Raw genomic sequence first — 72,089 nt, 5'->3', positions numbered from 1 at the left:
CAGGGGCTGGGGATATGGCCTAGTGGCAAGAGAGCTTGCCTCGTATACATGAGGCCCTGGGTTCGATTCCCCAGCACCACATATACAGAAAACAGCCAGAAGTGGCACTGTGGCTCAAGTGGCAGAGTGCTAGCCTTGAGCAAAAAGGAAGCCAGGGACAGTGCTCAGGCCCTGAGTCCAAGGCCCAGGACTGGCCAAAAAAAAAAAAAAAAAAGAAATATTACAAATTTCATGATAGGGCAAGCCAACTTGCCAGCTCCAAAAAGCAGTAAGACCGAAGAGGAGAGGAGAATAAAAAAGCAACCAAGGCTACCATAGCAGAAATGATGGAACGCCTCAGGAATGAAATCACAAAACAATTCAGGAGTTTAGAATGGAAGTCTTGAAGGACCTTCAGGAAACCAAGAAAGAAATGGAAGCAAAAATGGATACAGTGCAAACCTCCGTTAAAGAAGACCTTAACATCCTGAGAAGTGAAATGCACAAAAAAATAGATTTAAAATACAACTCTTTAAAGGAAGAAATTTCCACGATGCGAGCTGATCTGACAACCATAAATAATTCCCTGACATCCATAAACTCCACACTTGAATCCACAGCACAAAGAATTGACCATATTAAAGCCAGAATCTCTTTCTTGGATGATGATGCAGCCGATAAGGACCAGAAAATTACCACACTCCAAGAAACGGTAAAGCTCCAGGGCAGACTAATCCAGGAGCTAGTGGACAAAGACAAGAGATATAATCTGAGCATAATTGGAACAGAAGAAGGAGCTCAATACCAGAGCAGAGGGCTTCAACATATTTTCAATAAAGTGATTGCAGAAACCTTCCCCAATCTCACAAGGGAGGGACCTCACCCAGGTAACCGAAGGTAATAGGACACCTGGCAGACCAGGCCCTAGAAAATCCTCGCCCAGGCACATAATAATCAAGACTACAGATCTCAAAAATAAAGAGCAAATTTTGAATTCAGCCAAAGCAAAGAAAGAAATTTATTACAATGGGAAGAGGATCCGAATAACAGCAGACCTCTCCACACAAACCTACCACGAACGAAGAGAATGGAAGAACACCATCCAAGTCCTACAGGCCAACAACTGCTAAACCAGAATAAAATATCCAGCGAATCTAGAGTTCATATTCAAGGGAAAAAACAGATCTTTCCATAGCAAAGAGGATCTAAAGGAGTATGTGAATAAAAAACCAGTCCTACATCGAATTCTAAGAGGGGAACCCCACCCAACAGAAATCGTACAGGACACAGACAGAAACAGAAAGAAACTACAATAGCCAGAACCCAACAGAGAGAACAGCTCACTAAAGACAAAAAAAAAAAAAGAGGAAAAACAACCTAACAGGAAAAATGGAAAGGGAAAAAATACTCTTATCCTTGATCTCTTTGAATATAAAAGGTATAAACTCTCCAATAAAGAGGAGCAGACTGGCAAATTGGATCTGCAAACAAAAAGTGGCCATCTGTTGTCTACAAGAGACCTATCTTACAGCAAGGGATAAAAACAGGCTCCAAATGAAAGGATGAAGCAAGATCTTCCAAGCAAACGCACCTACCAAAATGGCAGGAGTAGCCATCCTGATCTCAGACAAGCTGGACTTCTCATTAAAATCAACTCAAAAAGACAAAGAAGGACACTAGATTTTAATACAAGGAAAAATCCAGAACCAAGACATCACGGTGATAAATGTATACTCACCGAACAAAAGAGGCCCTACATATGTCAAGCAAATTCTCACAGAACTACAGAACAAGATAGACCCAAACACAATCATAGTGGGTGACTTTAATACCCTACTCTCTCCAAGAGACAGATCTAACACCCAGAGGATTATCAAGGGAGCTGAGGACCTAAGTAACACCATATCCCAAATGGATCTGACAGATCTATACAGAATCTTCCACCCTACAGAGACCCACTACACCTTCTTCTCAGCAGCCCATGGATCATACTCTAAAATAGACCATGTCATAGCCCACACAAAGAACCTCAGCAAATACAAAACTATCGACGTCATCCCATGTATTATATCTGACCACAGTGGAATAAAGGTAACCCTCAATAACAACGGTTACCACAGAAGCTATACACATTCTTGGAGGCTAAACCCCTCACTGTTATCTAACACTTGGGCCACAGACCAAATTAAAGATTAAACTAACGAATTCATAAGCCACAATGACAATGAAAATACATCACAAAGGAACCTATGGTATACAGTTAAAGCAGTACTGAGGGGCAAGATCATTGAACTCAGCACTCACATTAAAAGAATAGAAGCAGAGCAGGTAAATAACCTCATGATGAAACTAAAACAACTGGAGAAACAAGAAATTATCTAATCCAAAATGACTAGGAGGAGAGAGATCACAAAGATTAAAGAAGAGATAAATCTGATTGAAAATAGAAAGAACATTCAACAAATAAATAAGACTAAAAGCTGGTTCTTTGAGAAAATGAATAAAATTGAAAGACCCCTCGCAAGACTTACAAAAAAAAAAGAAGCAAAGAGACTCATATCCGTAAGATCAGGGACTCCACCGGAAACATTACAACAAATACACATGATATTCAAACAAACATAAGGAACTATTTCCAGAACCTCTACTCACTAAAAAACAATAATTTTACAGAAATGGATCAATTCTTAGAGAAGTATAAACTGCCCAAACTGAACCAAGAAGAAATAAATCAACTAAATAAACCAATAACTTACAGCGAAATACAGGAGGTAATCAAGAGCCTCCCAACAAAGAAAAGCCCAGGCCCAGATGGATTCACCAGCGAATTCTATAAAACCTTTAGTGAGGAGCTAATACCAATACTCCACAAACTCTTCCGTGAAATAGAAACAGAAGGAGAAATCCCAAACTCATTCTATGAACCTAATATTATACTCATCCCCATACCAGGCAAAGACCCAACAAAAAAAGAACTACAGACCAATATCACTAATGAACACAGACGCAAAGCTCCTCAATAAAATATTAGCTAACAGGATCCAGAAACTGAGCAAGAAAATTATACATCATGACCATGTAGGCTTCATCCCACAGTCACAAGGATGGTTCAACATCCGTAAATCAATCAATGTAATCCACCACATCAACAGAACTAAAATCAAGAATCACATTGTTATCTCAGTCGATGTGCAAAAAGCCTTTGACAAAATACAACATCCATACTTTGGAGAAAACAGGAATTGATGGAACATTCCTCAAAACAATAAAAGCCATATACAACAGACCAACTGCTAACATCGTATTAAATGGGGAGAAACTAAAATCATTCCCCCTAAACTCAGGAACAAGACAAGGATGCCCGCTCTCCCCACTTCTTTTCAATATAGTGCTGGAATCCCTAGCCATAGCAATAAGACAAGAGGAAAACATCAAAGGGATCCAAATCAACAAGGAAGAAATCAAGCTATCCCTATTGCAGATAACATGATCTTATTTCTGAAGGACCCAAAAAACTCAGTCCCCAAACTCCTACACCTAATAAACCATTTTGGCAAAGTAGCAGGATACAAAATCAATCCACAAAAGTCGGCAGCTTTTCTGTACACCAGCAATGTACAAGCAGAAAAGAAAATTATAGAAATAATTCCTTTTACAGTAGCCAAAAAATAATGATAAAGTACCTAGGGATCAACCTACCCAATGACGTGATGAACCTATTTAATGAGAACTATAAAAATCTAATAAAGGAAATCAAAGAAGACACAAGGAGATGGAAAGACCTCCCATGCTCATGGGTAGGCAGAATTAATATAGTGAAAATGGCCATATTGACCAAATTGTTATACAAATTCAATGCAATCCCCATCAAAATCCCAGCTACATTCTTCACTGAAATAGGGAAAGCAACCTGTAAATTCATATGGAACAGCAAAAGACCTAGAATAGCCAAAGTAATTCTAGGCAAAAAAAAAGCAGTGCAGGAGGTATTAAAATACCAGACTTCAAGCTCTACTATAGAGCTCTCATAATAAAAACAGCCTGGTATTGGTATAAAAACAGACCTGAAGACAGTGGAATAGAATTGAAGACCCAGAAATAAAACTGCACTCTTAAAGTCAGCTGATATTTGACAAAGGAGCTAAAGACATACAATGGAATAAACAGAGCCTCTTCAACTACTGGTGCTGGGACAACTGGGCAGCCATATGCAGAAAACTCAAAGTAGACCCAAGCCTATCACCATGCTCCAAGATCAACTCAAAAAAATGGGTCAAGGACCTCAATATAAGGCCTGAATCCCTGAAACTACTGAAGGATAGAGTAGGAAAGACGCTAGAACTTACAGGCACAGGAAGGACCTTCCTGAATAGAGTCCCAGGGGCACAACAAATAGGGGAGAGACTCGACAAATGGGACTACTACAAATTAAAAAGTTTCTGCACAGCTAAGGACATAGCCACCAAAATAGAAAGACAGCCAACCATATGGGAAAGGATCTTTACCAGCACAGCAACAGACAAAGGCCTGATATTGGTCATCTACAGAGAACTAAAAAAACTAAGCCCCTCCAAGCCCAGTAAACCAATTAGGAAATGGGCAAAGAAGCTAAAGAGAGACTTCACAAGAGAAGAGATAAAAATGGCAAAGAAACCTATGAGGAAATGTTCAACATCCCTGGCAGTAAAGGAAATGCAAATAAAAACAACCCTGAGATACCACCTCACTCCAGTTAGAATGGCCTATACTCTGAACTCAGGCAACAACAAATGCTGGAGGGGGTGCGGGGAAAGAGGAACCCTCCTCCATTGTTGGTGGGAGTGCAAATTAGTACAACCACTTTGGAGAACAGTGTGGAGGTTTCTCAAAAAGCTCAACATAGACCTACCCTATGACCCAGCCATACCACTCCTAGGCATCTATCCTGAACAACAGGTCCCAAGATATCAAAAAGACATCTGCACTTCCATGTTTATCACTGCACAATTCACAATAGCCAAAATATGGAATCAACCCAGATGCCCCTCCACAGATGAATGGATCCAAAAATATGGTACCTATACACAATGGAATATTACATAGTGATTAGAAATGGTGAAATATTGGTATTCGCAGGGAAATGGTCAGAACTTGAACAAATAATGTTGAGCGAGACAAGCTTAGAACACAGAAAACAAAGGGGCATGATCTCCCAGATATATGACTGTTAAGGAGGGGGAAGGGGGAGACAGTAGAGACCAGGTCAGCGAAACCAAATACTTCTTGTCAAATGGTATTTCCCACAGGTGTAGGTCAGCGACCCTACATTATGTATCCAAAACCAAACAACTACTCAACATATAAAGGTCAAAAATAGACCTCTCAGTGGATCACAATAGCTCAAAAGCTATGTATGTACATTCATATAAAACTATTGGCGACATATTGTCTATTGTAGACATTACATTTAAAGCTCTAGGCAAATTTTCTTCGGCGTAGGCCACATGGCTATTGTATATGTTCTTGGTACATTGTATATTGCATATATGTCTACCAACCTAGGGAAGGGAAAGAAAAACAGGATGTAAGATATCACAACTAATGTATACACTGCCCTACTATGTAACTGTACCCTTTTTGCACAACACCTTGTCAAAAAAACTTTAATTAATAAATAAATTACAAAAATAAAAAAAATGTGGTTTAATATTTGAAGAGTAAAAATTTAAAAAGTACGAATTAGAGCCAGGGAGAAACATGAAGAAAGACATGAACAATGTTTTCTGCCTCCGAAGCTTGGAATGAGCAGAGGTGAAGCGGGAGGAGGCCAGGCAGGTGTAGTTGTCACAGTTCCCTTGAGATGTGACAAACTCAACTAAAACAATGAAAATTGAAAAGAGTGTTGGGTTTGACAGCTATACCAAGGCAGCATTGCTGAGCTCAGAGAGATTCTAAACCCAATAAGCAGAACAAAATGAGTGATGTCTGTAGTTAGGAGGGCCTGGGAAGGGGAGGTTAATTTTCCAGAAAGAAAATTAGCTAGGGTTTTAGACTGATGTAGTTGGGTTGTTTTTGGAAACCTACCTAGAACTTCAACAAGGAAAAATGGAGAGAATGCTTTGTAAAAAGGTAGTGAACTTTTAAAAATCTAGTTCTCCATAACGGAGGGGATACCTTCCAATAAACATTATAACAAACCAAATAATCTACTCTCAGGAAACCAAAACACATGATACCAAGGCATTGTGCTCATTTGGAACATTACATTACTTTTCTGTGACCAATGGTGCAAATCACCACAAGTTTAGTATAACAACTCAAATGTATTCTTTTATAGTTCTATTGATTTCGCATGCAATACCAATCTCACTAGGCTAAAATCAAACTGTGTCAACCTTGCTGAGTGAGCAGATCAAGCTGTATGTATGAGTTATATGTACACCCACATGCACACACAAAACACAAGTTCATACATATAGCTCCCCACACACTCACAAACACAATCATAAGTACAAACATACACACACAACCACTTGTGCACATGTGTATATACATGCATACACTAACAAACAGATTATAGTGGTAGACTACCTCCCAATAGTATCCCAGGATGGTGACCAAGCCTTTAGCACATTGGTAAAGGGGAACTCAACTTTCCATTTAGCATCTTTACCCAAATCTCTAAAGGTAGGGCCATTCCTGTACCCTTATATCTGGCCCGGTATTTCTTCTAAGTAGAGCATTATTTTATTTTTCCTCTTTCTCACAGCTCATTCTCTCATTCATAAACTCAGCCTTAATCTCATTAGCTGCTGACTTAATTACTCACTGTGGCTTCCAGGGCCTCCAGTTCTGAGTGCTCAGTAGTACAACGTACACTGTACATTGACCTCACTCAGCGGGGCAAGATTACAGCCAGTAGTGGGCAATAATGTGCATTTTGATATTATTGTTTACATAGCTTGGACCTCACTACACCCTGGAACAAATAATTGGAGCTGCAGAGATCTGAAGACTGCACTTGGATAACTGCTGTTTGAAAAAGAAGTGACTGAAATTTGTGCCTCAAATACATTTATATTCAAAGCCAGACCAGACAGAAATGTCTGTGAGACTCTTATCTCCAATTAACCAGGGGGTGAAAAGCCAGAAATAGAGCTGGGGCTGAAGGAGTAGAGCACTAGCTTTCAGCAAAAAAGCTGAAAGGCAGAAGCCAGGCCCTGAGTTTGAACTCCAGTACCATGCGTGCACACACACACACACACACACACACACACACACACGTGCATGTACACACACACATCAATCTACATTCATAGGCAAAAGATGAAACTTCGCATGATCCTCTCTATAGGAACAGAAGGGAGCATCTGAAAACTTTCCACAACTATATGTGATAAAAATTACTAGTAAACAGAGGGTCCTACTCAATATAATAAATAATATCAACGAAATGATAAAGACAATAAATGAAAACGCTACAGTTAACAACACACTTAATTGTGAAAGGCTAAATGTTTCCCTATTAAGATCAAGAAGTGCATTCTCATCTGGCACTGGTGGCTAATGCCTAATCCTAGCTACTCAGGAGGCTGAGATCTGAGGATCATGGTTTGAAGACATCCCAGGCAGGAAAGTCTGTGAGATTCTTATCTTCAATTAACCACTAAAAACCCGGAAATGGTGCTGTGGCTCAAAGTGGTACAGTGCTAACCTTGAGTAATAAAAGCTTAGGGACAGCACCTAGGCCCTGAGTTCAAGCCCCATAACTAACAAAAAAAAAGTGTATTCACCCCACTTCTACTCAGTATTGTACCACTAAAAGTCCTGTCTGCTATTGTATACACATATATATTTTTTATTTATTTTCTATTGTTTTCTTGTTGCTGTAAAGGTGATGTACAGAGGATTTCCAGTTACATAATTTGTACATTTTGGGGGGACCATGTCCTCCCTCTGGCTACTAAAGAAGACAAAAGAAAAAATCATACAGATTAAAGAAGACACAAATCAATATCCTTTGCAAGTGACCATGATTGTGTACATACATGATTCTAAGGGGTTTAAAAGAAACTACTAAAACCAATAAGTGTGTTAACACCAGTTTATCAAAGTCACAAATAAATGAGTCAGTACATAACTTAATTTTCCATAGATCTTTATTTTAGTACTAAGTTTTCAATTCAAGATTTTGCAGTACAAAGCCTCAAGTCAATATATAAAAATCAATATACAAAATCATTTCCTACATTCTAACAAAAAATGAAAAATAGACTTTCTAAAATTGTTTTTGATATAAAGACATTGTAAAATATTAAAAATAAATTTAGCAAACTGAACACTTTACTAAGATCTGTATGTTGGAAACAAAATATTGCTAGACAGATTTAAGTGAAAAGATAGTCTATATAAAATATTGAAAATTATATTGTTTAGGTATATATCCCTAAAATTATATCTTTATTTTCATTATTTTATATGTTTAATTTTTATGTGTTTTCTAATTTTTTTATATGTGTAAGCAATTCCAATCAAAGGCCCAGTATTTTTGACAAGTTGACAATAAAACTTATGTGATAATCCAAAAGACCTTAACAGAGAAACTTAAAAATAAATAATACACTTAGATAAATAATTACTTAAAAATAAATAAATCTGGACACATTCCATGCTGTCATGACTTACTAATAAGCTATAGCAAGAGATAATATAATATCAGCATAAAGAGCAAACAATGGAACAGAAGAGAATCCAAGCATAGATCCATGATGATACAAGACCATTAAATGGATAAAGAAGGTTGTTTCAAAATGTGGTGCTAACACAGAATGGATGAGATTTTAGGTATCATTTATCTTGTGACCAAATTTCTCTCTAGCAATGAATCTGTGAAACCAGGTAAGTTGTGTTCTTCTAAAATGTAATGATAGAAGCCAGGTGCCAGTCGTTCACACTTATAACCCTAATTACTCAGGAGACTGAGATCTGAGGAACACAGTTCGAACCCGCTCTGGAAGGAAAGTCTGTGATACTTTTTTCCATTAAACTTCTCAGAAAAAGCTGGAAGTGATGCTGTGGCTCAAGTGATAGAGTCCTAGCCTTGAGCAAAAAGGAGCTCAGGGACAGCGCCCAAGCCTAGTGTTTAAGCCTCAGGAGTGTAAAAAAAAAACAAAACCAAAACCAAAACAAAAAACTTAATGATAGGAAAGATATAGCTAAGATATTTCTCTAACAAGGAGAAAGAAGAAAGAAGTCACAGTATGGTTGCCTGAAACCTAACTGAACAAATTCCAGTGGGCTATTGGTGGGAGAATATTCCTGTTTGGCTTGATGTTCTTTCTTCTAGGACCAGCGGAGCAATGTCTTTTGATTGTCAGCCTTGGACAACTGCCACAACTCCTGTCGTGGCAAGATACTCTTGCCAAACTCTTAATACATAATGGGTCATGTATCTAGAAATGAAAAGTAAAATTGTAAAGTTTTTTTGAAGAAAACATAGACCAGCATAATGATAGAGTAGACAATAATTTCGTAGACTACTAATGCAATACCAGAAAAACCTTAAGTGAATTGTGTATCCTCCACAAAAATTGAGATTTTTCTACTAGTCAAAGATAGTCTTAAAAAATACGTAATTCAGCTCCTAGCTTCTGGGCAGACTAAGATCCAGGGAATCACTTTTGGAAAGGAGCCCAGGCAGAAGAGGACCTGAGACTCTCCAAAATAAACAGCAAACAGTCAAGCTGGAGGCATAGCTCAAGTGGTAGGGTCACAGAAGAGCAAGCAAGCTGAGTAAGTGAAAGTCTGTCAGGCATGCCCTCCATTTCAGGTCCTCATCCCCTCCCACTTCACTTTGGGGAGCAGCTGGTCTCTCTAGCCCTCCACCCAGACCTAGCTGCTCATGAAAAATACTTCCCGCCTCTAGCCCCTAAGTTATAAGGATGGCGCTGAATGGGAACAGGGCCATTTCTTCCTCTCCGGTGGGGGAGGTGGCCCTGTCAGCGTCAGCTGAAACAAATCCCTTTTCCGGTTAGTGACTACATAGTCTTGGATGGATGCTTTCAAAGGCCACGAGTTCCTACACTGGTAGGAAAAATGAAAACAACAAATGAGACCAAGTCAAGGGAAAATTTTACTGTGCATAGATTTGATGAAAAACTTGGAGAATAAACAAGCACATGAAAAACTGCCTGATAGATAGTAAGCAAATTATTTAAACAATCCAGTCATAAACATCAAAAACGTGAAAAGCAAAAGTAGTAATATAAATTAGAAGTGTAACTCCTGGTTCAGGGTTTAGGGACATAAGGACTTTACAAGATGATACCGAATATTCTGTATCTTGACTGACATGTGATGCAAGTGTCAACCTGTGCCAAATTTATGGATCTATTCTTTGCTTCATATATTTCATTTAAGTAACTTGTACTGTATATGAATAAATATGAACATGATGGAAACATAGTAAAAAGATCTGTAAATGAAGAGTCAGCTTTTATTTAGTGAGTGGAGTGATAGTAAGCAGAATGTAAAAAGTCATTTTTATTTTCTTATTTAAAAATTATTTCCTGGGCTGGGGATATGGCCTAGTGGCAAGAGTGCCTGCCTCATATACATGAGGCCCTGGGTTCGATTCCCCAGCACCACATATACAGAAAATGGCCAGAAGTGGCGCTGTGGCTCAAGTGGCAGAGTGCTAGCCTTGAGCAAAAAAGAAGCCAGGGACAGTGCTCAGGCCCTGAGTCCAAGCCCCAGGACTGGCCAAAACAACAAAACAACAACAACAACAAAAAAATTATTTCCTGTCCATTTTGCCTTTTTCAATTATACAAGTGACAGCAGTATCAACAATCTTAGCATCTGCTGAAAATACACTGATCTGGACCACACAGAACAGCAGCATGGGAATTTCCCAAGTAGTAGATGAACACTGTCTTAAAACTGAACTTTGATCAGGTAATGCCCCTGAGATAACGTGTTAGGAGGACAATAAGAGATTGTCAGGATTGTTGGACTTCAATAATTCTGTGTTGTTGTTTTTTTATTCTTCCAACTCATACCTACTTCCTTCAATATTCAATAACTGGCAATGTTTCTATTTATGTGATTATATCTTGAATAGATAGATATCATCCAGTGATTCTAATTCAAAATCAATAACGATGCATTCATTCTGGTTCTTTTCAACTTTCACTAAAAGCCACTGAGAGTCCACCATTGGGCTGGGCACTGGTTTTTCCCCGGATGAGAAGACATGGTACTCGGGGTCAAGGGAAGTGTGGGTTCACCTTCTCTGGAAGGTGGAGCACTCAGACATCACTTGGTCCTGGCGGCAGCCCCTGGGTTCCCAGCCTTTCATTTCCAGCTTGCAAGTTAAGACTCGAAAAGGAAGCAATTTCCGCTCCAACCGGTAGGTGGCGGCCTACGGTCGGTTACGACCCGGAGTAACTGGGGACACCTGGCTCCGCGCGCGCAGGCCGTTCTTCTCCACCCAGGAACGGTCGCTTTGAGTCTCTAGTTTCCGGGGAGTTGCATAAAACGCGCGCACCAAGAACTTCCGGGGCTTCGCGCGGCTTCCGTTGACTTGGGAGGGGGGCTGTTGAGGGAAGGAAAGCAATGGCGGCTTCTTCCCGGTGATCCGCCCCTCTGCTTTGATGCTTTGATCTTTTCTGGGGTGCTGCGTCTTATTGGGAGACGGAGGATCCCGGGGAGCCGGGGGCGACCGGGGCTGCCCATGGAGACGCAACTGCAGAGCATCTTTGAGGAGGTGGTGGTGAGTGCCGGCTGAGGGCGGGTGGGCGGGCGAGCGGGCGATGTCAGGTGGGGCGGCTCGGAGCCGAGGGGGATCCGCAGGCCAGGCCCCGGCCTCAGGCCGCACCCACCCTGTCAAGTTCCCGCTTCGAGCGGGCCGGGCCAGCCTCCCCCCACCCCCACCCCTCCATTGGAGCCCTTCGTCTGAAAACAAAAATAAATAAATAAAAATCTTTTATGGCTTTTTGTTGTTGTTTTGACAGAAAACAGAAATTATAGAAGAGGCCTTCCCCGGGTGAGTAAATGGATTGGGGATTTTGTGCTAGTAGGGTCATTGTATTTTGTCTCGGGGTTGAGGGGAAAGAGTAATGTCTGTCCTGGCTATGTTTAATTTGCCTTTAAAAACTAATGGCAAATAATGCGGTTTTTGTTTTTACAGTATGTTTATGGATACTCCCGAAGATGAGAAAACAAAGCTGATTAGCTGTTTAGCGGCCTTCAGACAGTTTTGGAATGGCCTTTCTCAGGTGAGCAGTATATATTTGGTAATGTGATTTTTATGCCCTTTTTCAGATACATATGTATCTGATATATACATATATCAGTATATATACATATATCTGATATATACATATATCAGTATCATATATACTACATATCACACATATGTATAACCTATGATTTTGTTAAGGTCTTTTGGGACAGTGAGAAATAAAATGACCATCATTTTTTTTTTATTCAGGCTCAAATTGTAATTTGTGTACCTCAGTGGAGAAACTATTGTGAATTCAAACTGATGACAATACAGTGGGAAATGATTTTAAGAATCTCTGTCATATTATGTAAAATCATTTTCATCAAATTTTGATTGAGTTGTTACATTTGCAAACAGCTGTGTTAGACTTCTCTTGTAAAAGATAGAAGTCTCACTTTTTTTCCAGTAACAAAAATGCACAGCCTTGATAAGAAGAAACTAAAGATACTGGTGAAAATACAAAGACACTATAAGAAGAATTGAAATAAAGATCCAAAGACAGTGAAAAATAAGGAAAGGAAGCCAGACACTGGTGGCTCATGCTTATAATCCTAGCTACGGCTATGCAGGAGGCTGAGGTTTGAGATCACAGTTCAAAGCCAGCCCAGACAGCAAAGTCCATAAGACTTTTATCTCCAGTTACCAAAAAACCAGAACTGGTGCTTTGGCTCAAAGTGGTAGAGCACTAGCCTTGAGCAAAAGAGCCCAGAGACAGCACCCAGGTTCTGATTTCAAGATTTATGACTGACCAAAAAAAAAAAAAAAAACAAAAAAGGGAAAGAGCAGTATGCTTCAACAAAAAACAGTCATCAGAAAACATACCCATGAAAAAGTTAGATATGTGATTCTTGTGTTTTTTTTTTTTTGTTTGTTTGTTTTTGCCAGTCCTGGGCCTTGGACTCAGGGCCTGAGCACTGTCCCTGGCTTCTTCCTGCTCAAGGCTAGCACTCTGCCACCTGAGCCACAGCGCCACTTCTGGCCGTTTTCTGTATATGTGGTGCTGGGGAATCGAACCCAGGGCCTCATGTATACGAGGCAAGCTCTCTCGCCACTAGGCCATATCCCCAGCCCCAGATATGTGATTCTTGAAGACCTCATGTTGCAATAATGGATTATCTTCCTGATTTTTGCTGGTTAATTGGAGATGAAGAGTCTCATATGTCCAGGCTGGCTTCAGACCATGATTCTCAGATTTCAGCTTCATGAGGTAGCTAGGATTACAGCACCCTACTGAAAATCTGAAATCAGGACTGGGAATATGGCCTAGTGGCAAGAGTGCTCACCTTGTATACATGAAGCCCTGGGTTCGATTCCCCAGCACCACATATATAGAAAACGGCCAGAAGTGGTGCTGTGGCTCAAGTGGCAGAGTGCTAGCCTTGAGCAAAATAAAATTAAAATATGAAATCTTTCTTGCTTTTATAGAAATTATTTTACTCACTAATATTAGTGAAGTATTTTATTCATTGTCTCAATTGTTAGTAAACTCACCTTATTCACAGATTTATTACATGAAGTTTTGACCAGTCATGGTAACAAGTAATAGCACATTTTAAAAATCAAAAGAAGTTGCAAAACCGACAATTTCTTAATCCCCTTGCATGAATTCCAGAGCTCAGTTGATGCAAAAAAGTTTTCTGCCCGTTCCATGTGATGAGTTCTCTACACTTAATTTCATGATAACATGCCTCCCCATAAAGCAAATGCTGTCCCCAAACCAAGGTAGAAGTTTTAATAATCTTGCTAAGCCAAAAGGAGGCACATAGGGTATTTCAGTTTAGATTTGTTGAAAGGCCTCATGTCTTTAGCACAAGTTGGGTGGTATCCTGAGAAGAAAAGGAATCAGGCATGTGTGGTACAGTATTAAACCCTGTATATCCTGGGCAGTTGAGGCCCTTTCTCACCAGCAGTCTCCTTGAAATAAACACTCGGAAACAAAGGGTCTACTGTACTCAGGGTATAATACTAGGCACTTATTAGTTATAACATCTAACTTTAGACCTAAAATAAAGCCATTTTAAAATTTTTTCCAGGAGTCTCACGAACAATGCATCCAGTGGATTGTTAAATTTATCCATGGCCAGCATAGTCCTAAAAGGATATCGTTTCTTTATGATTGCTTGGCAATGGCAGTTGAAACCGGTGTCCTTCCACCCAGGTATGTTTAATGATGAGTATTTTCTTTATTATAGTGTCAGGGTTTTTTTAGCGCCCCCCTCCCCCCCGCGCTCCCCTGACCCGCAGGAGAGACAGGGAAGGCACACCCCAACCAGATGAGCCAAGAAAGGAAAGGGTTGACAGTCCGCCTGTACCCAGCCCTCCCTCACCTGAGGACAATCAGATACGTCTGGGAGTCAAGTCAACGCAAGATCTCATTTATTGAGGGGAACACATGTAACTAATATAAGGCACAAGAGCCAATCAGATCAAAGATCAGCAGGAAGGGGAGGGGTGTACGTGCACCTATCTAGGGACTGTAAAGGGAGGCATGAGCTGTCCGGAAGAGCTGGGGACCAATCCTAGAGGCATCCAGATTTTTCGTCACAGCCCGCAGAACCACCTCTGGGTTCATCGTCAGACGCCATCTTAGCCACACGTGGCCCAAGGACTGAGAAACAGGCAGGGCCAGCTAATTGACTTCCTCTGTCTGATCCAGGTGTGTCCCACAATAAAGTGTTAGAAAACAGTTGTGGTCGTTGTACAACTACAGGAGAATGAGAAAGTGAGTTTCATCAAGTAACTGAGCTGAAGGGTATCTTTTTCAGTTGTCCCTCTTGTAACTATAATCTGAGGTGGCAAAGGCAAGAGTTGTATCAAAGTCTTCCGTGCCCATGCATTCATATGGGCATTCCTGGGGACTCAGCCTGTACACATGATGAGTTCCCTCACCTGTGGCCCAGACATTGTCATACCTTGGTTGAGTCCAAGAGAAAGTTTGTAAATCAGGTGTAGGCAGGAAATCAGCCCTCACCGTTTTTATCCTAATTTTCATGTGCCAAGATTGAAGAAAAGGTAAGATAGACCTTTTTCTAGTAGATGAGTATCAGTGTCACATTTCAGAAAGGTATGTGGTGTTGAGAAACTCCACTGTGACTGTCCTGGTAAACACAGTTGGCTACCAGCAGGTAGACAACAAATATTTCCTTCAAAGCTTTTGATAGGTTACTTTCTAATAAAGGGTAACTAAATTTAATTTCCTTCTACTTGGTGTATGATCATTCATATGAATAGAAAATATAAAGTATTAGCCAGGTGTGATTGCCCACACCTGTAATTCTACCTACTCAGAGTGCAGAAGATCACAGTCTGAGGCTAGGCCACGTAAACAATGAGATGTCATCACAACCAATAAGCCAGGCTCACACCTGTGTTCTCAGTGATTCAGGAAGCATAGGGAAATGGATCATGTGCCAAGGTTAACCCCAGGCAAAACCATGTTTTGAGGCTTTGTTTGAAAAATAAGCCAGAGGGCTAGTGAGTGGCATTCTTGTAGAAGAGTGTCACTTGAGAGTGCCATGTAAGAATGAAGTCCTGGATTCAAATCCTAGCACTATGAAAATGAAGTAAAATATGTGTATCTAAGTATGTTTCACTAATACAGGAAATAGACATTGCTGTGATAAACATAATGCCCAGGGTACACAGATCTTAGCTATTATTAGAGAACCTGTAAAATCTGCCTTGTAACTGGAATGAGTATTCCTTTTTTCTCTAGGCTAGTTTGTGAATCCTTGTTAAACTCTGACACTCTTGAATGGGAAAGAACACAACTTTGGGCCTTAACGTTTAAACTGATCCGGAAAATAATTGGAGGAGTTGATTATAAGGTATTATTTTCTAATTACAAAAAGTGATTGCTTTCAGACGTGATTAATTTTTCAGGATATATTCAAGTTAGAGAACACAAAGTACCATCTGTGGTACCTGTGTGGTTCTAGATAATTATTGTTCTCTGTTTGTCCTTATTTCACCAAGCTTGATCATACAGTTTATACTCTAAAAGTATGTGGAGGTGAAATCTTTTTTTCTTCCTCAGTGAGTGCAACTACTGATAGATATATAGAATTGATTAACACAATAACTTGTTGAAAACATGGGAGAAACTGAAGGTGTGTGTTGAATGACAAAGGAGAGTCAATTTAGAATGCGCCGAAAGAAATAAGCAGAAATAGTATTCTGCCAGAAAACCTCATAGCATTACTTACAGTTCAGTTTTTCCAAGTTCTGTTCAAATTTGTTTCTACCCATGGCACAAGCTAAGCTTTTTTGAGTCTTACAACAATGGAAACTAATGTCTTAAGGACTAAGAATGATTGAGAAAGTGTAGAAATATTATTTATAAATGATTTTGTTTACTCATTGCATGACATTCTGTTTTGGAAAGTGATTCTTCTGTTTTAGTGTCAGGGACTTAAATGTTAACACTGATTTAGAAAACAGAGGTACAATCTTAGCATATCCTAAAACTGGTGGATGTTTTATCTAACACAGGGCACATTACTTATTTTTCAACTATGTCTTTCCCCCTCCCTATATATCAGGGTGTTCGAGATCTCTTGAAAGTGATTTTGGAGAAAATCCTGACAATTCCTAATACAGTGAGCTCTGCAGTGGTACAGCAGCTTCTGGCAGCAAAAGAGGTAATTTACACACATCTGAAACTTACTGATCATAATCTCAAAGTCTAGCTTTCTTGAGGTCCTTTTTAAACTTATCATAATTTGTGGAATGGGTTTAAAACCCCAAATCTCCTGATTTTAAAAATAGTATTTCATTTCTAAAGCAAGGATTTATTTAATATATCAGGCTTAAAGTAGGAAGAAATGAAGAGAAACATTGCCTGCTCCACATGCAGAAAATAGCAGTGAAAGGCTCCCTGTTTTAAAGATACTATTTTAAGTTTATTGTAATTCCAGAGGAAATTAAAATTCTTAGTTTGTTCTAAAATTATCTTTATTTTAGTTAATATTGATAATAAATCATAAGGTAAAGTATGAGATTAAATTAGAAATCTTTGTAACTAATATTATAAAAAGTTTTATTTTGATCTATTACTCCTAAAGCTAATTTGAATGTTTAAGGTATTTCTAAGGTATTTACTAACTTCCACAATCCATTTTATTATTCTTTATTATTATGTATTCTTTGTATTCTATAAAGTAATTTCTTTTTACTAACATTTAAACCCAGTAGATCTAAGAAATAATGCCTCTACTTTTCTCAAATATATAATTTTATTATTATTAATGTGTTGTATGAAGGGAATACCATTTTGTAAGCCAGGTAATAAGTACAATTCATTTTGCATAATGTCCTCCTTTGCTTTATTTCCTGCTTCTACTTTTTTTAATTCAAAAACAAATATTGTAGACCTAAGTACATGTTATACTAAGATAGGCTGTGACAGATTATCACACATCTTGTTTTATGTGTGTGTGATTATACTTAAAATCTCCCTAAGCATTTTCAAGTATTCTCCGGGTATATGGTTTCAAAGATAGCACCACTGAGGGAAAACTAGGAGTACTCATGATATTACAGAGCTCAGTACTGTACTGTGAATGTATGACTCCTTTTTTTGCCATATCTCTGCCCAACCTGCAATAGATCTAGTTTTTAACTTTAACACTAATTTATACAATTAACTCTTACCTTACTTTTTGGGCACCAACTGATTTACAGGAGACAGATTTTCACAAAGAGCAGAGAAAATGCTCAACAGATCACATGAAGATTTCAGCACAACTGACAATAATGTACTGACTTGAGATTCTCTATAGAGTACATAGGAATCAAAGAGTTTGTTTTTGAAATTTCTTTTTTAAATTCATTTTTCTACAACTTGGTTGTAAAGCACATGTAATAAATATGCAAATATGCAAATAAGGTGGGTTTACTGTATACATTATATTGTTATTAACTCTGTAGTTACCAAAATGTATATTTCTTAAATTTATTTCTCCTAATTTACTGAAGTTGTCTTTCAATCACCATCTGTAAAACTTAAAAATGAAAATAAAAACTATCTGCTTTCTAACATCATTTTTATTGTTGTTACTGTCTTATTTAAAGATCTTAAATGTGTAACCAGTTGAGAATAATATCACTCTTGTTTTTCTTAGGTTATAGCATATATCTTAGAAAGAAATGCCTGCTTATTACCAGCATATTTTGCAGTAACGGAGATCAGGAAACTATATCCTGAGGGAAAACTTCCACACTGGGTAGGTTTTGCCTTTTCCAAAATTTTTAGTAGAAATTTTTATTTTAAAATTTACATCTTTTAGTTTGCTTCTATGCTTAAAGTTTTAGCAAGATTTTCTTATAATGCTGTTAGAGAAAAAGAGAGTAACATTTCCTACTTTCCATGCAGCTCAGACAGACAAATCCAAGACTTCCATCTCCAGTTAACCAGCAAAAAGCCTGAAGTGGAGGTGTGGTTCAAGTGGTAGAGTGCTGAGTTAGCCTTTAGTAAAAATGCCAAGGGAGAGCGTGAGGCACTGAGTTCAAGGCCCATTACTAGCACTAAAAGGGAAAAAAAAAAGACTATGCATGATTTTTTTTAAAAGTTACTTTATCATTACATAATAATTATTTTTCTTTCATTTCCCTGCTGACTCACTGAGACAGTTTTTAGGCTATATGTTAAAAAAACCCACAGGTTTTATCAGTAATCATGCATTTTTGTCAGTTATAGTGTGCATGACCTAGTTTAATTTAGAAATAGATGGACTGGTAGGTAATACTTTGAGAGGAAGAAATAGGGAACTCATCTCTGAATATTATCCTATGCTATGCTAAGCATTTTACTAATTCCTTACATATATTATTTAATCTATATAAAGACTATTCAAGGTAATAAACTTGATTTTTTAAAATTTTTTTTCCTTTTTTTCTTTTTAGTTACTTGGAAACCTAGTGTCAGACTTTGTGGACACCTTCAGGCCTACAGCAAGGATAAACTCTATTTGTGGTAGGGTTCTAATTCAGCTATGAACTTGAATGTTATATACATGTATTGATTGCTTGTCAGTAACTCTAGAAGCTTTGTAATAGTAGCTTTAGGTTCAGGTACTTTGTGTAGGAAAATGTTCAGAACAGTGAATCTAATTTCAGATAAAACCATCCTAGAAGTTGAGTGGTGATTAGAAACACTTTTTAAACTTCATTTATTTATTCTTCCGTTTTCTCATGTTTTTATTTTTCTCGTCTTTATAAAATAGCCATGTGATTTGACAGCCTTTGCAGTGCCCAACCATATTTCTCAGTTATTTTAGACATCACAGTGACCTCAGACTGCTACTTATTCACTGATCACTTACTGGGTACTGCTTTTGAGCCAGTGTTGTTCTAGACACTGAATATACAATAATAAACTAACAAAGATGATACACAGGTTATCCTGAGTGGTCTAGTTTGTAACTGTGTGGATTTGAATTATGGAAATGAAGCAAATTTTTGAGAAAGGTAATGTTGAGTTCACTTGAAGAGCATGATGTACGTAGGGGACCCATCTATGACAGGATTTATTAGACAGTTGGATTTGGTACCTTACAGATCTTTGTCCTCTCTCTCTGTACATATATATTATATGCATACCACATCTACGGTCTCTCAGGTCATCTGCATAAAATTTATCTAGTTAGCAATAGACTATAGATCGCAATCTTTATCTTGTAGATATTTTAAGCTTTGTGGACCACACAATCTATACCACTACTCAGTTCTACTTTTACAAATCCAGATGGCAGGCTAGATTTGACCCATAATTTGGTGACCTCGGCTCAGGGGCAGGCACATGGGCAAAATACAGCACTTTAGTTTTGAAAACATAAGTTTGGTCTTCAACCATTTATCTGAAGTAGAATCAAAAGAAATTCTCACATTCTGTTTCATTAATACATTTCTGAAGCATTTCTAACCAGTGCCTAGTTTAGAATATATACTCATTAAATATTTATGCAATGAATAAAGTACCTAGCATTGTCATAATAACATTTATTTAAATGCACTCTTAATCTATACAGGCCGTTGCAGTCTTCTTCCAGTTGTAAATAACTCAGGTGCTATTTGTAATTCATGGAAATTGGACCCTGCAACTCTTCGTTTTCCTTTGAAAGGCCTTCTACCATATGATAAGGTATGTTGCTAAATGTAATGAAACTTATTCTTCAAATGTTCTTTATCCTAGATCGTAAGGTATGTGACGCCAAACCACCTCTTCATTGTTTGCAGAAATACATTTGAAAGGAAGATAGTAGGTAGTTCCTCATGCTATTCTGAAATCCACATATACTCCATGGGTTGTGTCTTTGAGCCTCAGTGCCACTCCTGGCAAACTACTAGGAGATAGAAAACATTTTTAATTGATTCCTAGACCAAGTCCTTACAGTTAAAAAGTAGAAGAACCAGGGTTTGAACACAGGCTGATTCAAGGATCTTCACGCTTAACTCCTATGGTGTCTATTCATTTGTCCTACACAAACTTGGAAATAGTGTCTTGGAAACTTGGAAACTGTTCTTTGGAATTCCTTCCTTTACCACTCCTTCTAAATGTTTACACTAATGAGAAATCTTGCTGATGGAATTCATATTTTTGGAATATAGTTACTCTTCTTAAACTATATTCATATTTTAAACCAGCTCTTGCTATGAACACTGATAGTTTGGTTATTCTGTTTTAAAATGATCTAAGAAATCTTTAAAACTAGTACTTGAAGTAAATGCTGATGTACCCAGTTTATTTTACTATTAAAACTGAGAAAGGAGCAAAAGGACATTCTTATAACTGATGTGAATTGAAAGAGGCTACAGCCTGATTGGTTTAAAGATAAAAGAATTTTTATTTTTTTGTCAGTCATGGGACTTGAACTCAGGGCCTATGCATTTTCCCTGAGCTTTTTTGCTTTTTTTACTTTGAGCCACAGCTCCGCTTCCAGTTTTTAGATAGTTAATGGGAGATAAGAGTCTCAAGGCCTTTCTTGCTGGGGCTGGTTTTGAATCACAAACCCTCTGATCTCAGCCTCCTAGTAGCTAGGACTACAGGTATAAGCCCCCGGCACCTGGCAAGACAAAAGAATTTTAAGGAATTTAATGCAGCAATAGTTTTAAGGTTTTGACCTCACAGTTGTAATAATCCAGATTTTAAACGTTACATTAAAAAAAATCAGCATATATAATGTTTTTCCTTTTTTCCCTACTTCCTTCTTTCCTTCCATGACACGCCCCCCCCCAAAAAAAGGCTGATATAAATTGTACACAAACTTACATTCTCTAACTAGAAAGAAGTAAAAGTAATATGTTAATAAAAAACTATTAAAATAACTCAGAAACTGCCTGGCACTCAGGGAATAATTAGAATAAACATAGAATGAAATATTTAATATATTTAATAAATACAAGTTAATATTTTAAAATTGATATGTTTAAATATAAGCCAACTAAATGAAAACAGGTAAGAAAACATGCAAATAACTCTTTTCTATAAGTTCATATATTTAAGTGCCATAAAAGCTACTTTGACAATCTTAGGGAAATCAAGAAGGGAGCACCTCATTATTCAATATATAGAATAAACTTTCAAGTCTTCACTTAGAGATAATGGCTATAAATGCTGAAAAAAATACTCATTTATTTTTTTGTTTACTTTTTTTTTTTGTGCTAGTCCTGGGGCTTGAACTCTGAGCCTGAAAACTGCCCCTCAGCTTTTGTACTCAAGGCTACTGCTCTACCACTGGAGGCACAGCTGCTCCACTTGTGGCTTTTTGGTGGTTAAAGAAGTCTCACAGAATTTCCTGCCAGGCTGGCTTTGAATTGCTGTCCTCAGATCTCAGCCTCCTGAGTAGCTAGGATTATAGGCATAAGCCACCAGCACCCAGCCACTTCTCCTTTTTTTAAACAGTGTTTGGTGGGTTTTATTGTGCTTCATTTATGCATATGTGTATAATACCCTTCAATTCTGTTTACCCCTTTTTAAATGTACCTTTTAGTATCATATTTTATAAATTGGGTTTGGTTTTCAGAAATTATAGGCCTAGAAATGCTGCTGAAAATTGGCTGTTAAAAGTTTTTGTAGGGGCTGGGGATATGGCCTAGTGGCAAGAGAGCTTGCCTCGTATACATGAGGCCCTGGATTCGATTCCCCAGCACCACATATACAGAAAACGGCCAGAAGTGGCGCTGTGGCTCAAGTGGCAGAGTGCTAGCCTTGAGCAAAAGGAAGCCAGGGACAGTGCTCAGGCCCTGAGTCCAAGGCCCAGGACTGGCCAAAAAAAAAAAAAAAAAGTTTTTGTAGAAAGGAAGCAAAGATTTTAATGGAGCTTCCGTATGTCTTAGAACTATGATCACATACAATAAAAATATATATAAATACATGTGTGTATATGCACATACTTTAAAAATGACACTATAAAGTTGACATTTCAGAGTAAGACTCTGATGTGGAAACATGTAAACCTTTTGTGGTATCAGAAAGGGTAGGAAGTTACTGGGCAAGTGGAATGAAAAGATCTGGTTCTAGTGTCTTTCTTTTTACCTGTATCTAACCTTGAACAAATCTCTCTACTTCAGTTTTCAAATGAGGGTGGGACTAGACTATGTGTAAGTACTAAAATCCTATTTTTTTCTACTAGATTCTGCCTACTGTGGGAAGGTAATAAGTACCTTGGAAAATTTATTTTTTTTAACTCAATTTCAAATAATTTGAAATAACATGTTGATCATGAAGCATAATACGTTTTATTGTTTTTTTTTAAGGATCTGTTTGAACCACAGACTGCTTTGTTGAGATATGTATTGGAGCAGCCTTATTCCAGGGATATGGTCTGCAATATGCTAGGTTTAAATAAGCAGGTACTGTACTCTGCCGGAAACCAATAAAATCTGCATAGAATCTGCACTGTTCTTTTCTCTTTTCTTTGCTATAGCTAACTGAGCAAAACAGTTAAGACTCATGATTTTAGTATATAGTTTATTAAATAACGTATTTCTATCATTTATATATAACTTTAGGAATGTTTAATTAAAAAGGAAGTATTTTTAAACTTGATTTGTTTTGCATTGCTTTTTTTTCTATAAGGCCAGTTTCAAGTACACCTTTTGCCAGAGAAACCTACACATGACTTAACCATAATTTTTTTGTGTTTTTTTTGTTGTTGTTGCTTGGGTGTCTATTTTTATAACCCTTGATATCTACAGTGTGGCCTCTATGCTGACTTTTCACCCCTTTTTTGATGTGTTGGTTTTTGGTGGTTTAACATGTGGGAGGGTTTATGCTGACTCTGGGTTCCTTGAGGCTGGCCTCATAGTCACTGTTTTGTCTTTTCTTTTTTTCTTCCTTTATTTTTGTTCTGTCCTGTCTTGTCCTGCCCATCCTCCAATGCTCTAGACCTTGAACATTGCTCAGGTATGTTCACAACCTTACTGTTGTATTGTGACTAACGATACGCTGGCCGCTTTGTAGCCACTGATTCCATTTAGAGAGTACATGTATGGTCGGGGCTTGAAATTGGCAGGACCATGCTGAGACCAAGGCCACTAAACAAATTTCTTCTTGGGATATGAGAGTTATTTTTGGTGGATGGTTTTTCTTTTTGTTTTTGTTTTTGTTTTTTTGGTTTTTTGTTTTTTTGGTTTTTTGGGTTTTTTTGGTGTTTGTTTTTTTTTCTTTTTTTTTTCTTTCCACCTTTTTTTTTTAAGAGACAACACCTGGCACTCAATGAAGCCTGTCACTTTTTGATGGGTTGTTTTTCTTCCCACTCCGTTTTTATACTTTAAAGTTAGTCTGATGAAATGTTCATAGATGGAAAGTTTTGTAGCCTCTGTCTTTCCATACAATAAAGACAACGTAAACAACAAATACTTAACATTGCCTTGCCTTAAAATAAAAACAAACCAAAAAGAAATCAAAAGAAAGCATTTTAACAGATATGCTACTTTTAAAAAGTTGGAGTGGTAAGCTTTATGCAGGGAAAGCTTTTTTGGCAACCTGGGGATTGACTATGAAATGTCACGCTCTTAGGTGACCCCACACCTCTTGACAAACACCCTTCTTTATCAATCTTTGCCAGATGTGTACCCCTAGAGTGGGCTCCTCTCAGTTGCAGCTCACCTACAGCAAGGGGGAAAAACACTCTGGCTACACTTTGTATGCCAAACTCTTATATAGTCCCAAGTCTGTTTCAGGACTTCTGACTGTTGAGATTTTAAGCAAAATAGTGGTTCCAGTTATTTTTGTTAAAAATTTTTGAGCCCAGCATATTAAAATAGACCAGCTTTTTGACTGTAAAAAACGTTCTTGTCTAGGTTATATAAAATAGCGTTGCTGTTTGCAATACTATAGTGAAGGTTGTGCCAGTGCTTCCATTTATAAAGCCCTATTTTTAAGGACATATAGCTTGGCCATAAAACTTGCTCAGTGTTGAAACTTTGCATGCCAAATCTCACCCTAGAAGCAGTATCTCTTTTATTATTTTGAGTTTTTTCTTCTGAAAAATATACCAAGTTTCCTTGTTTAGACAAAAGCCTTTGTATATGTGAAATTGAAGCTGCTTCACCACTAGAGTATCTGACAGTTACCTCACAGAATCTGTCACTTTAACATCTTAAAAACCACATCATTAATTCTTACCAACTTTCACTTGAGTTAGAGGTAAGTATTTAGTTAACATTGGAAGAATGCTATATCTTAAAACGTATTTCTACAATGAACTTTCAAGTCATATTTGACTCAGTATTTTTACACTTTGCTGGATAAATCCATACATAGTTACTAGAGCTGCAAGTACCTTCCCCCAGACATTGTTAACTTTTTTACTTCTGGGGGGCAGCTTTCTTGAAAGTGGATATTGACAAACTAACTCCAAGAAGAGTATTTCTGATCTGATCATTTCAGTAACAAGTTTCAACCTATAAAAAGTTTATGACTAAGACATAAATCCATAAAAAATAAAGTTTATAATGGAAATGCTGACAGAATATTATTAGTATCAGTCCCACTGTAGTGTAAACATTGTCAAAATTTCACAATTCATCAGTAATTGTTTTCATAGGAAACTAGTAAGGGGACTTATAGAGGGAAGATATCTATTGTCTTCATTTATTATTTTGACTTACTAGAGGTAGCATAAAAAATGAGTGCACAGTGTAAAAAGCATACAATTAAAAGTAACCTAATCATCTTATCACATCTTTTTATTATTGCAGAAATATAACCTGTACTATACTTTCTTATCCTTTCTCTAGCAGTGCAGTAATTTACTTAAAGCTCAAAACCTTTTTAAGACCTATCCATATTTCATTTTCCAGTAGGAATTGGGCTATAGTTTATTCTAAAATTGGTTGCATTCAGGTCATAAATAGCCCAGTTATATGATTAGCAAGATGGAGTGTTGGACTTAAACTCACAATAGAAAAATTTTGCATTAGGTGTTTAGGTGAGAGTTTGTATTTCCTTTCTGGTGAATACAGTCATCACAAATCACATACACTCCTCTAGCTGTTATTTGCTATTATGATCTCCAGCTACCATGAAACTAATACAGTTGTTTGAAATAACCTTATAAGTTAATAAATGGCATAAGGGCTTTGGTTCTGATTGGCAATTTCCTTGGTTTTAAAGCAATTGGTAGATAGCATTGAGAGAGAATTTTTTTCTCCCTACTTGCTTTGAATAGATACTGCTTTAATATTGATGTTAGAGCCCTGAAGCAATGAGTTAGAATTAGCTTAAGGCATCTAGGTATGGTATGTTGAATTTTTAATTACAAAAGCTGTGCTAGAACCAGTTGTGGGAAGTGTCAGGTGCTACTCCGTGGAGAATAGGAGACCCCGAAAAGCATTCTCTCATCAATTAAAATAGTGCTGGTATGGAAACAGGGACGTGGGTATAGTCGGTGTTAACATTCCTACTCTATACTCGATTTCCAGCTTTTATCAAAACTGAACATTTAAACTAAAAGTCCAATACAGTTTAAACAATTGCATAGAAATAGCTAAAATATTGAACTTAGATATTTCACTGTTAAAAATATGTTAAAACTAAATATGCACATATGGTTAAACTAAAAAGTCCACTTTTTATTTCAATATTTTGAAGCCTTAAATTTAGGAATGCTTTCAGAACAGATGATAGGTATAGCCATTAGCATTAGCCTTACATCTGTAACTTGCAGAATTATCTTAGCTAGTAATTGATTAAATTTTACTTGTAAATCACTAAATTGTTTTACAAATGTTCATTTGGTCTACTTTATGAAACAATCTGCCATGTAGTGAAGTCTTCATTTTAATATACCGATTTTCAATCATTTAAAGAAAAACATTACTCGAACGTGACAGTATACTACTTTATATTTAAACTCTTTCCTCTTGGTATTACCAAAATTGGCAGGTAAACAAAACAAGTTTAATGCTTTAGTTAAACTTTGTCTGAAAAAAATGTCCTTGGCTTTAACCAGAAACACCTGGAAAATTTATAGTTAAACCTGATAGGTGTTGTGTTTTACCATCAGGGTATTAGGTACAATAGAGATTCCTGATGGGTTTAGTTCTTATCGGAAAGATTGGAGGTCATGGTGAATAATGACCATCAGTTTTACCTATAAGTTTCCTAATTGTTTTTTACTGTGTCAAAATTTTAGTATTTTTTTATATCCCCTTTAAACCATTGACTATGCCATCAGGATATGCCTAAAACACGTGGGTAAGTTTTTTTTTTAATTTTTAAACAAATAACTAATACTAAAAGGGAAGCTCCAAGGGGACTCAGGTGCTAAATTCCAATTTTATTTAGTCTGCTATTTTTTCCTTAACTAGCTTGATGGAAAGCCACTGAGGATGGAGCAATAGATGACAAATTGATTAGTTTCTAAACTTATAATCAAATTCCCATCACTAGTGAAAAATTCCTACTGGAAACTTTGGCTTTACTTCTTTTCCCAATTTTTTTCTGACTCTTGAATACTTTGAATGATCTCACTCTAAATTTGTGTTGTCTGACACATTCCTTAGGTTGTTGGTGGTTGGCAGAACTAGTGAATTTCAAGCCCTGTACACAGTAGTTTTGCATGCTGACTTAAGAAATAGTCTGTAGTGTTGTCTGTTGCACTTTGCTCTGCTTCATAATGATAAATACATTTGGAGGAAAGTACTGTAGTCTCAACTGGTGTTAATATTGCTACTGTAAACCTGTAATGTGGTTGAACTGTGATCATGGCATTGTGTTTTTGAAACTATGAAATGATCATTGATGCTTACTGTTTTGGATAGATGTTTGTTCTCCCTGCATGCTTGAAGAAAGTGCAGCTGTATTAGAGCTTTACAACTTGGAGCTGGCAAAGAGCATGCAAAAGAGGGGATGCAATCCATTATGTTATGTTGATTCCCAGATTTGTCCCCATTTTGCATTTTTTCCAAAATGGAAGAACTCATATCCCTTTTTCATGGCAAAAGACTGATTATTACATCTAAAGTTTAGGGGGAAGCATCTGTATTACGAATTGCGTGCACTGGAAAGGCTTCCTGTTGCCTGCTACTAAGGAATACAGTGTATTCAGAAAAGGAAAATGAAGTGGCTTTTAAAATATGGCTTTCTGTACTTGTTTGGTAAAAGTATATTTTAAAAATTACTTTTGAAAAGTACACATCTTTTTGCCTCTAGAAAGGGAAGTTGCATTTTCATTGTTAGTATTTAAGCCAGTTCTTTTTTCTTATTTTAGATTTTAAAATGATCTAATTTAAAATTAAAGCTGCATCATGTTGGCTTCCAAAGTGGGTAAGAGCACAGATTGACATTTTAATCAGTTACTTCTAATAGTAGACAAAGCTTCCATTTTATTATCAAGATTGTTGCCACACATTGAAAACAAACATGGAGTAGTCTCCAGTTATTTCATTATACCTCTGTTTACATGGTAGTGTGAACTTGTGGATGTTAACCTTAAAACACATAGATTAACTTACTGCTTTGTTGACTCTGTCAGTGTTTTATCCTTGAAAATGCAGGGGTTTCAGCTTTTGAGGTCACTTAGAAAATTAATAATGCTTTTCCCATTTCATACCCTTTTTAGAGTATTACCTTTTTCCAAAGGGTAAATATAAATAGCGAATTTTTATACTGTGCTTTGAATGCCTTTGTCAAATTGAAACAATGAAACCTGTGTACTTGAAAAGTCAAAAGTTAGTGGGAGGTCTGTTTGTGGAAGAGCTGAAGACATGATTTTTTTTTCCACTGGAACATCCTCTATGATAGTGTGACATGGTGCAGCTTTAATACGCTAAATCTAATCTTAACTTTTTAAAATTCAACTTCATTCCATGCTTCTCAGCCTCTCGTTAACAATTATGCCCATTAACTGGTAACTTCTGAAACTAACCGGGAGGCTTTTGGAATACTGTATTTAATCTCTGCCCTACAGCAGAAGCAGCGCTGCCCTGTGCTGGAAGACCAGCTGGTGGATCTGGTGGTATACGCCATGGAGCGGTCTGAGACCGAGGAGAAGTTTGACGATGGGGGAACAAGCCAACTCCTTTGGCAGCATCTTTCCAGTCAGCTCATTTTCTTTGTGCTTTTCCAGTTTGCCAGTTTCCCACATATGGTCCTTTCTCTTCATCAGAAGGTATGTTCCAGGTCTCTTGAGTCAGAGCTACTTCACCAATGATAGTTCATTTTCCACTAGTTTGAGCACTCCCTAGTTAGTGATTTTAGCAGAGGCAGAAGTTGGAAAGAAACTTTTTCCAAAAGTTGTGAAAATTCTTTGAGTCACCATACTCCTCTCCTACTCTTGGTTTCTGACTGACTCTAGCAAACTAGGGAAGTGTTTTATGACAATTAGTCCAAGAGAATTAAATAGAAAAAAAAAACCTATTGCTATGGTAAAGTATTTCTTATACTGAAGTATTTTTGATAAAAATTAACCTATATTGACTTTGGTTCTCTTGCACACATGACCCATTGAATTCTGCCCAGAAACATAGACTTTTGATATGTATTGTGACAGTAGAACCAAAACATATACTATATGAAAATAATTGAGCAGGCTGTACATGATGTGTCTTGAATTGATAGTACTAACTAAACAACAAAATTACATATGTTCATCTTGAGAACAGAAACCAAGTATGTCAGGTTTTCATCATTATAACAGAATGCCTGAGATAAATTACTTAAGAGGAAGAAAGGGCTGGACACTCATACCTGTAGTCCTAGTTACTCGGGAGGCTGAGATCTTAGGATTGTGGTTTGAAGACAGCCCTGACAGGAAAGATTCTTACCTTCTGTTAACCACAAAGCCAGAAGTGGAGGTGTGGTTCAGTTGGTAGAATGCTAGCCTGAGCACAAGTGTTCAGGTAGTGCCCAGGCCCTGAATCCTAGCCCCAGAACTCGTAAAAACACAAAGAAAAATAAAGAAAGGTTTATTTGGGCTCAGAGGTTTCAGTACCTGGTTTCTTGGCTTCTTGCCTTGCCATACATCATGGTAGGAAATGGTTCTGCCATGTTTCAATAACAACAGACTTTTAGCATACCAGCCTTTGGGGGACATTTAGAACCCTAGCCATAACACCGAGTTTCCATAAAAGAAAAAAAAAAAAACAAAGCACAGAGCTCTATACATTCATGTTTTTTTTTTTTTAAGTATATGCATTTATTCTTAAACATCTTTTACAGTTAGCAGGACGAGGCCTGATTAAAGGCAGAGATCATTTGATGTGGGTTCTCCTGCAGTTCATTTCTGGAAGCATTCAGAAAAATGCACTTGCTGATTTTCTCCCAGTCATGAAGCTCTTTGATCTACTATACCCAGAAAAAGAAGTAAGTTTTACTAAATATCTGACAGTGTGGTGAGTAAATTATGACTAATTTATTAAGCATTTTGTGAAAATAACACTGGAGTGGGGTGAATTATTTTCCGCAGTCCTGTGACTAATCCTGATCACAGTCTGAACATTCACTTTCTTTTGACATTAGATTGCTTTATGTACAGTAAAGAAACTGTACAAGGTTTTCTAGTTTATCAGACTAAATTTTCTAGTATATCAGACTTAGTTTGCTGTTTTCAAAACTACTAGATTGGGAAGAATGGGAGAATACATTGAAAGGGTGACATCTATCAAGATGCATTTGTAATTAAGAACTGATTCTGTTGAATAGTAACTCCTCTGTACATCTGCTTAAAGAAAAAATAATACTTAAAAACTACTAGTATAGTTTTAATCTGCACCACATTGAATGGCCAAATGACAAGTGTATGTTTCAAGTCATATGTGATATGTTTTGATTGTTGTTGCAGGAGTTACAAATTTTACAAAAATTAAGAGTGACTAGAACAGTAAACCCTCTTGTAACTTCACCTAGGAATTCTTCATCTTTCCTCCTTCTCAATAAGGAGGACAATATTAAATCAAATTCAGATGCCCCTATCAGTTGACCTATCCACCCCAGGCTGGCCTGGAACTACAGTCCTAATCTCAGCCTCCCAAGTAGCTAGGATGATAGGTAAGACACCAAGATGCCCAGCAAGTTGGTTGAGATGGGTCTGACTCAGAAACTTATTGCCTGGGCTTCCTTGAACCATGATCCTGTTCATCTCAGTCTTCATGTAGCTAAGATTACAAGTTTGAGCCACTGTGCCTGGATAGGCTGCCTATTTTTTTAGACTTTTGTTTTGTTTTGAGAGGGCCAAGTGTCCCATGTTGGCATGTAATTTTCCTGCCTCAGCCTCTCAAGTACTGAAACTCAGGCATATACCACTATGCCTGTTTCTGTTAATTAGTTTATTTAAATGTATTTTTAGTCAACATGTTAATGTATGAGTAATATTATTTCTCATACGTTTTTACGTTCTTAAAAAGCAGATATGCCTCCCTTCGGCCCACCCTTCCCTTATTTTCCTTATTTTTGTTGTATGTGCAATCAATTCTTTACTGCATTCTCCCCCCTCCTCCTTCATTCATCTACCCCTCTCTTCTGGCCCCACCCCTGCCCTTGCAAGTACCCATTTCTTGGTACTTATTTTGTTGGGTTTTGACTTAGTCTTTCTAAAGAATTATACTATTAAAACTCTCTATGTCCATGTTGAATGGCAACTCCTTTGTACAACTAAAGATAATAAAAAATATTTTTTAAAAAAGAAAAGAGAAGCAGATAAAATTTCAAGAGGTGTGGGCAGATGCTGATCAGTGGATCCTGTTACAGTTAAGAACTCCTAGTGCTGGAACTTGAGCAGTGCTCAAATGGTAGAGTGCCACTTGTGAGTGGAAAGGTTGAGCAAGCGCTTTGAGGCTCTGCATTCAAGCCCTAGGACCAGATCAAAAAAATGAAGTGTGTTTTACACAAAGTAGGGTCTGTTGCTCAGTTATGTATTACAAAAATCTAGAAAGAAGGATTTTAACTTTCTGCAGCAAAGAAGTAGTTTTACTCTGATTATACAATGTATGTATTAAAATGTCACATGGTACATTAATCTATACCATTTAAGTTTCTATTTTAACTGTACAAATTACATATTAAGTAGATATTAAAAGCTAAACCTTAAATGTACAAAAATTACATATGGACTATGTAATGTTTTCATATATGTACTATTGCATATTAGTTAAGGTTATTATATCAGTTAAATTACTGTATCAATTAAGATCATTATAAAAGCATATGTGAGACATCTAGATTGTTTTCAATATATTAATGACATTTAATATTTCTTAATTTTAACTTTTTAAAATAAAATTTTAAATGGTTCTTGTTTGAGAAGGCTCTGTGATAGGAAAACCTTGACTCGGAACCTTTTTTTTTTTTTTGAAAATAAAAACTTGACAAAGAAATATCTTTTAATAGTTAAATGTTACAGCAGTCAGACCTGCTGATTTGTATTATTGAACCCAAGAACAGTGGAGGCTAAACTCTCTTTAAAAAGAGTTACACCAGAAAGGATTACTAAGATGCATATAATCATTTCTAATTTTTCTTAAATAATATGCTAATTGTTCTTTTTCAGTGTATCCCAGTTCCTGATATTAACAAACCTCAGTCAACTCATGCTTTTGCAATGACTTGTATTTGGATTCATCTCAATAGAAAAGCACAGAATGATAACTCAAACCTACAGATCCCAATACCTCATTCCCTAAAGCTACATCATGAGTAAGTCATTTGTTGCTTGACAGTTTTCCTACTTATTAAGTAGTGAATTATAAACTAATACTACTCTAAGTTAAGTATATGGCCAAAGTTTGAAAATCTCCCCATACCTACTGAAGGGTGACTATTCAATATTTATGTCATAGCAAGAAAAATTAATCAAAAACAGTATCAGAAAATAGCAGAATAACCGTGTTTATACATACATATGCACATACATGTATATGTGTGTGTGTATGAGTGTGAGACTGATCTTTGTTTCACTGATGCTCTTATGATTGCTAGGCAAGTGCTCTACCACCTATACCACATCTGCAGCCCTGTTTGCTTTAGCTGTTTTTCAGATTCAGTATCCTACTTTTTTCCCAAGCCACCTCAGATTACAACTGCACCTCTACCTCCACGTATTGGAACTCTAGATATATACCACTATAACTAGTTGGCTCTGTGAAATATAGCTTCATGACCTTTTTTTTTCCCCAGGCTGGCCTTGAACCCAGGTTTTCCCATTTCAACATCTCATGTAGCTGGGGATACAATACATATCTACACACCTACCTAAACTTTTATAAATGAGAAGATATTTCATAGCTTTTCAAATGCTTGTGATTTGTGCATGATCTGAGACATCTTTCATTTCTCTGTGCTTCCAAATAACATGATTTGGCTAGCATGTTCCCTCATGTATTTTCCAAAGCCATAATTCAAATGACACCTTTTTAGATAAGACTGTGCTGCAGGCAGGGCATTAGGGATAGTAGAACTTCTTCCTAGAACTTGAAAGGCTTGTCAGATGTCTTCATAGGAGACTAGAGAATAGTTTTGTTTTCACACATTTTATGAGGTAGCCATAATCATCTTCTCATAATGGTATTTGCTAAAGAAAGCCTGTGTTGTGTTTAAGCAGATGGTAAATCGAGAAAGTTCATGGATTTGTAAGTTATTTTCTTGTTGTCTGAAACTTAGCCCATATTATATATCATGTGCTTAAGACATTCATATATAGTTTTACACAGAGACTATAGTATCTGTAGGAATTAAAATAGTGGCTACATAAAGACGGAGCTTTCTGAAAATGAAAGTTAAGCTGAGCACTGGTGGTTCATGCTTGATATCCTAGCTATCAGGAGGCTGAGATCTGAGGATTGTGGTTTAAAGCTAGCCCAGGCAGGAAAGTCAGTGAGACTCGTATCTCCAGTTTAACACCAAAATAACCAGAAGAGGAGCTGTGGCTCTAGTGGTGGAGCACTAACCTTGAGCACAAAAATTCAGCTCCAACCCCCCCCACCCCCCGCCACACACACAAGCATATTAACTTCATAGAAATCATTTTCATTTTTCTGTTGAATGTATATGGATTTTTAGGTTTCTACAGCAGAGTCTGAGAAATAAAAGTTTACAGATGAATGACTATAAGATTGCCCTGTTGTGTAATGCATACTCTACAAATTCAGAGTGTTTTACATTACCCATGGGAGCTCTGGTGGAAACTATTTATGGAAACGGAATTATGAAAATACCTCTCCCTGGAACAAGTTGTTTGGCTTCGGGATCTATCACTCCCCTTCCAATGAACCTGCTGGACTCACTGACTGTCCATGCCAAAATGAGGTATGTTCTTTCATATATTTGGCTTCTATCTAGACATTGATGGCAGTAGATTACAAACCTTGGTTTTATGATTACAGGTGTACATAATACATTTATTACAAAAATGCTGTCAATTATAGAAAATATAGAATATATACATATACACAAAGAAGATAATTTTTATAACCCCTTCATAAGAAATAAGCATGGTAAAATCTTTGGGTATCTTTTTTACATGGATAATATCTGAGTTTATGTTTTCTTTTTGTTAGCAATAAAAGTGGGCTGTTTTACCATGTTTTTCTATAATCACTTTTAGTTCCAGTATTTTCAAAAACATTTTTTTAGCTGCTGCAAAGTTTTTTTGGCTATACATGATGGCTTAATCTCTTCCCCATTGTTGCACAGTGGAGTTTTATGCAATGTCTTCCCATGATGATGATGATCTTTGTTGCAGTTTTTGTATAATTACATTTCTCTTAAAATTTTTCTTCATTTTTATAAAATGATGTTTTGGAAGTAGAATTTTTAATGTTAAGTCCAGGAATGTAAAAAAAATAATTAATTAATTACAGAGACATATTTTGAATTACACTTTTGAAAGACAGAACATGCCTTTGTCAGGTATGACCCTTATGTGCCCAGAGTTACCAAGCTGAAATCTAGATTAGTGAAGCCTGGCACAGAGTGAGGGGAAGCCTATGTTAGCACACATGAGGCATGAATATGTTGAGGAGACTGGGACACTGGGGAGCATGAGGCCCCATCTTGTGGTGCTGCCACCTTGGCTAACTTGTACGGTAAGAATGCCAGCCTATGTATCTCCACCTTCCAATATTGTGCCAAGGGCTAGAAATCTAGATTTTTATTTCTAACCTTTAAGCATTTAAATATTGGCTCAGACTTCAAACACAAAGTAGGTCATAGAGAACACATCTTTGAGTCATGAAAGGGATTATCAGTTCTAGAAAAGCTGTGTTCTTAGTCAAATGTACAGTGTTGTGATAGGTCATATGCTCCACTTGCATCAATGACATATTTGAACACTGTTGGAACTAACACTTGGATCTTAGCGATGATTTATGAACTAATTCTCTGATATGAAAACTTTAACTCCTCAGATGTACCTAGTTTCATATTTGAATAAGAGAAGCAGGCTAAAAGCACTCAAGCTCTTGGATTTGCTCTCATGATTTTTGCCCAGCATTTGTCTCCATGAGCAGAGGAATCCTATCATATATTTCAAGCACCTGTACCCCTTGTCTGTAAGCACCATAAAAGTTAATTAAGAATTCATTTCCAGGAAGTGAAACTGTGATTCAACCGGTAGAGCACTAGTCAGTGCTCAGGCCTAGAATTTAAGCCCCATGACCAACCAAAAAGAAAAGAATGCATTTCCAGCTATACAGTATTATCACCACCAATTACCCCACCGAGCTTAAAGATGTTAAATGAGTCAAGCCTGTTTGAATCATTTCAGTTCAAATTTATACTGTTACCTATAAGAGTAACCCTTGTATTTTTGTAAAAAGTAGGAGTTTTATTGTTTTTTCTTTTCTTCTTCTTCAGCCTTATTCACAGCATTGCAACCAGGGTGATAAAACTTGCACATACAAAAACCAATGTTGCATTGGCTCCAGCCCTAGTGGAAACTTACAGCCGTTTATTGGTGTACATGGAAATAGAGTCTTTGGGCATCAAAGGATTTATCAGTAAGAAAGGACTTTCTGTTATGTCTGTATCTAATCCTTGACATACTAAGTCATCTACACTCAACTGTGCTAAGTGAACAAGTCATTGTCATCACAGGGTATTCCTGCTAATGAGGAAGACAAGACACACAGTACAACAAATAAATGAAATAGGTAACATGTGTTATAGAGAAAAAGCAGAAAACAGGAAGGTGTGTTGCTCTTTAATGTCTGCCAGTGGAGTGGGTCAGTTTTAAGTAGCAAGGAAAGGGTAATGTGCTGGGTAATTGGTATACAGAAGAGTAAGACAGACATGGTCCTGGTCATTATCTTTATGCAAAGGTTTCTAAGGAGGAGGAAACATTGCTGTCCTCTCTTTTAAGTCTAAGGCAAAAAGGTAAAGAGTTTTTCTAGTTGCAGAAGACATTTTATAATGCAATACTGTCTGATTGACAGTAACTTTTTACCAATACACTAGAACTTTAATTTTAACCATAGTAACTCTTCTTCCCAGGTAATTGAGTATAACTTACATAACTTCTTTGGAGGGAAAGGGAACAAAAGATGATGTAACAGAACTTTTTTTAATATGAATATAATTTGGGCAGTGATGCTTGTACTTACTAAGAGGTTGAGGGAGGAGAATTGCTTAAGTCAGTGTTTTGGACCAGACTGGACAATGTCTCCAGAAACCCTAGGGCTGGGGATTAACTCACTGAATGCATTTGGAAATGGTTCAATCCCTATCACTGCCATAAAAAGAAGTGGTTTATTGATTTTTCTAAAAATAATGTAAAAGGCACACCGAGAAGTGAGGTAGGTTATACTTTATCGCATTTTACTTTTCCAGATTGAGTCTCCTTTGTGAAATAAGGAGGAAATTTGGAGACTATGTTTGTATTATTAGTGTGTTTATATTTTCATGATCAATTTTTTTTTTTTTTTTTTTTTTTTTTTTTTGCCAGTCCTGGGCCTTGGACTCAGGGCCTGAGCACTGTCCCTGGCTTCTTCCCGCTCAAGGCTAGCACTCTGCCACTTGAGCCACAGCGCCGCTTCTGGCCGTTTTTTCTGTATATGTGGTGCTGGGGAATCGAACCTAGGGCCTCGTGTATCCGAGGCAGGCACTCTTGCCACTAGGCCATATCCCCAGCCCCTCATGATCAATTTTTTATGCATTTCACTTTCTTTAACTTGCTGCAGACATTCTTTAATGTGTATATTTCAGTAACTCCTGCCACGAATTATCCTGTTCTCCAGGTCAGCTCTTGCCTACTGTTTTCAAGTCTCATGCATGGGGAATCCTGCACACACTACTTGAGATGTTTAGCTACCGGATGCACCATATTCAGCCTCATTATAGAGTTCAGCTACTAAGTCATCTTCATACTTTGGCTGCAGTTGCACAAACAAACCAGAACCAGCTCCATCTCTGGTGAGCTCATCAAAGTTTCCTTAAGATTATTAGAAACTATATTGGAGTTGAGGAACTTAATCCTTCATGTTAACATTTTCTCATTCCTTTTCATTCCTATGTTATAAAACTCTGCTTTTCTTGGCGGGGGTAGGGGGGTTGTGTGTATGTATTTTAGCTTTTTTGTTAAAAACTTAGGACCTTAATGCTTGCTGTTGCTAGCAGGTCTATGTCCTAAGCCCCAAAACTCTGTTTCTAAGGTATTGTATTTCCTGTATAGACACAGTCCCATTTTTAATAGAAATTGGTTAAAGATAGTTGAGAATTAATACTTCCAAGGTGTTTACTATGTTCTAACTTAACACTTTATAATACTAGATTTACATAGACTCCAGTTGATGGTTAAAATAGATGAAAATGGTGACATTGATCAAGATTCATTATGTTCATATACTACTTGGTTGAATGACAACTCCTTTGTTTTAACTACTTAAATAAAAATAAATAAAATTACATATATGTCATAAAAATATCATTTTGATTTTGCTTTAAAATATAATGCATGCCAGCTACCCAAAGCATACACACTTGTAACCCTAGTAACTCAGGGGGGCTGATATCCAAAGAATTATGGTTTGAAGCCAGCCTAGGCAGCAAAGCCTATAAGATTCCATCCTCAAAATAACCTATGAAAAGCCAAACTGGAGGTGTAGCTCAAGTGGTAGAGCACCAGCTGAGCAAATGTGAGGCCCTGGGTTCAAGCCCTAGTGCCACCAAAAAAAAAAGCCACCAGAGGTTTTTTTAAGGCTTTACAAAGGTTTAGTCCTACTGGTATTTAAAAGGTCAAATGATTTTCATTTTAAAACTCAGCATCTCAAAGAGTTTTTCAACAAATTAAGGCTCAGTCTTACACATGAAAAGAGTTATTGTTTTAATCAAGGAAAAGGAATTCGTAGATTGCCTATTTTAATTAACCTAGAATTAGATTTAGTTCCAAAATTCTGTACTATCTGTAGCTTTTTCCCATTTCTTTTTGTTTGTCCCTTTTCAGTGTTGAGAGCACTGCACTGAGGCTCATAACAGCATTAGGCAGCTCGGAGGTTCAGCCGCAGTTCACGCGTTTCCTTAGTGATCCCAAAACCGTGCTATCAGCGGAGTCAGAAGAACTGAACCGAGCCTTAATATTGACACTAGCCAGAGCAACTCACGTGACAGGTACAGTGACTCTAATAGAGGAAGTATGCTTCGGTTCTGCTGCTCACTCTCAGCTTGTTTTTGGTCATCTACCATAATTTTAAAATAGTGGTTGTTAAGAATTTTGGTCTCAAAACAGCTTTATACTTTAAAAAATAATTGAAGTTCCCAAGTAGTTTTTATCTATGGGTATTTTGCTTTATTAACTATTAAAATAAGGATACTTAAAATATTTATTTCACTTAAAAATAAATTTGTATTAACTTAAGTAAAAATAAATTCATATTAACATGAGTAGCCTTTTTTAATGAAAAAAGTAGTATAGTAAGAAAGAGGTGCTGTTCTGAATTTTGTAATGTCTGATGAAAAGGTGCTTGGGGATTCCCAGATCTGCCAAGAGTATCTATTCTGTTACATTATGTCATGTTAGTAAATGTAGGTAAGGTTAGGAGACAAATGTTTGTTGTTGTTGTTGTTGTTGTTTTTTGTTGTTGTTGTTTTGGCCAGTCCTGGGCCTTGGACTCAAGGGCTGAGCACTGTCCCTGGCTTCTTTTTGCTCAAGGCTAGCACTCTGCCATTTGAGCCACAGCACCACTTGATAATTGTGAATATTCTTTGAAATAAAACTTTGGCAATTGTTTTTAAGAAATATAGATCAAATTTATTAACCTCAAATACATTTATATAAATTATATTTCTTGTATAAATAAACCTCTATGATCTTGAGGTTTATACTTGTAGTACATAGTTGTTTGATTCACTGGAAAAGACTTCCTCCATTCTGTTTCCTTGACTCAATTAAGAGCCAGTAAATCATAGTTGGGGTGAGCTTTAGTTCACTCTTGGACCTGTACCACTGTTGAATCATTGGTACTCTGTAACCTTAAAAAAATAATGAGAGATGTCAATTGTCTTTTTGGGGTTGTCTCTTCACTTACTGTTCTCATACTTCCTGACATGACACTCTATTGTCACTTATAAAGTAGAAAATGTAGTCCTGCATTTACTATAACTAGATGGGCAATGAGTATATATAGTACAGTGAAGATCTTGGAATGGCCATTGTTTTTCTTTCTTGATAATGTATTTGGTAAGCTATGGATATGGTCATATATGTGAGAATTACACCTGTTTGTCTATGTTTAGATTTTTTTACAGGCTCTGACTCAATCCAAGGAACATGGTGTAAAGATATACTTCAGACCATCATGAATTTTACTCCTCATAATTGGGCCTCACACACCCTTAGCTGTTTCCCAGCACCACTACAGGTAAATTTTGTCCTGAATTACATAAAGGATACATTTGAAATCCTCTTCTATCACAGTATCTAGAATTAGTCTTGATGAAATTCAAAGAAAATTAGCTTATATTTCTCCTTTTTGCTCCTCCCCCCCAAAAAAATCTCTTGAATTATTATTCTCTGTGAGCTGGGACTGGCCATTTCTAAAAATTTATTTTTTGTCGCCTCATCTTAATAGCTAACAGCTTAGGAGTCTCACGGGTTTTTAGTTTTTTAATTTTCACATTACTTGAAAATTTCTCTCTATAACAGGGAGAAATACACTTTAGTGGAGCTTCAGAGAATACATATATGCTATGCCTAATCAACTACCCAAACTATAAACCTGATTTTTTAATTTAAAAAAAAGGCAGATGATATAAACCTTTATTTTTTTAATAAAGAGAAAGGCAGACCTCATTTGTCTTCTACTTTTTCAGGGAAAATTTAAAGCACAGTGAACATTTGTCTTGTTTTGTATCATATTTTTTTTTTCACTTCTAGTAGGGCTAGAGCAGTGGTTCTGAAATTTAGCAGAGTCACTTGGAGGGCTTGCTGAGCCACAGTTTGTTCATCCCCAGCCCAACAATTTCTGCTTTAATAGATCTGGGATAAAGCCCAAGAATTTGATGAGACTATTAGTTGGGAATGCTCTTCATACAGACATTAAAATATGTAACAAAAGAGTAAATAGATTCATTGTGTTCAGTGTGTGTGTGTGCGTGTGCACACACGCATGTGTGTTCACGCATATGTGTGTTATACTGGGGATGGAGCTCAGGGCATCAAACTCAACTCAGCTTGAGAAGCATTGAGTTCAGGCTTTTGTTGATTATTTATTTACGAAATCTTAGGCTAAACAAGTTTTCATTTTTTTTCCATATTCAGAAATTCAGACTAGTTACTGACTTGGGTGAGGTCACTTAGTGTATTAATTCCAGAACTGGCTTTTTTAAACTCCATATATTCCAGTGCTCTTTAAAGTATAATCAGTGAACTAAAAGCTTTTTGTCTTCCACTTAGGCATTCTTCAAACAAAATAATGTACCTCAGGAAAGTCGTTTTAATCTGAAAAAAAATGTGGAAGAGGAGTACAGGAAGTGGAAGTCAATGACCAATGAAAATGACATCATTACCCAGTTTTCTGTGCAAGGCTTTCCTCCTCTCTTCCTGTGTCTTCTCTGGAAAATGCTCTTGGAAACAGATCATATTAGTCAAATTGGCTATAGGTAAGCCAGAAACCTCATTGACATTCCATTCAGCAAACAGTGATAACCACATAGTAATAGTGTATTTTTACCCTTTGCCTTTCAGAGTATTAGATAGAATTGGAGCCAGGGCCTTGGTAGCCCATGTAAGAACATTTGCAGATTTCCTAGTGTATGAGTTCTCTACATCAGCAGGAGGTCAACAACTGAATAAATGTATTGAAATTCTAAATGACATGGTATGGAAGTACAACATTGTTACATTGGACAGACTAATTCTCTGTCTGGTAAGAATAAATCAGTTTCTAAGCCCTATTCTCTTTGGATCATTGTGACTCTTTGGATCTCTTGTGGCTCATTGATGTGGTGCACATTAATTTTACATTGCTTCATAGAACTTAGTTGATTTATATTATAGTCACATGCTGTAACTTCTTTAAAGAATCAAAGATTTCTGCATTTCTTCTTTCAATAAGTATATATTGAATACTGATATATGTACAAAGCTTCATAGTAAATAAAAGATACGATACTGATTTGTAATATTCTCAAATATAAATAGACTTAGTTCTGAAATACAATAAGGTACAATAAGGATGGGAAGTAATTAAAAAGTCATTGCATTTCTTGTAGTATGCTAATAAAACCAATTCTATTCACTTGGGCTACTGTCCTAACTGAATGTTCCTCATAGCCAATGTCACCTAATGCTGATGTGGATTTCAAGAATATTTTTAAGAGAAGTTTCTAAATCATACTAAAAACTGATGCACTTAAAATATATAATGGTAATTATATTTGAGATGGCAAACTAGCTATGAGCATAAATACAAAGATAGTTACAAGTTATAGTAGGGACTACAGAAAGTAAGAGAAGTCGTTAAAGCAGTCAAAAGACTATGATAAAGCTGGGCATTGATGGCTCACACTTGTAATCCTGGCTACTCAAGAAGCTGAGATCTGAGAATCCAGGTTCAAAGCCAGCCTGGGCAGAAAATTCTCTGTGAGACTCTTATCTCCAATGAACTACTCAAAAACCAGAAGGTGGAGCTGTGGCTTAAAGTGATGATAGAGCATTATCCTTGAGGAAAAGAGCTCAGGGACAGTGTCCAGATCCTGAGTTCCACAACCAGCAACAACAAAAGGGCTAATAAGCTAGGGCTGGGAATATGGCCTAGTGGCAAGAGTGCTTGCCTCATCTACCTGAAGCCCTGGGTTCAATTCCTCAGCACCACATATATAGAAAACATCCAGAAGTGGCGCTGTGGCTCAAGTGGCAGAGCACTAGCCTTGAGCAAAAAGAAGCCAGGGACAGTGCTCAGGCCCTGAGTCCAAGGCCCAGGACTGGAAAAAAAAAAAAAAAAAAGGCTAAGATAGAGTAGGGAAAATACTGCCAAGATAACAGTAGACATTACTAATGGAAGAAACAGTGAGCCGAAAATAGGTTCACCATTAAGTCTTCGGAGTGGTAATTTGTGTGGGATAGACTAGACATCTAAGAGAAAAGCCTGGTCAGGAGGATTTTACTGTATTAAAATTTAGACGTGATAGCACTGCTTCTGGACATCCTGGATATTAACATTTAATTTTTCTGTTCTCCAAAGGCTATGCGAAGTCATGAAGGAAATGAAGCCCAAGTTTGTTATTTCATAATTCAGTTGTTGTTACTCAAACCAAATGACTTTAGAAATCGAGTGAATGACTTTGTGAAGGAAAATTCTCCAGAGCACTGGCTACAGAATGACTGGCATACCAAGCACATGAATTATCACAAGGTACTACTAACTGTAATTAGTGTTTCAAGTAGTTCTTTCAAACCCTGGGCACATATTTGGCTAATTCATTTGGCTGTTTTTCTATGATTCTACTGTTTTCCTTATGATCTGTATGGAAGTACACTAGCTCTAGAGTTGCACTCATGATTTAAGAATAAATTTAAACTCAGTGACAGTAGGCAATGAGTTCTTAAAAAATGAAGAAAGATATACATGGTGTGTCATGTAAAGTGTGTCCCTAAAGAACCGGAGTCAGAGCTCAGTAGTAGAGCATATGCTAAGCTTATATCAGACTCTGGGTTCAGTCAGCAGCACCAGGAAACAAGGTTTTTACTTTTTAATGAAACAATATTTTCAGCTCTTTAAGAAAATTTTCAAAAGATGCCCTAAACATATACCATCTCCTCACTTTCACAGAAATATCCAGAGAAGCTCTATTTTGAGGGCCTGGCGGAACAGGTTGATCCTCCTGTTCAGATCCAGTCTCCTTATCTTCCCATCTATTTTGGAAATGTATGTCTCCGGTTCCTCCCAGTGTTTGATATAGTCATTCACAGATTTTTAGAGTTGCTTCCAGTATCCAAGTCACTGGAGACTCTACTGGATCACCTTGGAGGCTTATATAAATTTCATGGTAAGCCTTTTCAAGTTCTAATTGTCTGTAATCCCTCTGTGACAGAAAGTAGACTGGGTATGACTATTTGGTAATAGTGGTTCTAAAGGTCTTATTTTATGTATTTTAAAGTTTAAGGATGAATGCTGTAGAACTATGGCATGAAGTATAAAAAGATGGCATAAAAATATGATTTAGAGTACAGTGATTTATTGTGAACTAAATGGATCTGGGCACAAACTGGTAGGATTTGAACTTCAGTGCACATGATTTATTTAAACAGAGGGGAAAAAGAACCCACTAGGCAGAAAGGATCATTAGGGAAATTAAGTTATATTTAAAGAAAGTTTTCCTATTGGGCTGAATTGAGAATGTTTACTTTGGAGTTTTAGGAATAAGATTGAAAGCCAGATGCCACTGGGTCAGACCTGTAATCCTAGCTACTCATGAGGCTGAGGTTGGGAGGATCACAGTACAAAGTCAGCCTGGTAGAAAAGTTTGTGAAACCTCTTCTTGACCATCAGCTGGGTGTTATGATGTACACTTGGTATCCCAGCTAGGATGGGAAGCCTAAAATAGGCAGATTGTTATCCTGGCTGGTAATCGAATGGGAGACCTGATTTCAAACACCTTGTAATCTGGCCCTGGTGGATCACACCTATTGCTTTAGCTACTCCGAAAGCTGAGATATGAGAATCAAAGGGACTTATCTCCATGTAACCAGCAAAAACCAGAATTATAGGTGTGATTCAAGGGGTAAGCACTATCCATGAGCTAAAAAGCCAAGCAAGAACATAAGGGCAGAAGTTCAAGCCCCAGTACCAGCGTACACATACATACACACAAAATCAGTGAAGGACAGGCTGGAGATGCACCTGCCTAGCTATCTTGAAGCCCTGCATACAAACTCCATTCATCCATGCATGCCTGAGTCTTGGAAAGTGATACTGTACTTGGCTATACGATCATCTTAATGCTTGTTGGTAATGGCCAGCTGGAAGTTACTGAATAAGGTGATAGCATGGAAAGCATTATTTTAGAAGGATAAGGCAGCATGTCTTGAAAAGAATAACATATTTCAATGAGATGTTTCAAAAGCTTAATACAGTGGCATCACTGAAAATGAGAAAAGACAAATATCAAAAAAGGAACAGAATTTGTTTGGCTAGCTGTAAGAAGATTGCAGTATGGAAGAGAGGGATAGAGAAAAGGAAAGGAAAAATGCTAAGTCTTAAGAAAGGTAACTGGCCTACCAATCTCAAGGCCCTGAGGTCAGTCCCACTGGCTCATGCCCATAATCCTAGCTACTCAGGAAGCTGAGATCTGAGGATCATGATTCAGAGCCAACCCTGGCAGGAAACTCAGTGAAACATCTTATCCCCAATTAACCACCAAAAAGCCAGAAATTGCGCTATGCCATTTAGGGATAGTGTCTAGGCCTTTATTTCAAGCCCTAAGATGAACGGGAAAGGGAACTGGAGAATGATGGGGTCAGTAATGAAAGTGTGAAGATCTTGGAGTAGTAGCCACTGTGGGAACAAAGTGTACTGATCTGGTGGTAGTTCTGCTTAGACATTAATGAAATACATCTGTCTCCAAAGCAGAAGTTTGAGTGAAGTTCAGGAGAGCATTTCTTTCTCTTTTTTTCCTTTGTGATTAGGTACCTGCTGTATGTACAGTAAAAAGTCCCTTATTTTACAACTAGTCAATTCCATTCTCTGTAGGTAGTCACTAGTATCAATTTCTTGTGTATCCTCTCTTAGCTGTCCTGTTTGGGTTTTTTGGTTGTTGTTTGTTTTGTGGTACTGGAACTTGAACCCAGGGCTTAGTATCACCCTTGAGTCATGCCCATATTTTGTTTTGGCAGTAGAGTCTCACTAACTTTACCTGAGGTAGCCTTGATCTTCCAAGTAGCTGGATTATAGACATATACTACCACATCTTCTGTCTTCTTATATATGTGTGGTTTTTATTTTTACTTTTTAACAAAAATAACAAGTTTTCTGCTATCCACTGTACATGACTGTCTAGGGCATCTAATGCAGGACTACAGTGACATTTGTTTCTGCATGGTTACTTTTGCAGGGCAAATTTCCAGACGTAAAATTGCTAGCTCATTATAAATATCTTCAAATTAAACTATGTATATTATTAGGAACCTTCTGCCTGGGGGTTTTTTTGGTTTTTTTTTTTTTTTTTCCCTCAGTCCTGGGCCGTGGACTCAGGAGGCCTGAGCACTGTCCCTGGCTTCTTTTTGCTCAAGGCTGGCCACTAGATCATATTCCCAGCCCCCTGCCTATTTTAAGATTTTTTAAAAAGGTCTGTTTTTGTGATGCACTCTTGTAACCCAGGTTACTTATTAGGTGCAGCTTGGGAGGATTGTAGTCTTCGGCTGGCCCTAGGCAAAAACCTATCCAAAAAATACGTAAAGCAAAAAGGTCTGGAGGTCTGGTTCAAGTGATAAAGCACCTTGTAAAAGCATACCACCAAAAAATTTTTTAAGATTAAAATATTAATTGCATGCAGTTGTTCAGCATAATCTTCTGGGCTGTTGTTCAGTATTTTTTTTTCTTTTTGTCGGTCGTGGGGCTTGAACTCTGGGCCTCAGTGCAGCACTGTCCCTGAGCTCTTCAGCTCAAGTCTAATGCTCTCCCACTTGAAGCACAGCACCACTCCCAGTTTTCTGGTAGTTAATTGGAGATAAGAGTCTCAGGACTTTCCTGCCTGGGCTGGCTTTGAACCATAATCCTCAAATCTCAGCCTCTTGAGTAGCTGGGATTACCGAGGGAGCCACCGGCACCGGGCTGTTTTTCAGTAATCTTGAAAGCAGAGCATTCTACCTCACTGCTATCAATAACCTGACAGACATTATGGTAGCCTAATTTTCTTCTTTACAGATCGACCAGTGACATATCTGTATAATACATTGCACTATTATGAAATGTACCTGAGAAAGCGTGACCATCTCAAAAGAAAACTTGTCCATGCAATCATTGGCTCCCTCAAGGACAATCGCCCACAGGGCTGGTGTCTGAGTGACACTTACCTGAAGAATGCCATGAATGCACGAGAAGACAATCCCTGGGTTCCCGAGGACTCCTACTACTGCAAGCTGATTGGCAGACTAGTGGATAATATCCTTTTTATTGTTAGTTTTGAGACTCCAGAAATAACTATTTTGTTGTATGAGAACACATCTTTTTTTCTTTTCAAAGTACTATTTTTACATGTTCTAAAGTTGTTGTTGTTTTTCCTAAACTTGAATAACTTGGCTCAAGCAACTCCTTTCCTAATTTGTTCAGTATGTGGCAGTAAAAGCATAAAGCCCTGTGCCCAGCTTCAGTTATTTTGAAGACTACCTTTATTTTTACCTTTGAGATATTAAATTAGCAATCTCATAACAGATAGATTAGGTAGCTTAAAATTCTAATGATACTTATATTTCTAAAAAGACTTTATGAAGATTCTCTTTAAGGAAAAAAAATCCTATTTGTGTGTAAATAGACTGTATAATATAGTTTAGGATGCTGTTTACTATTATAACAGTCCTGTTTAAGTCCTTGAATAATTCAAAAAATGCTGGCATTAATGGACATAGGAATAACACTTTTCAGTGAAAAAAATCAGCTATATTGGGATTCTTATTTCTTTTTAATTTTTTATTTCCAGTTATCAACGCATTATGCCTATTTGTTATACTCTACCACTATTTACCAGAGAAATTTTTATGTAAATGAGCATGATGTTTTCTAAACAAGGAACTTGTTTCCTAAGGCAAAAGGATTACTCATTATAAAGTTATTTTCATACGAAATTGTCCTTTATTAAAAAAGTAAGCCTAGGAGTACCCAGGTTACATCTGTTGCTCATGCAGTATCAAAGTTGTAACACACACACACAATATCACATATTTACATATAATATTATATCTTGTATACATTGTCATGTCAAGCTTACTTGTTTGTATTGCTTGCCTCTTAATCTAACTATAGATAAATCCGTCTTGGCAGCATGGCTTGCATACTTGTGGAACATTTTGAAATCTGTAAAGTGTTGTACAAATGGGTGAGTCAGTCAAAGACAATCAGATTGTTATTGCTTTAATTGTTGACACCAATGGCTGGCAAATCTCCTGGTCCCTTCCCAAACTGTGACTGGAGATTCAATGAATTTCCCAACCCTGCTGCGCATGCTTTGCATGTCACTTGTGTGGAACTCATGGCCTTGGCAGTTCCAGGCAAAGATGTTGGCAATGCCCTTCTAAATGTCGTCCTGAAAAGGTATGTATTCTCTGTCTCAGCTAGGAGGAGTTTGTTTATTTGGAGCTGTTAAACCCGTGCTCCAATGCTAATGCACTTTAGATAGTACTTATCTACAGGTTCCTATCTTGTCTTACAAAGACAAGATTATATTACAAATGTAGAAGGTAGAAGGAAAGAGCTCTACTAAGGTTCAGAAGCCCTAAGTTTCTTTCCACTTTATTCCTGAATACCTGTTTGACATTTAACTTAGGAATAATGTGAACTTACCACTAAAACTGGTCTTTCAAGATTCTCACCGGCTGAAGGTCACTTGTGTGGTACACAATTTTTCTAAAGCAAGTCCACAGACCCAAGTTCAGTCTCTAGCTGCAGGACAAAAAAAGTTCTTTTAGACTTAAAGTAAATAGTACTGATTGAGGGAAATGTGAAAATAGTCTTTTTAGCCCAGCAATGATTATTGTTAAAGTTACAACAAAAACTAAAGGGGCTTTTGATTTTAAAACTTTTTATCAATAAATTCAGTCTAGTTTTTTTTAAGTAGTTGTCAATTCTCTGAATTTTATTTTTTCAACGTAAAAAGATAAAATGCCATATAAAAAGTGTTTATAATTGCCCATGTATTTTGTTTTTATCCTCTTGCAGCCAGCCTTTAGTGCCAAGAGAGAATATTACAGCATGGATGAATGCAATTGGCTTGATCATCACTGCGCTACCAGTGAGTTAATCATTGTAATTTGTACTTGATGATGAAGTACAGATAGCAATTTCTTGTTGACAAAAAGAATAATATGCATGCAGAATGACTTTATAAAAAAAAGTTGTTATGCAGATTAGCAAAATTTTTCAAGTCCTTTCATGTTATTAACGGCATTTTTGCATCCATTTTAAATGCATCTACCAGACTTAACTGCGCATTCTTTTGGTACCACCTTATTTACCCAACTTCAGTTTTAACCTTACAATCTGAACTGTCTTTGGCTATTTAACATGTTATATATGTTATGTATCTGGTCGCTTTCCTTGTAAAGCTAACATACTTTAGATCTTCTGATACATTAATAAAGAAGACATTGAACAATAACTCATTTTCCTCTGTCAACTTTGAAAGCCTGTTTATTCCTTTTTGGCTTTGGACTTCCTTTCCTGACTTCGCCAGCTCATGTGAAGCTCTCCCTGCTCTGACTTCCATATATCTAGTCAATACCACATCATTGTGTGATCTATCTTTAATAATATGTAATACAATTCTCAACAAATTTGTTTTATTGCACAACTTCATGAATCAGTTTTCTTCCCTTACATACCTTCAATTATATGTATTTATTTCTGAATTTTACCTATGTGCCATTGTTACCTGCATACGTTTTGGTAGAGTCAGTTTACTGCATGGTAAGTGTCAAAACACTAAATAAGCTGGGCCTGATACATGTGTGCAGCCTACAAACTGACCAGCATTTCTCCTAAGGCAGTTAATGACTAATTTTGACCTGTTACAAAGCCATCCAACACTATTCTGAAATCTTTGCTGCATAGTCACAAACTAGAAAAACAAAAAGCCTTGAAGGAGATAAAGAGTAGAGTGTATTAGAGACTTTAGGGTCAAATACTGAATAAGTGGTATTTTTTATCAGGCTTTTCTCTTGATTTTAAAGGAACCATATTGGATTGTCCTTCATGATCGAATTGTGAGTGTTATCAGCAGTAACAGTTTAACATCAGAAACAGAGTGGGTTGGCTATCCATTCCGCCTCTTTGACTTCACTGCTTGTCATCAGTCCTACTCAGAGATGAGCTGTAGCTATACATTAGCTCTAGCACACGCTGTGTGGCACCATTCCAGCATTGGACAGCTCTCGCTTATTCCAAAGTAAGTATAGCTTCTTGAAAAAGAGAATTAAACTTTTTTTAAATCTTATGTACAGATGAAGCGTGTGTGTGTGTGTGTGAACAGTTTGCAAAATAAGAATGTTCTTACTAGAGTTTCTAGTTAATTAGTCCTCTTATTTCAAAATTATTTCTAAAACTTCACTGTGTAGAGAAGTAATAATCTAATATTTATTTTTCCATTATGGTCTCAGGAGGCTTAGCCCAATGCATCCTTTTTTTCCAGAGTTATATCCCAAACAATGCTTTGGAACTAAAATAACTGCCTATTTTCTGATTGTTTTTCATGACCACAATATGGATATTAATTAGATTCAAATTTCCTAGGAATGACATTATGATAGAGTAATAGTTATTCTCTTTTTCTTTGAAATAGTTCACCTATCATTCAATAGTTGTACTATTAAGAATCACTTTTAAACTAGCAGTAATTTATTTCAGTAATCAAATGGAAGAGCCGATGAAAGATGAGATTACAAATATCATTACCAAAATTTAAAAAACAAATTGTAAATATTGTACATTTGATAGTTTTGTAAATACTTTGCTAACAGAATTCAAAGATTCAAGATATTTGACCTCACAAGACATTCTAATCTCCAAATTCCAGGTTTCTCACTGAAGTACTTCTACCAATAGTAAAGACTGAATACCAGCTGCTATACGTGTACCATCTTGTGGGACCATTTTTACAAAGATTTCAACAGGAGAGAACTAGATGTATGATAGAGGTAAATTATAATCTAATATAACATAAAGCATAAATTCTGAAGGATCTAATTTTCTTGCCCAGTGTTTTTCAAAATGCAAGTCATAGCCATTAGTAGTCGGTTTGCTATAGTAGTCAAATCAGTTTTCATATCTGAATGTTTTTTTAGGGGACTTAATATGTTTTTGAGTTTAGTATGGGATATGTTGAACTAGAGACACTGGAGGAAATAGCCTTTCATTGAAGTTGAAAAGAAAGTTAAGGCTACAGAAATACATTTGAAAATTCATGGAGAAATTAATGAAAACCATGGAACTGGATGAAGTTGGACACTTGTAAGAAAATATAGGGAGTAAGAAAATGCATCAGGAGCAGATCCTTAGAACTAAGCCTTGACTGCTAAATAGGATGAAGAAGGTACAAGCCTAAGGATTCCTAAAGGACAGTTATCTCAGAAACCAGAAGATGGTATCTAGAAAGCGGGTTGTCTTAAGAGAAATGACTTAAGTTATGAAGGGAAATCATGGTGATGCCATAACAGGGAGCATTCTGTAGTCTTACATGTTCTCTTATAAATGTAGGCTGCGTCATAGCTCCATGCACATAGAGGTACATGATCTTCAACAAACATGTCATCCCCATGTGCTGATGTTGTCATGGAGTTCAGCTATATCATGCTTGGTGGTTTCACCAGTTTGGCCACTTGAATAATTTCACATTGTTATTGAATAGATTGGTGTGGCATTTTATGACATGCTGCTGAATGTCGACCAGTGTAGCACCCATTTGAACTACATGGATCCGATTTGTGACTTCCTGTATCATATGAAGTACATGTTTACTGGTGACAGTGTAAAAGAGCAAGTAAGTTAAATTTACTTATTTTTAATAATGTTGGACTTGCAGGATTGAACATATAGGGATAGACTTTTTTGTTCAATTTTTGGTTAGTTTTTTCTTTTATGAGAGAAGGACTGATACCAGACCTATTTAAGGGCATCCTCTTTTAGAGACAGTAATAAATAAATACTTTCTCTCACTCTTTCCCTTCGATATTTGCAACAAACACCTAAAAAAAAAAAAAAAGACCTAGGAAGTTAATAGTAATCTCATTAGGAAAAGCCACTTTAGAAAGCGAAAACAAGTGAAGGAGCCCCCACTTCCCCACTCATCAGAGCACACATTGATGGTAAAGACGCCACCTCCTGAAGAGGATTTGAAGGATAGAGGAATGCTTAATCTGAAGAAAAAGTCCAAGGGAAAAAGTCCAAGTTCAGGTCCTCGCTATTTAAAGGGCTTCCACTTGAAATAATGTTGATGTGTTCTGTATCACATAAAACTGTTTAGAATTCTGGTAAAGTTAAAGAGATTCATACCCTAACTCAGCATGAAGTGGCATTTCCTCTAGAGGTGGCTGAAGGCGGCATGGATCCTCCTTGGATCATATGTGAGTTTCCTATGGGTAGAAATAAGGCAGATGAATCAAGTCCATACCTCTCATCCCTTTTTATTTTGTCATCATTTCTTATAATTTAATTTTGTTGGATTTTTATTATATATTAATTATACAGTATAAAAAAAGTTTAATTATGTTCAGATCATGTATATAATGTCCTTGGTCATATTGGAAAGGAAGGCAGATTGCTATAGAACCATATGAACTAGAGTATGGGGTTCTTTTTTTGGAGCTGGAGATATAAGTACATGGACTCCTTTATGCTCCAGCTATAATGTCAAATAAAGAAAGAGAATATTTGTGTCTTCTTGTGTTAAAACACAGAACATGGGGAGAACCAATAAAAAACAATGTTCTGTTAAAAAAATATGTTTTTAATTTGGAAGTAAAAAACTTTGACATGTAAGAATACAAAAATGGAAAAGTTATTGAACTGAGATTTCCTCATAAGGCCAAAGAGCATTTGAGTATAACTAAGAAAGTTGTGGGAGAAACACTGACATATTTATTTCCTTAGCATATTTTAAGAATATATCTGGGGCTGGGGATATGGCCTAGTGGCAAGAATGCCTGCCTCATATACATGAGGCCCTGGGTTTGATTCCCCAGCACCACATATACAGAAAATGGCCAGAAGTGGTGCTGTGGCTCAAGTGGCAGAGTGCTAGCCTTGAGCAAAAAGAAGCCAGGGACAGTGCTCAGGCCCAGAGTCCAAACCCCAGGACTGGCAAAAAAAAAAAAAAAAAAAAAAGAATATATCTAATTTTAGTTAGCTTGAATTCCAATTATAAATCAACAAAAGAATAAAATTCACAGGTAAATGTTCAAACGTGAGTTTTTCAAATGACTTTTAAAATATAAGGATGTTTCATGCTTCTGTGAAGTTGGCATTTTAAAAGGATGATTGCATTTTTGGATGTATAAAAGTCCTAATATAAGCTGTAGCTATTTATTAGAAATACATACATATATATATATACACACATTATATGGCTTTTGGTAGTGGGTGGCTAGTTGGCTGGTAGTCAGTTTATATGTGTGTGTGTGTGTGTGCGTATGTGTGTAAATAGATATAAAGTTGGAGCTGTGCATACACCTCACATGCTCACATACACAAAATGTATGAGAGGGTAAACCAGTATTCTCTCACGTAAGGGGAAAGAAATCATTACCTGTTTTTGTTAAAACATGTACAGCAGTTTCTCATCTCTTCCATTCCCCTCCCTATCTATTGTTTCGGGGCACTTGTAAATTACTTTAAAGGAAGGAAATAGAAGTTCTCTGCTTTAAGTGTTTTTTAATGTGTTTCACCTCACAGGTAGAGAAGATTATTTGCAATTTAAAACCAGCTTTAAAACTTCGTCTTCGATTCATCACACACATCAGCAAGTTGGAGCCAGCTGCAGTGCCTCAAGCAGCCCTAAATAGCGGCTCTCCAGCACCTCAGTCCACTCCAGTACCAGCATCCTTGCCAGTGACTCAGTAAGACCGCAGTTACCATGGCGAAAATACAGCCATGCTTGCAAGTGGACTCAAGTCTATTAAATCTGAACATGACTGCTGTGGTGATGCTATCGAAGCAACAGGGATGTTCAGATTGTTTTACCTTTATTCAAATAGTGAATGTCTTGACACCTTATATTTCCCATCTCCCTATCATATTTTTGTCTCTAAGAGATCAAGTAAACTACATGTTGTTTATATTTGTAACAATTTATTAAGACTCCCCAGGAACTTAGAAATGTCTGTGCAAATGACTTAATAGGCATTCCGTCGTTCTTTTACCACTATTTTGTTTATATTTTTTTGTTATTAATGGCAAATTCTCTCTTCCGGTACAAAGTACAAGTACTCTTTAAATACATGTAAAAGAGTCATTACAAATCCTCTCATACATAAATCTCTTCCAGTTTATCTTCAGGATAACAGAGTTTTTTGTTTTTTGATGTTTTAATCAACAAAAGAACTCTAAATTTCATTATATTACAGAAGCAAATAGGTTTCATATGTTTTTGTAAATAATATGAAAATTTTGTTGCAAATTTCCAAGAATTCTAATGTTTTCTACCGAGATATATTTGGCAGCTTTTTAACCTTTGCTTTGAACTTACTATATTGTATGATGTGAATTCGAAACTACATAAGAAAATATCACATCTGAAAATATATAAATCTGAAATAAATAAATACAGAGATGTGAAAATACACAAATTCTCATGCCTAAATGATTGCTTTTCCTGTCCCTATTTTTAAAACTGTGCCAGACGCGGATGGTTCACGCCTGTAATCTTAGCTATTTGGGAGTGAGATCTGAGGATCGTCATTCAAAGCCAGCCTGGGCAGGAAAATCCATGAGATTCTTAATAAACTCTGGAAAACCAGAAGTGGAGCTGTGGCTTAAATGGTAGAGCACTAGCCTTAAGGGAAAAAGAAAGCACAGGCACAGTGCCTGGGCCCTGAGTTCAAGCCCTAGGACTAGCATTAAAAATGGTAACAACCCATACGTCTGTACGTCTACAAGTAAACACATTGGGTATTAACCAAGAGGTTACAAATGAATTAACTGAAGTATGTAATAAACTAAGGAGAGCACAAAAGATGTAATTCTTTAAAAAGATTGAGTCTAAACCCAACAAAATAAGTGCCAGGAAATGGATGTGTACTTGTAAGAGGGTAAGGTAGGGCCAAAGGGAGAGGAGTGAAGAAGGGAAGAGTCCAGAGAACACAGGCAAGAATTCATTGTATATACCACAGAATTGAGAAGGGAGGGGTGAGTCAAAGTGGGGTAAAGATGTTGAAGTGATAACTCAGACCAAGATGCATTGTACACATAAACTGCTTTGTTAAAAGGCAAAACGAGGCTGGGGATATGGCCTAGTGGCAAGAGTGCTTGAGCCCTGGGTTCAATTCCCCAGCACCACATATACAGAAACCGGCCAGAAGTGGTGCTGTGGCTCAAGTGGCAGAGTGCTAGACTTGAGCAAAAAGAAGCCAGGGACAGTGCTCAGGCCCTGAGTCCAAGACCCAGGACTGGCAAAAAAATTTAAAAGGCAAAAACAAAATGCATAACATAATTAAGATAAGGAAAAGGATAAGGTTGGGAGGAATGGGTGAAAATGTAGGAGTATAACATTGATCAAGATGCACATTATTCATAAACTGGTGGTGAAGCAACTCCTTTGTATAACTAAAGATAAAAACAGTGTAGTGAATATCACTGTTGCATTGGTTTACCCCTTGTCCCACAGTTTCTGTAATTCCCCTTCCCTTCCCCAAATCAGATAAAATATAAGACAAAGGGCACAGAAATTAAAAACTGACAACAGGAAATAAACCAAAAGAACAACAACAAAAAAAAAAAACTACAAATAGTGCAGACACACAAAAAACACTCGTTTCCATTTCTTGGAGTTCATTTCAGTAAGCATTTTATTTAGTCATGCACATAGCTATTGAGTTGTTGTGATCCTCTGTTAAGACATAATCTAGTTATTACAAATGAAACTGTGCAGGGTATGTTTCTTTGGATCTGGTTTACTTTGCTTAATATAATTTTTTCCACATCATTCCATCTTCTTAAGAAGGGGGCAATATCATTTGTTCTGATGGAAGCATAGAATTCCATTGTGTACATATGCCACATTTTCTTGATCCATTCATCTACTGAGGGGCATCTGGGTTGATTCCGTATCTTAGCTATGGTAAATAGTGCTGCAATGAACATGGTGGTGCTGGTAGCTTTAATGTGGCCTTGTTTGTGGTCTTTTTGGGTAATTTCCCAGGAGTGGGATTGCTGGTTCATGGGGAGCTCTATGTTAGTCTTTTGAGGAACTTCCATACTGCTTTCCAGAGTGGTTGGACACGTTTCTTTAGTATGTTTCGGAGCCAATATGAGTTCTTAGGATGTGTAGGGATTTTAAGACATTTTTATCCCAAAGATAATTTTGATTGAAACCCTAACACTGCAGATCCTGCAAGCAAAATAGATTGAATTTGGGAGAGAATGAGACTTGGGGAAAATGTCCTCTACTTTCCACTGAATAACATCCATGCTTAAAATACCAATACTCTCATGCCTAATGCTTAGAAAAGTTCAAACAGGGTTATCTAATATCAATGAACTTGGAGATTGCCTAAGTCTGTGATTATTCATTTTACAGATGGAAAAAAAAATAAAACTAGCTTCTCTGAGGTTCTGCAATATTTTAGAGATGACTATTCATGATTCTGTGTGTGTGTACATATAGACAGACATGTACATACAGGAGTGGTAGGAGTGTTGCATGTAGTTAGAAAGATATAGACAACAAAACCTTATTGTAAAAGAGTTTATTATAAAAATTACATTGTGAACCACATGGACACATGGTACCTCCTTCCCCCCCTGCAGAATGGCTATGTTTGTCACCTGTAGAAAATCCCACTCTTGGAAGAAGAAGGGATAACTTCTGTTATTTTATGTATTTAAATGCCACTATTTTTTTTTTTGGTTGGAAAATAGTTTGTGCTGCTTTTAAAGGATCAATCCTCTTCCAAACTAGAAAACAAAAGCTTTTTTATTTCAAGAGTTAAAATGTTCCTATCATACATTTCACAAGAGAATTGATAGAACTTATACTCATTGGAAAGACATTTTTTCAAAAAGCACAAATCTTTGAGAGAACGGTGGGCTTTCACATTCACAGAGGTGGGTTAAGGTAATTAGTCCCAGGATCATGATTTCCCTCCCGAGCCACCCCAAAACAAGCCTGTGCTATCGCTACCGCAGTATTCACTGTTCGAGTTACGCCGTCGGATGTCCCCAGGCTTGGATTTACTTCCACTATATCTAGTCCCGACAGTAATCCTACAACAACAACACAAAGGGTAATGACATCATTGAGTTAAACAAAAAAAGCAGTGTGTTAACATCAGTACACAATAGCTTCAAAAGTTATCCTGTAACACAGAGGTGATGACCACCTAAAACCCTAGTTATTACATCATTCAGTGGAGTGTATCTACTGGACCTTGGTTTTCACATCAAGGAGACCTAAGTGCATGCTAAGCAAGTATACATATCTGTATTGTCTCCAGTTACCTACCTGTCTTGTAGATTTCTTCTGCAATGTAGAGACCTTCCCTGAGAGACAGACCCCCGACCACAGGTGTGCCAGTCGCAGGGGTGTAAGATGGGTCAAGTCCATCCACATCAAAACTCAGATGAATTGGCCTAGGCTTGCTTTAAGAAGTAGGAAAACACTTCAGTTTAAACTTGATATTAAGTTTAACACTTAGTAAATAAATACAGTTCTTACCCGGCTTTATTTTTTTTAATAGCCTAGTAAAATTCTAGGATTTTCAAAATCTCTTTGTTAGTAACATGTTGACTAGTGTCAGCAAGCCTTTATGATACACACAAAAAACCACACATGAGCCCGTGACCATCCTACCTTCCCACGAGATAGCGGAGCGTTTCTTCCATCACCCTGCCAATTCCAAGTTTATCCACTTCAGTCATTGAAAAGCATTTAATACCCAGAGTTTTCACAATATAGCTAGAAAAGGAGACATTAAGATAATCTGCAATTAGTAAGTCTGTCTCTCCTTCCTACTGTTTCCTTTTTTAAAAGAGAATTTGGGGGAAACATCATATATTCAAGTTTTGTGTATAAATGTAAGTCAACTACATTATAAACTGAATATGTGTGTCAAAATGTGTATACATGTCTTTGTTTATATACTTGTAGACACACATGTATATATAGTAATTTGCTATTTAATTCTCTTTTGAGGAACAATGGTGTTTGAAGTTGGGGCCCGTGCTTGCTCTGCAGAGACTCTGCCACTTGAGTTACATTTCTAGCCCCTAAAATAATTTTCTTTAACAGACTTGGCAGTAAAATTTACCCAGCAGACAAAAGAACAGAGCGGAAGGTAAAGCCCATCTGGGAATACACTCACTGTTCTCCAGGGTCCACGTCTCTCAGGCCGATATACACGATGTTCTGGGCAGATATGCAAGGAGTCACCCAGGAGAATCCAGGCACGGCAGGCATCTAAAATGGTAGTGTTCCCATTTAGATATAGCTTTCTTCTAAGCAAACCCTACACTGAACATTAAGGACACTCACTGAATTGCATTTACCTTACATTGAGAGCATAAGTTTAAAGGAAATAATTTGCAAATCATATAAAATTGAAGAGAATGTCTGCCTCCCCTTATACTCTTCATTGCTTTGGTTTTGCTAGACCTGCCCTGTGGCCCAGATCTCTATCTTGCACACATGTTCATGTCCTCTTGCCATTTCTTCTGGGCCATGCTTTTTGAGGACTCTAATGTCAAGAAATGAGGGTGTTTCCATGACTTTGCTTTCTAGTAAGGACCTAATCCAGAGAGCAGCAGCATGGAGAGGCTGAGGAGATATGAACAAAACCCATCCACACTCCTTATGCTGCAATGTGATGAATGACACCTGCTTTGTGGAGTCCAAGCTTACAAGCTTGACAATTTGCATGTTTGTAAACACATCCCTTGATCATCAATTGAAAAGATGTTACCTATGAATATTTGACATGAGTCACTTTGTATCCTCTTCCATCATCAAAAAGGACTGATTTATAAGAGCTGTACCAGTGGACACTGATACAAAACTCTAAGCTTCAATGTAAAGTCTTGATCTCGGATTTTAAATGTTTTAGCAAGGAAGTTTCTGGAGAAGAGGGACATGTCCTTTCTCTTACGATTTAGGATAGTAAAAACATTAATAAACTCATCTACATTTTAAAACTGTTCTCCATAGGTTCTATGATTTGGAGGGAACAGTTTTGCAAAACAGGAAAACTACATGACATATAGCAGGGTTTGGGGTCGGGGGGAGACTTGGCTTAGCCCTTGCTCCAATGTTTGATATATCATCTTCTGCATGTTTGCTCATCTATGAACTTCTGTGAATGTGGTTATAAAGCAGTGCTTTGCCCCATCTCTGAGGGAAGATACAGTCAAGCAACGCATCATCCCATTATCCTTTGAGTCCATGGTTGCCACCAAAGCATTGATCAAAAACATAGTCCTGGGGCTAGGGATATGGCCTAGTGGCAAGAGTGCTTGCCTCGCATACATGAAGCCCTGGGTTCGATTCCCCAGCACCACATATATAGAAAACGGCCAGAAGTGGTGCTGTGGCTCAAGTGGCAGAGTGCTAGCCTTGAGCAAAAAGAAGCCAGGGACAGTGCTCAGGCCCTGAGTCCAAGCCCCAGGACTGGCCAAAAAAAAAAGCATAGTCCTATTATGATTTAGTCTCCGGTGAAGATGTAAGCCCCCCCTAAACATTATTCCCTAATCTATACAGTATAACTATTTAGTATCACTTCATTATTCTCTAAATATAGTAAATATCCTTTAATTATTCCCTAAACTGTCCAGTGTGACTATTTACATATCATTTCATTAGTACTTAAATGATACAGTAAAACTACTTATATATCACTGGTCTTATGTTACTATTATATGTACTCTAGATAGGATTTAAAGTAGATGGATGGTGTACCTGGGTTACATGCAAATACTAAATGAGGGTACTCAAGGTTTGGGCTCCTGGAGGCATTCTGAATACAGAGTGACGGTGGATATGGAATCAATTTAAGGTAGAGTCAGAACTCATTTGTTTCAGAGAAAATGGTTTGAGATTACACCAAAGAACAGTGATGGAAGACGCTTGCTGTTTGTCTTGGACCTCCTGACCCACCAGTACTACTACTGCGGAACAGTCTTCATATCAGAGCATCAAGCAGCCTTTTACCTGGTTTTGCAGTTCCCTCAGGAGGAAAGACACGGGCTGTCCATGCAAGTTCCCACTGATGGTGGTCTGTGGAGTGTTGATGTCAGTGTGCGCATCCACCCAAATGACCGCAAGGTCATTGTGGACCCTGGCGTGGCCAGAGATGCTTCCGATTGCCAGACTTTGGAGGAAAAAGTTGACATGAAAAGCACGTTTATGATGTCATCATATAGACCTCATGTCCTTAGATTACTGTGCCTGTGTAGTTTTCCTTTTAAGTCAAAGTCACTATTTCTCGTGGGCCTTGTAACAGTGCAGAAGGTAGACCATATACTGATTCTTATTCACAAATTATAGTTGCACTGCTAGTATTACTACAGTGTGACTATATTTATAAAAGCATTTTCTAATGAAAATCATGAATTATAACTTACTAAAAAAGCTATTCAAGAAATTTTATGGCATAAATTCCTGTGCAACACTCAAGATTGAGTATGGCTGAATACTTAATTTTCTCAAGTGAACTATAACTAAAAAGTCCTTTGCTCTTCCTTCCTTTCTTCCTTCCTGTCTTTCTTTTTCTTTTTTTCTTTCTTTTTTGCCAGTCTTGGGCTTGAACTCGGGGCCTGGGCACTGTCCCTGAGCTTCTTTTGCTCTACCACTTGAGCACCACTTCTGGCTTTTCCTGTTTATATGCTACTGAGAAATTGAACCCAGGGCTCCATGCATGCTAGGCAAGCACTCTACTACTAAGCCACATTCCCAACCCCTCCTTCACTGTTTCTTAAACCCCAACTCTTGTGTAATGGTGGAACATCACTCAGAAGTGCCTCCTTATGCTATAGTCAAAGGTTCTTAGCCTTTATTCAATGCTCCGATATCCGAACTGCACACTTTCCTGTCATACAATTTCCCCTGACATACATTAAGGGGCTCCAGATCATCAAAGTCCATCCCAGATATTTCCAACATCTTGCTAGAATGGAATATCTAAGAGGTATCTTGCAGAGTGTAAAAGATTATGAGTTACTATAAAATGTCTGGATTTTCCCGTTTGGAACATTTAAATACTATTCAGAGAATCCTGAATTTTCAGATTCTCAAACTGGAAGCAGTCATGTCTCTATCACCGAAAAGTGACTCTAGGTGTTTGTTGTTACTTCTTGTTTCTTATCTTTTTGCCACTTGCCACTTGTAAAATTTCCATTCATTTTTTTTCTCTTGAAAAAGAAAGCAAGTCCAGCTTTTTGATTGTGACATGTTACAGAAGCCTTGGTAATGATCAGCTTTTGAAGAGGAAATGGAGGAGAGTGAAATAATTAGGTTTTATGTCAACAGCCATAGAAATGTTTCTACTTTTTAATCTCATAAAACTGATCTTTGCCACATTATTTGTAAACATGAAAATTTGAAGAAAAAAATAGTAATAGTAAGATGAATTGGATGGTTACGGGCATGCTAGGATAACCCTGAGGAAATTCATACTGTAGATTATGAAGAAGAAAAAAACAGCACATAACACACCAAGTTGACAAACTTGTCATGCATTTATGTGTGTGTGTGTGCACTTTCAAAATTTTTATAGTATAGTCCTATAGAATAGAACAGGATAGGAAGCATATACATTGTTAGTCTCAATTTCATGTATCATCAGTAATCAGGTAGAATTACGGTATGACTTTCCCTAGATTTTCATTGTTAAGAAAGGTAAGCCTGTGATAGAGACCCATTCTTATTTTATGTATTTTCTGTTGTACTAGATGAAAAAAATAAAAATAGGATAAGACTTCCAATAGAGCTAAGTCTATGATTCCATAGTAAAGTAAGCCATAAAATAATTTCTTAAGGCAGAAAATAATGGTCAGTGCTTTCCCATCTACGTTTTCCTCTCGTGGTCTCTGTTATTATTCCCTTATTCCATTTGCACCCAGTTCTCAGTGAACAGCCCCAGTACCAGACCTGTGGTCTCCACCCAGGACCACGCTGACTCTCTTCTGCTTCTGGGCTTCCTCCACCACACCAGCCAGCTTCCTGGTGGCTGCTCCCACCGATCGTGGATTCTTCACAATTTTAAAGGGCGTGTCATTAGGAACAGCCTCAAAGGACAAGTCCCCATAGTCATGCACATCACATCCTACAAGTCAAAGTTTCAAGTTACTAGAAAATACCAGTCTATAAATATACTCAAACGACCAATTTCAAGAGTAATAAGCAAAAAAGAAATCTGGAAAGACAGTAATCATTGTGAAGATGAAAAATGTCTTCTTTTGCCTGACATCACACCCAGCACCCCAATACTTCTCAAATCAATCCACTTAGATGAAACACAAAAATATATCACCAGTAACTTCTGGTTTGAACCTAGTAGAACTCTCTCTCTCTCTCTCTCTCTCTCTCTCTCTCTCTCTATATATATATATATATATATATATATATATATATGTATGTAATCGTAAGCTTGTCATCTTTCTATAATAAATAAGATTGTAATAAAAAGTAGTTTATATGTCCAAAAGCATACCAGAAATAGTTAATTTTTCCAAGGTAAAATACATAGTATGCTGTAAACTTTTTGATACTGTCATTGAATCTTGGTTTCCATCCAAGTAGTCACCTGAGGAAGTAGCCAAGCTTCCTATTCCATCCATCATACCTGCCTCAAGATGGTGTCAGGAGTAAATATGTGCTTATCACAGACAGCTAAGCATATACAAACTTTATCATAGCTTTTTTGGGTCGGGGCACTGTCCCTGAGCTCTTCAGCTCAAGTCTACCACTCTACCACTTGAACCACAGCAGCACTTCCAGTTTTCTGGTTAATTGGAAATCAGAGTCTCATGGATTTTCCTGCTAGGGCTGGCTTTGAACCATGATCCTCAGATTTCAGCCTCCTGAGTAGCTAGGATGACAGCCGTGAGCCACTGGTGCCAGGCTATCATGGCATTTTTATATGGAAAAAAGAAAATGAAGGTGATTTAAAGTTCTTAAGGATCTGGATAAACTCCCAAAAAGACCCAGAAAAAAAATTCAAAAAGTAGAGAGCTTTCTGAAAATTTATGATATGGGATCAGTTTACTATTCTAGGCTACTTATTGTTTATTGTTTATTTGTTTGTTTTGCCAGTCCTAGGACTTGAACTAGGGCCTGAGCACTGTCCCTGAGTTTCTTTTGCTCAAGGCTTAGCACTCTGCCACTTGAGCCACAGTGCTACTTCTGGCTTTTTCTTTTTATGTGGTGCTGAGGAATTGAACACAAGGCTTCATGCATGCTAGGCAAGCACTCTACCACTAAGTCATATTTGCAGTTCTGTTCATTGTATTTTTTAAATGTCTGTGGATATTCTTTACTCACCTTCAAGAAATTTCACCGGATATAACATGTGACCCAACTATGCTTACTGAAGAAAAGGCCATTTGCCCACACTTTCTGTTCTCTCTTGAGTGCATTCCTCCCTCCCATACTTCTTCTTTCCTTCCTTCTTTCCTCCCATACTTCCTTTTTTCCTTCCTCCCTTCCTCCCTCCCTCTCTCTGTGCCCTTTTCATTCCCTTTCACCTTTTTCCTTTTTTATGGCCTTATGAAATATAATTCTTAGTTACTAAAACTCACTTTAAGTGTGCAGCTCAAATGAATTCTGCTATTACATCTTGTAATTACTACTATGCTCAGTATAGAAAGCATTTCCATTACTTAAAGTTTCTGCCTCACTCCCAGGAATTCACTGAGTTGCTTTCTTTGGCTACACTTTGGTCTTTCTAGAAATCAGTGGAGTTACATAGTCATTTGTGTGTCTCCTCTTTCACTTGGCTTGCTGTTTATGACATTAATCAGAGTTTTTTCCATGTGATTGGTCCAGTCCTTTCTACTGTTGAGTACTATCTCATTGTGTGGGTGTGTCACTTTTTATTTATAACTATAAATAACTACAAATAAAAGTTCACCAGTTGATGGGCCATATTGCTATTTTCATTTTATTGGTTATCATAAATAATGCTATTATCCATTCAAGCCCAAGTGTTTATGTGGAAATACATTTTCATTTCTCTTAAGTAAATAACAGGAACTACAAGGTCAAAAGATCATGGTGTGTTTATCTAGGAAATGGGAAAAGTGCTTTGCAGGGCGGCAGTGTCATTTGCATTCCCAGTGGAAAAATATGAGGGTTCCATTTGCTCTGCAGCCTCATTCATTACCATGCCAATGGGGGTTTATACACAAAAATAGCATATACTTAAGCCTACACATTTACTATGCATACCTTTACATCTGTGTGTTATATATTTGTAAACACACAGTATATAAAGAGTAGATGCCACTATTATTGTTTTATGTCTTTTTACAAAAAGAAATTCTCTTGCTTGTAGAATGCCCCTTGTGTTTCCCTTTCAATCTCCTAACTCCTCTACCATCCACCAGACCCCAGTTCTTGCCTACATAGATTCTTCTGTATAGCAGTTTGACAGGAAATACAGAATGTCTGAGAGAAGTAAGGATGCTCAACCAACAATAGATATTCAGCATTCTTTTCATTCGCTGTCTGCCTCTTTAGTAGGATATGGTTCTGAATTTCAAAGCAATGCCACACTCGTGTGGCATAACCATCACCGCCAACACATCCCATGACCTCAGGAGCCCGTCATTCCCCTCGTGGAGAGGAATCCAGGCTAACTATCCTTCATCTTAAGCATTACCTTGCTTTTTAAGTTTCTCCACAAGATGAGCGTTTCTCAGTGCTTCCGGGCCTCCTTCCACCCCTCCTCGTGGCTGAACAGAGGAAAAGAAAGCACTTTGGTCATCATGGCTATCACACTGTAACTCTCATTTCCTTGGCTACTACAAGGCCAGAGGTTTCTATTCCCCCATTTCATCTTCACAGTGAGGTGAGATTATTCGTGGGCCACAATAGAAGGAATGAGAATCATAAAGCGATTTGATTTTCCTGTTGGTGCACAGATATGAGTCTGAATTTCAAAACCTGCATCTCTTCTTTCCTTCATATCATATTGTGCCCCCCCCCCAAGTCCAGGGTAAACAACAAAGCATGCTGATGGAGACAGAATCATGAAACAAAAAGGTCATCTGTCTTGCAGTCACTAGTAAGATGGTAGAAAGCTTGGACATTTAACCTCAATTTTGTAATATGTCATAGTCACACACACACACACACACACACACACACACACACACACACACACATACACGCATGCACACAAAATAAGTGAAACAGATGCTTCTAATTCAGTCTAGGAGAGCTGTATCAGCAAAGGCTGCCTGAAACAGCTGATCTTTGAGCCAAATCTTGCAGCATGAGTAGAGAGCCAGATAAACCTGCTAAGATGATAGTGGAGAAACCTCCCAACCAACCAGCAAAACAGTTTGGGCCCAGGAATCTGCAGGGGAAAAGATGTGAAAGAAATCCATATGCAAATCCTCCCAGAAATAAGTTAGGACTCTTGGGGAGAACAGGCAACAGAGAAATTGTCACCTGGAAACTGAAACTATAAACAAAGCCCAGCCCAGTACTGGCAAGTTCTGACCTGCTTAAACAAGGCCATGAGAAATTCTCCCTGTGCTGAGCAGCTCTCTGGTAAACCAGGGTTCTGCCTCCATGTGTGTGTTCCCAAGTCCCTGACTGATACAGGGCTAAAGAATTCTTTACCTTTCTGAGCCTAATTCCCAACAGGGCTTTATATTCATACAGCTACTTCCTTATGTAAGATGAAAAGACGTGTGGCAAGACATGTGTATGTGCCAAGGATTAGAGCTGTAGTTCCCAATGTAGGCAGAATTTTCCCAAATGACAGATGACTGACAAAACACTCAATGGGACCCGGAAAATACTCAATGTTAAATTCCCCATCTACTACAAGACCACCTATGTATGCTCCATACACATTTCGCTCTTTTACACCATTCTTTGTTATAAAAAAATTTTATTTGTTTATTTATTTATTTATTGCCAGTCCTGGGCCTTGGACTCAGGGCCTGAGCACTGTCCCTGGCTTCAAGGCTAGCACTCTGCCACATGAGCCACAGCGCCACTTCTGGCCGTTTTCTATATATGTGGTGCTGGGGAATCGAACCCTGGGCTTCATGTATATGAGGCAAGCACTCTTGCCACTAGGCCATATCCCCAGTCCTTATTTTATTTTTTGATTGACAATATTTGTATAGATTTATGAGGGAAGATATGTGCCTTGATTCCTGAATATATTGGGTAAGGATCAACTCAGAGTAATTAGCATATCCATCTTCTTTAACTTTAATCATTTTTCTGTAAAGAGCATCCTCCCCTGTAACTACTTTGAAATGCACAGTGCATCTGGGGTCACTATGTTTAGGCAGCTGTGTGTAGAAATTCAGAGCTGATTCCTTTTCTCCACAGCACTGTTGTTGGCCAAACTCTTCCCATCCTGCCTCGTAGATAAAAGTGGTTTCCTGTCTCTTTTTGTCTTCTCACATAGTTAGATTTCTATCTAAACTTTAGATTAATCCTCAATGTAGGATTGACATATAGAAGAAACTAAAAAAAAAAAATCATGCTTTAACAAAAACTCCCTAGTCATTTTTTTTTCTGTCCTATAGATGTTAGAATGAATCTCCTAGACGCTTTAGTGGACATTATATTTTCTGTGAGATTCATTGAATTTCTCAGTGAATTTTTTTATCTAGTATTCTTCATTTGTTGTATTAGCTGCTTCTAATAATAATAATAATAATTACTTTTATTTTTTATTGGTCATGGGACTTGAACTCAAGGCCTCGGTGTTATACCTGAGCTTTAGTCTCTGCTCAAGGCTAGCACTCTACCACTTTGAGCCACAGCTCCACTTCCAGTTTTCTGGTGGTTCATTGGAGTATCATAGACTTTCCTGCTCAAGCTGGCTTTGAACCATAACCCTCATATCTCAGCCTCCTGAGTAGCTTGGATTATAGGCATGAGCTACCAGTGCCCCACTAATTGCTTGCTTCTTAAGATTAGTCTTTGCTCATTGCTTGGTTTTATCTGTCTACTTCCTCAACTGTTTTGCCAGCTCTGCTGACTTTCTACACAGACCCCAGTCACTACCCGATCACCAGTGTCAGATCAGCTGTTGACTTGGGCTCTCTTGAAGAGCGGGTCAAGGGTGCAAACTTTGGAGTCAGAAGCCAGGGCTGTGTGACCCTGAGAGAGCTAGTCAAACCACTGAGCCTTAGTTAACCCAACTAAGTAGAAAAATAGTACTTACCCCATTGCTTACTCATTGCCTTGCAAATGGGTGAGGCAAGGGATGGAGCTCTTCCTCAGGCTCAAGGGTTTACTCATTTGACCTCTAATCTCTTCTCTACCTTGGTGTCAAACTTTACCCCCTTTAGATGGAAGAAAGCTTCTATGCTGGCCTTTCCCCCCCCACACACACCCTGTATTTTTTTAAAAAAAATTTCTGCCACTCCTGGGGCTTGGACTCAGGGCCTGAGCACTGTCCCTGGCTTCTTTTTGCTCAAGGCTAGCACTCTACCACTTGAGCCACAGCGCCACTACCGGCTTTTGCTACATATGTGTGCTGAGGAATCAAACCCAGGGCTTCATGTATACAAGGCAAGCACTTTACCACTAGGCCATATTCCCAGCCTCCCCCCCCCCCTATATTATATAAATTAGAATGGAAAAAATCTATCTCATTCCTTATAATCAAGGGACAATAAGTTTCCGATTTATGGTCCTGTTTTAAATGAGAAAAAAGCCAGGTCAAGTGAGATCCACCGATAATATAAAAATGTATTATGCTGCATTTTAACATTCTTTTCTCCTAGAGTAATTATTATTATTATTTGGGGATTAGTTTTATGCTGAGGCTCAGGGGCTAAGACATCTTGACCCCTTTCCTCCCTCCCTCCTCCCTCTCTTCCTTCTTTCCCCTTTCCTTCTTTCCTTTCTCCTTTACTTCCTTCCTTCCTTCCCTTCTTTCCTTCCTCTCTCTTTTCCTTTCACTCCCATCAATAATATAAACCTGCTCTCAGCATAGGTAAGCATATTGTGTGTTTTAAAAGGAACATGTGTCAGCAAAATATCCCTGTGTTCTGGGAGATCTCTCTGGATGGTTGCCAGGGGAAGTGAAACAGTATTTACTGACAGCCCAAATGTGGTTTGGGGCTCCAACCTCTGACCTCTTCCAATTTGTTTTGCAATAAAAGCCAGCATGCACAGCAAAAGTTCAGAATTGAAAGATGTAAGAGACTGAGACTGACTAAAGTCTTAATAACAACAACAAACCATGGGTGACTAGTCCATTGAAAAACAAAATCAATCTTAGAAGTTGCAACTGCCAAAGTGTTTGCTTTGCTTTTGATTTTTTTATTGTTGTTGTTTCTCTTTAAGCATAGCCATTTTGAAGCCCAAGGCATTCTGTCATTTCATTACAATTACCACAGTGAGTGTGCCCAGGCAGAAAGAAAAGAATGTCCACTTAGACATTGCCGGTGTGTTGATTCACATTTAGGTGTGTTGATTCACACTTAGGTGGACATAGGTAATCTGGGAGTTTCCTGAATCCATTATTCTGGGGTTACTTTGTTTTTATGTTTCCCTCTTCAAAAAGAGACACATATATGTTTCTACCTTATTCCATGAGCCAATGGTTTTATACATTCAATGAAACTCTAAAACACTATGAATATTTTACCACGTACATTTAAGTTATCCAAATTGGAAGTCTGAAGGTTACTCCGAATGTATTAAAACATTTTTTCCTAGCCATTAGTTATATAACCAAACAAATGTACTTTCTTCAAATTCTCCTTCCCACTAATTACACAGCAATCATCAAAAACGTCAAGAGCAACCATCCTAGATGGGGAGCTACAACACAGAAAATCCATTTCAATTCAAAGAAAAATACCTCCTTAAGTAGGAGTAAACATTCAGTAGATTTATCTGAAATGGGGTTTGGCTGAGATCAAGAACCATGAGAGTAAGTGGGGCTGAGATTATAAATATATGTATCACAAAATGGTAAGGGAAATTTAAACCGCGTGTTCCTTGGCCAGATTATACAGAGAAACAATCATACAGAAATACCTTACAAATATGAAAGTACCAAAGTATTCCAAAAAATGCCAGCTATTGGAAGCCAGATTTTCCACTCACCTGGCCCTTTGAAAAAGGAGCTCCAATAATCTCTATGGATTTCGGATTCGAACTCATGCTGCTCAGGTCCTCTCTGCTGTGAAACACAGGCTATTCACAGCTTTCCAGCTGGCCACCACCGGCTGCAAGCCTCCAACACAGAGGGCACATCTTTCTCCTTACTTATAATTGGGTTGGCTTTGTTTATCTTTATTTTAATGAGGGTGGCTGGCCACACCCACTGAACCGAAGAATGACAGAGTCAACAGAAAGTCTTGCAAAGGCTTCGTACGTGGAATGAGTCGGATTCCTCAGAGCCCAGGTCTCTAGTTATGTGAGCATTATTCATGTTCGGAGCTCACACCCTTTTTTATTTTTTAAAGCCAGCTGGGATGAATGGCATTAATCTTTCCTCAGTGGTACATGGTTTCATAAGCACATTAAGTACAATGGCTCCGTCTATGCAAATTGTCCTCCCCAGTGCTGTGGCAGAGAAGAGGGGCTTGTCATCACTGCCTCTTACTTTCCTTCCAGTTCTAACATCCTAAGAGAAGGCAGAGTTCACTTGACGGGCATAAATGGCTACCCAATGACACACATTTCATACACCACTAGGGCCTATGCTCTCAGAGAAAGTGCATGCCTTCCTTTTGAATTATTAGTTAAAAAGGCAGGAAAGCAGTCACTCAACTGATAAGCCAAAAGTACTGCAAAAGTACTGCAAATGTGATGTATAGGAAAATAACAATTTTTGAAATCATAATATCAAAAGTACATAGAGGTGATCATTCCTAATGCTGAGGTCTTTCTTTTTGAAATCAGAACTTTATTTTATGCTTAGTAGGTCTCCACTGTATAGACAGACCATATTTGCTTATTCATTCAATTAGCACTATGTTTTTTTATCACGTGTATGATGCTCTACTGTTTTATATGAACTCATTTAATCTCCACCCAAATTCTATGCTCAATTTCATCATTAGACCTCTTTTATTGATAAAGAATCTGAAATTTAGAGTCTGTGGAGAAAGATTCGGTTATTCTAGATGGATCTAATCCCTAAGTTTGCAACCTACTCACCAGAAAAGAATCAGCTGTTAACGAATCGTGTCTTCCTGAGAAGTTGTCTGTGTAAAGGAATGAATTTAGATGAAGAAAGGCACGCAGGGATTCTCCCTACTTCAAAACTGCCATGATGGTAATTTACAAGGGAATCACACTTAGCAGAAACAACATCCTTTGCTTTTTTAAGAGAGGAAAAAGTGGTAGATCATTTAAATACCCCAAGGCAGAGATTCTGTCAGCAGAAGTGACAGTGTTGGTAAGAGAGAAAACCTAGTCACAGAATGAGTCCATGAGGAAAACAAGATCTCTCTGGACCATTGTGTTAGGATTGTTTCCCAAATAGGGTTTCCTATGTCTATTTGTGCTTTTGTTTGTATAATCTAAATGGATGGCATTCTTTGATTGTTTGACGTTTGAAGCAAGGTCTTGTTATATAGTATACTGGACTAGCTTTGAACTCCAGCCCTTCCTGCCTTAGCCTCACAAGTGCTGGTATTATACCAGCAAACCCCAAAATCTTCATTTTAAAATAATCAAACAATTTCCTCCTTAGGCCTTATACTTTGAGAGTTTTGAGTTCTGCCTACTCCTCAAATCTCAAGTATCTATTTATGTTTTCTTCTATTTGATTTAGAGTTTATCTCACATTGAAACCCTTTTTACGGTTAAGGTGCACTAGTAGCATTTTAAAAAATTAATTGTCAGAACTTTTTCTTTAAAGAACCTCAATATCTGTCTAAGCTGAGAATCCCTTCCTGTCATTTGACCCAGTGGTTAACAGCCCTGTGATCCAAGTAAAGCATATTCTCTTGGCTGTCACGTCTCTATTGTTTAAGTCTTTCTTGTTTAGGATGACTAGCCTGAAATATTTCAACATTTTCTTGTATTACATGATTCAGAAACCTAGTCATTTCTTTCAAAGCACTCAACTTGTCTATTATTTCCTTTAACCTCCTACTCACCCAGAACCTAAGTCCATCAAACAAATTTGATAATGATCACATTTCTGTTCCACTGATTTAAAAAAAAAAAAATAAGTGTAAGAGGAAAGTACCTTGTGTAAGATTTCGGTGTCATTTTACCAGGAACCTTAACTCAAATGCCCCATTCCATTCATTAGTGATCAATCTGGAGACAGAGCTATTAACTAATTCCTAAGTGAACCATTTCTTCTTGTCCCAAAGAAAATCTGACAAGTGCCTCCATAAAATTTCATTATACTTTGCATCATCTACAAGCTTGACTTTTCATACCCTCCCTCAGGTGAGAATCTGAGGGAGAAGCTTAGGCCGAGAGAATGGATAAAGTTGCAAAACTTCCTGACACTCCTTTCTTGAACTCCTGGAGTAGAAAGAGGATCTGGGAAGTACATAGCTGAAATGAACTATATTCAATCTAATTGAAGTGTTCTGACCATAATTGGAAAAGGAAAAGATTTCTTCCACAACAGAAGAAAGAGGGAGAGAGAGAGAGAGAGAGAGAGATAGAGAGAGAGAGAGAGAGAGAGAGAGAGGAAAAAGGAGAGAGAGAGAAGGAAGGAGGGAAGGAAAGAAGAAAGGAAGGAAGGAAGGGAAAGAGAAGGAAGGAAGGGAAAGAGAAGGAAGGAAGGGAAAGAGAAGGAAGGAAGAGAGAGAGAGAAGGAAAGAAGAGAAAAAGAAAGAAAGAAAAAAGAAAGTAAGAAAGAAGCAAAGAAAGAAAGGAAAGCAGGCAAACCAACAGCTAGAGACTCTCTTGAGACACAGAGTTCATAGCAACAAATTATAGGGTCAAAAGTGGTAAGATTCTTCTTGGCCAACCAGCCCTACTCTTTCCCCTCCCTGGCTCTGTTATGCATCATTCCAGACTGCACAATGGGGAGAGGTGTTTTGGCATGTAAACAAGAAACAGCCATAAAGACTTCTACCCTATCACAGTTCAGCAATAGCTAAGAAGCACTAAATACCTGATTTACAGACTTCCTGTGGCAACCCACTTTGATCAAAAACCAGATGGGACACCATTTGCTGAAACTCCTAGCCCTGATCAAAGCTGTGACCCCCACCCAGGAGAAGGGCAGTGGAGAGAATAACAAAGCAAAGTGCTGAGAGTGTGTTTTGTTAGGTGGGTGATGGGCTATGGCAGAGAATTTAAGAGATTTTTTTTTTTTTTTTAGGAAATAAAAGAAATTCTGTTTGCAAACTTGATATAGGAAGTTAGCAAACTGACACTATTTGATTGAAAAGCATTTAATAAGTCACCTTTATTTTAAAGTAAAAGAATTAGATTACCACAAATATACTATGATTTTTCTGGAGAACTTTTGTAAAATATGAAGACCAATCTGCCAACTTCCAGAGCTCTTCTGAGGTCATTGTACAAGGGAGAGAGAAAATATATTAGGGGTGGTCATAGGAGGTAAGGAGCAAGGAAGTAGGATCATTTGGGTTTTTTGCCTAGTTGCTGTCCCTGCACTCTTCAGCTCAAGGCTGCATTCTACCACTTTGCGCCACTGCGCCACTTACGGTTTTCTGGTGGTTAATTGGAGATAAGAGTCTCACGGACTTTCCTGCCCAGGCTGGACCACAATCCTCAGACTTCAGCCTCCTGAGTAGCTACTATTACAGACGTGAGCCCTGCAGATGCAGGATCTTGACAAACTGGAAGATGCAGGTGCCCCTGTAGGAGGGGCTTTAGGTCTCTGTTGGGGACTGGAGTTGTGGCAGTGCC

The 72,089-nt window shown here is 37.6% G+C and overlaps 2 protein-coding genes across 3 annotated transcripts; one reads left to right on the top strand and one right to left on the bottom strand.

Annotated features, from left to right (window-relative positions):
- The first annotated feature begins 11,557 nt into the window (after positions 1 to 11,557).
- Positions 11,558 to 53,687, top strand: Med23 (mediator complex subunit 23). Of its 2 annotated transcripts, XM_048354088.1 has the most exons (30): positions 11,558 to 11,731; positions 11,973 to 12,004; positions 12,149 to 12,236; positions 14,278 to 14,402; positions 15,960 to 16,071; positions 16,786 to 16,884; positions 18,367 to 18,468; positions 19,148 to 19,217; positions 20,272 to 20,384; positions 23,000 to 23,095; positions 23,631 to 23,648; positions 28,660 to 28,860; positions 29,910 to 30,053; positions 32,236 to 32,381; positions 33,744 to 33,989; positions 35,538 to 35,680; positions 36,917 to 37,091; positions 38,122 to 38,285; positions 39,411 to 39,535; positions 40,570 to 40,775; positions 40,861 to 41,041; positions 42,359 to 42,529; positions 42,947 to 43,163; positions 46,040 to 46,276; positions 47,257 to 47,422; positions 48,047 to 48,119; positions 49,057 to 49,271; positions 49,899 to 50,019; positions 50,730 to 50,861; positions 52,772 to 53,687. In XM_048354088.1, exons 1-30 carry the CDS (start codon positions 11,693 to 11,695, stop codon positions 52,937 to 52,939), a joined length of 4,125 nt encoding a protein of 1,374 aa, XP_048210045.1. In that variant the 5' UTR covers positions 11,558 to 11,692; the 3' UTR covers positions 52,940 to 53,687. The 2 variants fall into 2 exon arrangements, with proteins under 2 accessions (XP_048210045.1, XP_048210046.1); XM_048354089.1 differs by lacking the exon at positions 23,631 to 23,648.
- Positions 53,688 to 55,781: 2,094 nt separating this feature from the next.
- On the bottom strand, positions 55,782 to 68,463 carry Arg1 (arginase 1). The gene is made up of 8 exons (XM_048354090.1): positions 68,340 to 68,463; positions 63,904 to 63,976; positions 61,173 to 61,347; positions 59,235 to 59,394; positions 57,397 to 57,491; positions 56,886 to 56,990; positions 56,538 to 56,674; positions 55,782 to 56,299 (listed from the first exon to the last, which is right to left on the bottom strand). Exons 1-8 carry the CDS (start codon positions 68,394 to 68,396, stop codon positions 56,133 to 56,135), a joined length of 969 nt encoding a protein of 322 aa, XP_048210047.1. The 5' UTR covers positions 68,397 to 68,463; the 3' UTR covers positions 55,782 to 56,132.
- Positions 68,464 to 72,089: the final 3,626 nt, after the last annotated feature.

This window comes from Perognathus longimembris, chromosome 9 (genome assembly GCF_023159225.1).
Source record: "Perognathus longimembris pacificus isolate PPM17 chromosome 9, ASM2315922v1, whole genome shotgun sequence".
In the NCBI taxonomy this organism is placed as follows: domain Eukaryota; kingdom Metazoa; phylum Chordata; class Mammalia; order Rodentia; family Heteromyidae; genus Perognathus; species Perognathus longimembris.
The sequence above is the reverse complement of the archived record's forward strand: the minus strand, read 5'-3'. Positions and strand labels throughout refer to the sequence as shown.

Excerpts from the sequence above, each read along its gene's own strand:
- Med23 (XM_048354088.1), top strand. The coding sequence starts at position 11,693 with ATGGAGACGCAACTGCAGAGCATCTTTGAGGAGGTGGTG. Across the intron at positions 12,237-14,277 it reads TTTGGAATGGCCTTTCTCAG|GAGTCTCACGAACAATGCAT; the intron begins GTGAGCAGTATA and ends AATTTTTTCCAG. Across the intron at positions 49,272-49,898 it reads CAGCTCTCGCTTATTCCAAA|GTTTCTCACTGAAGTACTTC; the intron begins GTAAGTATAGCT and ends TCCAAATTCCAG.
- Arg1 (XM_048354090.1), bottom strand. The coding sequence starts at position 68,396 with ATGAGTTCGAATCCGAAATCCATAGAGATTATTGGAGCTCCTTTTTCA. Across the intron at positions 57,492-59,234 it reads TGAGGGAACTGCAAAACCAG|ATGCCTGCCGTGCCTGGATT; the intron begins GTAAAAGGCTGC and ends CTACCATTTTAG. Across the intron at positions 56,300-56,537 it reads AGAAGAAATCTACAAGACAG|GATTACTGTCGGGACTAGAT; the intron begins GTAGGTAACTGG and ends TTGTTGTTGTAG.